Raw genomic sequence first — 60,948 nt, forward strand, 5'->3', positions numbered from 1 at the left:
GCTTTACAATTGTTTCCTTTTGTGTTTACATCGCGTTGGACCAATATGGGTGTTGCTGACGAAACGGGCAGGTGAAGCGTTCAAAGGCGCGAACGTTACGTGTTGCACGGAGTTGATTACGCAGCTTACGCCAGGTCTGCTCGAGGCGCAGCAAAGAACTTCGCACCCATTTTACTTGTATTGGTACGCTCCATTCAACCCCTTTCCTTTTTAACCGCAGAACTGTTTAGGCCGACGCAGATCCGTCCGGCGGAAACCAGAAAAACCCGAGCGCACGTGAGCGCGTGGCCCGCGGCGACCGCCCGGGGTCGTCCAGGCTTGCGCGTGGGCTTACGCCATGAGAAGCTCCAACCTTCGTCATCGTCGTCGTGTAGCGACCGGCGCGCCACGGGTCCGCCGCGCCGAAGACGATGACGACGAACCTGTCAAACCATCCCCTCACAATCCACACGTGGAGACGGCCACCGGTCCAGCTGACGAAGAAGTGGAGGTCTACCGAGGCGACGACGCGCTACACGAGGATTTGCCCTACGCGGCTGTGCCGTCTGAAGACGACGACGAAAAGGATGACGGCTACTGCTACTGAATAAAACACTGTGCATACTTTAATGGTGTTTGCTTTACAGTGCTGTCACATCGGCTTTGCACTGCTGTGGTCCGGCTGCTCCTTCTCTTTCGGGATCCGCTGTGAATGTGGGGAGAAGCTAAGTCGACCCATAGCTCTGCTGTTCCTCCAGCCCTGCACCCCTGTATACTGCAAGCTGCCCAATCTTTTTCGTGTTCTGAGCGTACAAGTACTTGTGAAAAAAAAAAAAATGCAAGCGCATGATGTTGCGGAGAGTGTACTTCTTTAATGGGAACTTCTAAATGCCAGTACGCTAAACCTCAGGGGCTGCATGATGAACAGGGCTGTGCATTCGAAGGTCGACGGAGCATATGGCCCTTAAAAATGCCATTGAGTCAATTCCCTCTCGCAACTATTTTACAAAACGCGCTGGGTAAATCAGAACACTGAATGCATTTTGCAGCCGTTGCTGACAGAAATTTTGCTTAATGTTTAAATCTAATACTCCAAAAAAGCCATGAGGATTCCGCAGGAGGACGACAGACGTAGGTAAGACAACAAAACCAGCGCTAGTCCTCTTGTCTTCCCTATATGTGTCGTCTTTCTGCGCAATCCTCATGGCTTTTCAAATATCAGACCAAGTAGCCAGTCAACAAGGCATGCCAGGAAATGAGAGCGCACACGCACTCGCCCGACCGTTAAACCACCGGGCGCCTGAGCATGCACTTCCACATTCAAGTGAACGTAGGGCGCAACCAGGACCTCAAGAACCAGTTGACACCAGGGATCTGCTACGGACAGCCCGTCAAAACAGACAAAAGTACCCAACACCACACAAAACACTCACTCGTCGGGAATCCGCTGTACTAAGGCAAATTCTGACAAACACGCTACCTACTGTACACCTAACACACCGATTCCAACGATTATCGGGTACCCCCAAGTGTCCTAACTGCGGGGACTACCTTAGCATCTATCACACTCTCTGGACATGTACACAGAACCCTAACCTTCCCCCCATACCCAATCCTACCCCCACTTCATGGGAAAGAAGGCTGGCCGACTCTAGCGCGGAAGTGCAAAGAACACTTGATGATGATGATGATGATGATGATTCCTATTGGTTTCCCCTTTGAAGCGGGGTGATGACATGTCATCTTACCAAAAAGGACTAATATAACCATGTTTTACACTCTTGGTTTAATACTAGCGCTGCTTATGGCAGGCCCTAAAGCTTATTAGGCCCGAAATACTTTCTTTTCCCTGTTACAGGTGGTAACTGTCCTAGGCAATATTCCCCTCTCTGCTTTTCATCCACCAGCATTCTAATCTTCTTTTCGTCCCCTCGACAGCCTTGAAGTTAACTTCCTCACTGATACCCTTAAATACTAGGGCTTCTGAAAGCCCAATATTCCCTTCATTGGGAATATTCCCAATATTCCCACTTATTGAACGCGCAGAGGCTATCCCGGGAGCTCCGGACTAGGGGATCCTTGCAAAAATAAAGTTTTCTTCTTCTTGCCAATACTCTCATGAATTCTAGCTGAGGTGGAGTCCCCTTGGAGTTCGAATTCACGAGCTGTTTATTACATATAAGCTGGGGCATGCATACGGCGATGCACTGTAAGCAAACCGTGCATACGCTCCGTTTGCGGATGGGAAATGCAGGCGGCCCTTCTACGCCTCCCCTCATGGTTCTTTTGTTAAGGGATGTGGGGATAGTCGAGGTTAGATAGCTTGGATTGAGGCTAACTGAGGCTGCCTATGCTGGATATATCTTTTTCTTTAGTTTTAAACATTAAAATTGATTTTTAAGTTAGATTGTTATACTTAGTCTCCTTACTTTTTCCCATTTTTGTGAGCACCCTTTTCGCCCAGAAACCCTGAAAGGAATTCAGTGGCCCCACCATGGCGCTTACTCGTAACGAAAATGTTCGATGATATGCTCCCTATATGTATACACACCACTGCACGTTTGAAAACTGTCCCGGTAAAAATTGTTGGACTTAAAATTATTCGCTAATATCGACCAGTTTGTGGTGAAGATGATCTTCACCGAAACAGTGCGCGCAATTTTAAGCGCTCGAGAAACCAATAGCGCTTAACCCTACGGCGCATGCAGTCCCGGTGACGTTACGGCGCCCGGGAAAGCGTGTTACTTGCCCTTGGTGTTATTATCGTTTCCGTGCAACAAAATGTTTTGTAGCCTGTTTTTTATTTGGTTAGGAAATTACAGAATTCCCAAATAACATCCCGAAAAGGGATTATCCGCCAGCCGCAGAAAAGTTATCACACGTCCGAGCGGCGCTTTTGGCAACACCACCCCAATGTTGCCCGCGCGCCGCCCGAACACTTCGTTAGCGGTATTTAGTTAGTTGCAGTGACTGCACCGGCGGAGACGAGTGCCATCGAGTGGTTTTGAAATAGTTGGGCGCCCGGACGCGCGTGCTCTCAGCGGCGCATTCGGCCAGGGAACAGCAGCAGCAAGCAGCCCCTCGAAAGATTGGAAGGGAGGCGAATAAATTTTCGCTGTAACATACCTGCTTGGTTTTGCCCTATTTTTTTGGCTGAGGAACGGCAGCTCCCAACCTCTCTCGCTATACGCCTCGAGCGCGGCCTGTAGGGGCGCCACTGAAATCCCCCTAGCGGTCCGTTTCGAAAGCAGCCGCGGGAGTCGCCAGCCCGCTCCCCATTGTCACCGTTGCTTTCGGGGCCCGTTCACGACTGAGATTTACCGTTTGTAGGCGTTGGAAATACATATTTATGTGGAGCAGTCACTCTGTTCGCAAATGTGGTGTATTTACGAGTGTGGAAATATGTGTGACGCGATCTTAGTCTGGTACATTCGGTCTGTACAAGCGCCAGGTGTGCATCACAGGTCGGCGTCGCGAAACCGGGATATGCATATGGAGATGATTGTGATGCCACTGCCCTGAAATTTACTAACAGTGTCTCCGTAAGCATAATATCCCCAGATGGTCATGCCATGACTATACACTACGATATAAATCAGTTTTGTGCGCTTATATAAACTAGTGGAGCGCTCATACCTGACAGCACGCCAGTTATGCTTGCCAATATCATACCCGAGATATAGATCACTACCCTGGACATTAATTTCGCGAACATTCTACGAAATAAATACGACGGATAATCCAACATTATACCCGGGATTAGCGCACGACAAAAAAAAAAAAAATTCTGGGGCATCCTGAGCGCCCGCAAACATTCATATATGTTACATATATCCACCCTGAGCAGGCCGGAGAGGGCTTCTACAGTATAATACCCGTTCGCGACTAAACGTTTCTTCGAAGCATATTTATGGGTCTATTCGTTTCACCTGCACCACGTGAACCAGTTCAGGCGGTGCGGCACTTCGCCGTTCGTTTCAGTGGTGCAGCTCGCGGCACCTGAACCGCGCCGTTCGATTCACCGGTGGTGCCGGCGGGTGCAGGACGAGTTCACGGCTTTGCCTGCACTCCCCGCCGAGGAGGTGCAGAACCAGACGAAAAAAGTGCGGGGCTGGTTCCGCTTATGGCGGAACCCACTTTGCACCGCTGTGAACTGGTTCAAGAGGTGCAGGCTGAATCGAATAGACCCTATATGACGCAGGGAGCCTGCAGAACGAGTAGCTTGTGTGTGTGATTACTAAAACGTTCTTTCCTTGATTTCGCTCCGCAATCGTACAGAACGATACGTAAGCGTCCCCCTCCCCTCCCCCCCCTCCCCATGTCTCGCGAAATAGCAGTGCATTTGGCACACTAGTTGGTCTCGTAAGTCCTAGCTACCCCGCTTAACTTTATACGAACGCCATCAGCATTTCAGAAGCTGCACTGAGTTTTTTTTTTCTCATTTCTGTACGAGCAATGTTGTTTCTTCCGGACTTGCAGACCATTAATTTTTGAGTGGTTTAATTCACTTTTCTTGGTTCTTGCTATAAGGCATGAGTGCACATCTTTCACGACGCAGGACCTTGGAATATACTTAACATTTTTGCATGACTTATATTCTTATAAACGGCACAAGTTATTATCAGGTATTCGGTAATCGCATCCCCGAAATATATTTTTCTACGACGCATATATTCGTAATGAGGCCGCATTTGTTGTCCGCGCTACAAAACAAAACACACCTCTCACTGTGCCAGTATCAGGTTTAAATGAGGCGACAAAAAATTCTCCCGGACGTATTCGGAGGTGACAGTGGTGGTATGCTGTTGCCGTCGCCGACGTCCGTAACAGCGGCCGAGAAGGACGCAGAGCCGCGTTCCCGGATAGCTATTGTTGATGTTTGAGCACCCTACCAAGACGCAGCGGCTTTTGAAGTGACCTAAACGTACTGTTTACTTACAGACGTCACCATATAAAAAGTTTTTTAGCGCTTGGAAGGGCAAAAAGAAGCGAAAGAGAACCAAAACACTGCATGAGCTCCTATGGGCCCCGCAGCGCTAATCCCGTCAACTCCGCGGTGAAGCGGCGGCAGGCGGCGCAGCGATCGCAAAGCTCGAGGATAAAGACTACCCGCAGCGTGCAGCTATCCTCGGTATTCAATGGCGTGGAATGTATGCAGGCAACCAAGTGTGCGCCGCAATATCTGTGGCCAAGCGTCTGTTGCTAGGCGACGTTGCGCGCACGGCCCGCAGATCAGGCACTCCTCTTCTCCTCCATGCAACCGTGTGAGTGCGCCCGTGGCCTCCGCGATTTGCTGCCGGCGGCGCGCCGCCGTTAGCCGATCGCGAAGGCCACGGTGCGCCGTCACTCATTACGTCGGGCTCCGCGGGATGGCGGCACTTGTCCGTGCTAAGCATGACTGTGAAACACATGACTTTGTTTCACGTTACGAACTGATTGATTGATTGTGGGGTTTTAACGCGCCGACGCAACGCAGGCGATGAGGCGCGCCGTAGTGGAGGGCTCCGGATTAATTTTGACCACCTGGGGATCTTTATCGTGCGCCGAAATCTCGTACACACGGGCGTTTTTGCTTTTCGCCTCCATCAGAAAAGCGGCCGCCGCGGCCGGGAATCGAACCCGCGACCTTGTGCTCAGCAGCGCAACGCCTTTAGCCACTGAGCCACCACGGCGGGTAAAAAGTCGTTACGAACTCTTTGCTGAACACAAAGCATTGCGTCGAGTTGACTGTGAGTGCGATTAATAACATCCCTGTTGGCGCCACAGTTTAGAATCGGATTGGAACGGAGCAGGTGACGCACGCCGGTGCCTTTTTTAAACGCAGAGCATTTCAGTAACTCACGATGTCACCCGCGTTGACGTCCGTAGTCCGCACCGCACCCCTCCCTAATATATATATAAAAAAAAACACTATCCGGCGCCCGGTTTCGATTGGTTTCGATCCCTCGACCCTGCGGGCGGAACGCAATGTACATTGTACTCTACCCACTGCGCCACAAAGCCGACACAGAATGGAACGCTCCGAACGCGCCTTATATCGTTGACTCATTCAAATTACTGCTGACGAGCGCTCTCTCGTCAGCAGTTGCCACAAGTGCAACAACATTAACGTAACGCAAACTACTTAACGTCGTGCGCCCCCGGAAATGCTCTGCATTTGATCGTGCCCCTCGCGAGGGGGATGTTTCACTGCGTCTTTTCTGGAAGATTACCACGGAGAAAATAAAAGCTTACAAATAATTAAGATTAGTAACAACCACGATGATGAGGGCAATAATGATGAGGATGGGTTTTGTAGCGCGAGCTACACTGGACGAGGTTGAGCAGTTTCGCGTGGCTCCTGGAGAGCTGTGCTGCGCATGCGCGAGGAGCAGTGACGTCTCACAGCGCACAGCTGGCGCGCCGGAGCCGCCGCCGTATGGTGGCTAGAACTTCTAGCGACCATAGCCGCCGCCGCGACTGGATTGGATTAAATTGAATTGGATTAAATTGAATTGGATTAGATTGGATTGAAAATCGTTTCAGCAGCAGTAAGCATGATAATCAGCTAAACATATCGACAACCACGAAACCTAAGAATAACCAGCTGAACCTTAGCTCACGCTACATATATCCTGGCTTAGCTAAGCCACTGCTAGCTAAGCTAGCTAGCTAACTAGCTAGCTAGCTAGCTAGCTAAGCCACTGCTAACTTAGCTAAGCCGCTGCTAATTTTCTTTTTTCCTAGGCCCGTCTCTCGGTAGCCAGACTTATCCTGGTAGTCCATTGGTTGTCACTCCTTCTCACTACATGGCGAGCCCCAGTCCATTTCTTTTTTTCTCAATTTCAACCACGCTATCTTCTACTCGAGTATGCTCCCTCTTCCGCGACGCTCTTTTCCTGTGCCTTAGGTTACTTCTATCACCCTTCGTTCCGTAGCTCATTGGGCCGACCTAAGTTCGCTTCCGAGTTCTTTAGTAAGACGCCAAGTTTCCGCTCCCATGGCCGCATGCATTGGTTGTATACTATCCTTTTGAGTGACAGAGGAAGCATACTTTTCATCATTTGGAAGTGCTTGCTCAGTACACCCCAGTCCATACCTACTCTGCAGCGGATTTCTTTCTCGTGGTTTGGATCAGCACTGACAACTTGTCCAAGGTAGTTGTAATCTTCGGCTTGTTTTAGCATTGCGTTACCTAAGCTGACGAGGGTGCTTTCGGCATGCTTATTTATCGTTAGTTTAAATTTATTCGCATTTATTTGTAGCCCCACAGCCAAGTTTTTTATCTTCGGCGTGCGGCCGAAGTGGCCCCGGCTGCGCCGTGTCCGTGGCGCATCGGCCATGTCTGTGGCCGTTTCCAGTGTTGCTAAGCGAAGAAATTGACCGCTAAACTTTTCAACAAATACCGTCTGCCCGAGAAGTTGACGGGATCGGCGAAGGGCACCACTTCGTCGACCACGTGCCAGCTGGTCCACAGGAGGAGCTCCGCTTCACTGAGCTCGACCCACACGCTTTTCACGACGCTGACGAGCAGGTCGGGATGGTACAGCGTGGCGCTGCGCTTGTACGGAGTCTTCGCCTCGACTGCGTCCGCGAAAGCCGTGATGCTGGGGCCGACAAACCGCACGTCCTTCACCTGGTCGCCATGCAGAGAAAGGGCATATTTCATCGTTAGAACGATTGGGGCCAGTTCCAGCGGATGTGGCGCACTCAGTCTCGTCTGCCCGATGCCTAGCTGTGCACCCTTCCTTTCTGACTTCATAGGCGTGAAGTTGCCGTATTCGTAAGAATTAGCTTTTGGTAAGTCTCTCAGCTCTATCACAGTCACAAGGAACATCTTTAGCTGAACATTCTTGAATTCACAGAGCATAAAACATACGAATGCAAAAACGAGAGGTGGCGGACGTCTGCTTAAATGCGTCGGATAACCTGAGTAGTGCAAAGCTATACCAGGCTATACCAACGGGAGCACTCCAGTTCCCGTTTAACACGTGCCACCGTGATGTAGTTGTGAAGTAGATTCCGCTACGTCACAGCAGTCATCGTCGATCTCGCGCGCTGCATGCCGAGACGTGCGCGGGAAATCTACAACCAGGGCGTGGTCCTTCTGACAACCATCATCATCAGTACCGGGTGGCGTCATCTATGGGCGAGTGGCAGAGTGACACCTACCGGAGCGCCCTCTAACTTACCCATCGATTCTGAGTGCCGCCATCTGTCGATCTGTCGGCAAGAGGTAGTTTTCGATTGATAGTGTCTGAACTGATTGATTACTTACCCGTTCACGTGAACGATGATGTAGGCGGTCTGCTCAACACGAGCAGAGGCTGTGAAAAGAAAACTTCCCCGCTTGGCCACGATAGAATCTGGGTCTCTCGCGTTGCGAGTCCGACATCTATCCCATTACTGATAGATGCAGGGTATTATTACTATGCAAAGCGTTGGAGATTATCTTTGCGCTGCGACGTTGTCACGGAAGCTGCCGTTGTTATGTCGCGCTGCTTGCTGGGAAATAAGCGGATAATTCGAAAGTTGCCGAGATTTAGCGTGGTGACTTTGCAGACATGTTACTGTTTACCGCAGCGTTGTCACCGCGGACGCTGCCGTTGCTAGGACGCGCTGCATGCTGGAAAGGAGCGGCTGTTGTGCCAGAGCGCCCAGCCCAAATTCGCTGCACGGGGCGACGCGCCTACAGCGGAGCCGATTCGCGCCGCTGTCGCAAACAGTCGCTGTCGCTGTCGCTGCCGCTGTCGCAATATTCGCAAACTTTTGGGAAAGCAAGAGCTTTTGATAAACACAAACCTGACGACTATGATGCGCTAATACCCATAATTGTTCAGTCACTTTCTGAGGGAATCATTTCGCACTTACCCTTAGTTGGACATAGTGGTAGAATTCCCCCAAGCTCACCAACGGTGAACGCGAGTAGCGACAACAGCTAGTCACAATGCTCTCTTACACTGTCACCCACACTTGACAACCCAAAGCGGAGAAGGACGCAGGTCATGATTGGCAATGACGGCACTCACGGTAAGCCATCGTAGCAGTGAGAGACTGAAACAATTTGTGCATAACAATGAGGAGCATCTATTACCATAACGGTAAAAAATTCACGAGTATCCACAAGTGAATCATGACGAGTGGGCAAAGCACTGGGGATCGTTCTTACCGTAAATCACTAGGGGCATTGCGTGCACTCGTGCATGTAAATGAGTGACAACGTGTGTGTAGAGTGTATACAATTCCAAATCAATGCAATCCGATACAATTCAATTTATTCCAATCCAAGCCAATTCATTTCAACCCAATTCAATTTAAATCCAATCCCATTCAATTCATTTCAATCCAATTCAGCCCAATCTACTCCATTTCAATCCAATGCTCCTCGCGCATCCTCAACACTGTGTACATGGACGCCAAGCCCCGGACAGAGCAAGGTCCTAAGGTGCTTCGCTCCTAAAAAAAAAAAAAAAATCGCGTCGATCCGACGCCAGGCGCAATACCTCGAAGCTCCTCCGGGGCGGCCAAGGCTTCGCCGTCGTGACCGCCGCCGCCACCAATGGTGATCGCCAAAGTTCATGGTTGCATTGATGTGCGCGCACAGATTACCGCGATACTCAGCTACAATTTTTTGCCCTCACGCTGGGCTCACTCAAACCAGAGTTCTTCAATGCTCTACTGGTCACGAAACTGCTCCGTAACTCATTGGGAGAGCTTCATATGCTGCGTTTGGCCGCCGCGCGGTGGTGCCAGCCTCTCACTGAGGTCATTCCTTGGGCGGCGTTGCGCTGGCTCGAACGGCGGAGCCGCGGCGAGTTGTGTTTGTTTTGTGCGGAAAAAAAAATGTAATGTGCATATTGCGCTCTCGTGATGCGACTTAATTAGTGGAACGACGATGCCGAACATGTGTTGCATCCCGGGATGTCGTTTCTTGTACAACGATACCACAGAAAATGTTTCCTTGTTCTGTTGATTGAGCGACGGGCAGCTGCGTGAGAATTGGAGGCGCGCCATTCCAAGGCAAGCAACGGGAGATTTCAGCTTCGATTATAAGTGTGCGACAGTGTGTGGAAATGCACTGTGTGTGAGAATGGAAAAAAGCAATGTACCATTTTGAGAGCACCGTGGACCTAGAATTGTACAAGGCTAACTTAAAGCCGGATTTTTGTTATATCAATCAGGTTGTAGCGGTGCTTCGTTACCTGTTTGCAAACTTGTATTACCTTGCGCTCAGGCTCGCGTGTAAAAGAGCTTTGGGACGTCCTTGTGCTTTTACTTTTCATATTTCCGCGAATGATTTCTTAGGGTTCGTTTTGTTTGTTTTGTAACCGCGCGTGGCCGATTCCGGTTTCTTATGTGGCGTTTCAACCGGAGCGCCCATTTGCTCTGTTTGTCGTACGTCCCGTCGGGCAATGTTGTTTGATATGGAAAGGATGCCACCTTGACGCTAACTTGATTTTTTGTTTCTTCGACAATGTTCTCGATCCTATTTCAATGAATCTGAAATTAATAACGTTCCGAGAGTAATGCATGCATAGCAAACGCCGCGCAACTCACTTTATCGACGTTCATCTGTGCACGTCACACTGCGGACTGCTTCTTCGACGTTTGTGTTTCATTCTAGTCTTTTGTAGTGCAGGAGATCGCTAGCTGGCTGCGTTCAGAAAAGCTTTGCTTCGTTCTTGGCTACGCGGAAACATTCTGTTTCCTCCGTGTGCTGCACATCGCAGCGCGAAAAAATAAATTTTTGTACGCTGGACCACGCTCTTTTGTCTCCCTTCGTAACATAAATTTTTTGTTGCGTGTGATAAAATCAGTTTTATTGTTCTTTTTTCGCTTCCTGTTTTTGCAAGTATTGCAAAGCATGGATGCAGAAAGACACATGGTGCAACATATATCTCTCCGTGTTTTGATCCTTCGTGTTTCTTCAGCGTTTTTAGATGTTCTCAAGTATGTACCCACATATCGAAACGACAATACTATTGGGCTACCTCTTTTAGCGTTCTGTGCATTCCAGAGCAATCAACGGATTCATTAAGCGTAGTCTGAACGACTCGTACTTGGTTTCTTTGAGTTTTTTTTTTATTGTATTATCGATAGGCCCGCAGCAGTCCGTAACTACACAGCTACCGTATATGTGGTAATTACAACTTTGCTTTAACAAAAGAAGCAAAATAGATTTTAAAATCCGTAAACACGACGGCGCAGCGCTTGTGCCAGAGCACACAGAAGCCGTTGCCGCTCGCAGCCGAAGACTACGGTAATTTACTTCGTAAAATAAAACCCCATTGAAGGTGATATACACAATGACTGGACTATTCATCGCTAACTACTACAAAAAAAAACACTTAATCAGCGCGCAGACACCAACCAAAAGCAGCAAGCGTCTGCACGCCAAGAGCTGGCCAATACGCCGCACGCGCTGCGGCTGGATGACCTTCGTGCGGCGGTGGCGCCTGTAGTGGCGCGCGCGGTCCCTATATGAAACGAGCGCCGAAGTTTCGTGACCAGTACAGCATTGAAGGACTCTGCTCAAACTGAGACTCAAATCTTTTTCCCCACTCAAAATCACTTGTAATCACTCATTACATAGTTATTTGTAATATTACGCACCTGTACTCAAACTCATATGTCCTCACGGGTACTCGTACTCAATTTGATTGATTGATTGATTGAAGACGCAACGCAGGCGATGAGGCGCGCCGTAGTGGAGGGCTCCGGATTAATTTTGACCACCTGGGGATCTTTAACGTGCGCCGAAATCTCGTACACACGGGCGTTTTTGCTTTTCGCCTCCATCAGAAAAGCAAAAGCGGCCGGGAATCACGAGCGGCCGGGAATCGAACCCGCGACCTCGTGCTCAGCAGCGCAACGCCTTAGCCACAGAGCCACCGCGGCGGGTCGTACTCAATTTGTATTTATTCGAAGCCGTATTCAAAGTCGTACTCATTCGAAGTTGTATTCCATGTCGTACTCAATTTGTATACTCACTCGTACTAGCCTGTACTTGTACTCAATCTGTAGTGACTTGTACTCGTACTCGTATCATGCAGCCGAAGCCGACGCAGGGTTCTCGGAGCAAATACGAGTACTGGGGTGGAATTGTGCTACGAAAAGAATTTAAATAAAATACAAGCGGCTAGAAGCAGTCAACAAACTAACGTGGATAGACGGGCATCGGTGAATCTATAATGCCATGGTAATTCTTTGCGAGCATTTACCATTTACCATTCTATGTTGCCAATCATTCGAGAGACATCGAATCACATCTACAACATTGGCGATCAAAGAAAATTATATTCTAGTGACGACAGGCGATACATACTTCTTATAAAATCACATAGCCTGCGCTGCATACAAACGAAAGAAACGTAAACGCTCGCTTCTCTTCTAACTTACATAAGACAACAGGGCGCGGTCAGACGCTGGTAGAAAACGCGTAAGTTCGGGGCAAGGTACACTCACTTTTGCTCGCATTCAGAAGTCTTTCTGCTAATTTTAAACGCAATAAACTACTTCTATTCATGCGCTAAATAACAAAAGTGTCACCACTACAGCTTGTGCACTTACTACGCTAAGCAGTCGGCTGCTAAGAAAGGTTAGAATGTTGGCAGCGAAATTTTGATGTAATTATAAGCGCGCAGTATTCAAGTAAAAATACAACAAGCACTATTTTAGACATAACGAGTTAGACACGTAAAATTTGCCTTCACGGCTCCTCCAGATCACAAAACTTCATGAGCGCAATCATGGGAGACTAGTCGGGACACGCTCACATAGAAGCAGCGCAGGCTACAACCGCAAATAAATTACACGCCGTCGTCGAGTTGCAGGCATCGTCAACATGCACTCGCGAGTACTGTAATCTTGAGCACTACTCGCGGGTGCATGTACTCATAAGTGCAGTACTCGCAAACGCTGCACTCATTATTCTTGTACTTACGAGTGCTATACTCACGAGTGCAGTACTGACGAGTACAGTAGTCATGAGTACCAGTTGCGAGTGCATGCACTTATGAGTTCAGTACTCGCAAATGCCACACTCCCGAATGCCACATTCACGAGTAATGTACTCACGAGTGCTGTACTCACGAGTATTGTACTTATGAGTATACGTACTCCGCCTTTGCTCACTCGTCGTACCCACGTTTTTCGTCTGAGTCTGCACTTACTTGTAGTCGTACTCAATCGTGAGTTTGAGTATAACTTATTAAAAATGAGTGCACTCACGAGTGATTACGCCCACTTACGCATCTGGGCGAAACCCATGAACGGGATAGGATGCGTCTGCGCACGCCTCGAGCTCTGAGAACCGGTTTGGCCGTCGCAAGACCCCCGGATCGGCCACGCCCGCGCGCGTGCAACCTGGTAGATATTTTGCCGCGCCGCGTCGGAAACTGGATTGCTCGACCGCACATGTCTGCCGCACATATGCACGCGCCCTTACTCTTTTCAGCTCTCCCCCCGACGGAGAGAGTGTGAATACAGAAAACGGCTTTAATTCTTGTGATATCAAATGCATTCTGAAACAAATTATATGACAACTAGCCACAAAGACGACTCTACCATTACGCCGAAATTCATTTGGCTTAGTTCACAGTGAAGTTGTAAACGTTATCAAATTACTGCCTGCTTTCAATAGAGAGTTTTAGCAGTCCGTCTGTACCGTCGTGTTCGTAGTTCCGTGTTGACTGGGACCTGAATGCGCCTGCGCGCGCGGCAGCCGAGAAGGAAGGGCGAGGAGGCGCACTCTTGATTGATTGATTGTTGGGTTTAACGCGCCGACGCAACGCAGGCGATGAGGCGCGCCGTAGTGGAGGGCTCCGGATTAATTTTGACCACCTGGGGATCTTTAACGTGCGCCGAAATCTCGTACACACGGGCGTTTTTGCTTTTCGCCTCCATCAGAAAAGCGACCGCCGCGGCCGGGAATCGAACCCGCGACCTCGTGCTCAACAGCGCAACGCCTTAGCCACTGAGCCACCGCGGCGGGTTAGGAGGCGCACTCTACAGTGACGAATGCGCGGACATGGCGAAGGCCTGCCCGCGGAACTAATCCCACTAAAGCGACGAATGCGTAAGTGCCGGGACGAGTCCCGGTCAATACGGTAACTACGTACACGACGGAACAGACGAACTTCTAAAACTCTCTAATAAATGATCATCTACGCAGAGGTGATGGTTATAAAAAGCGGCTGTAACTGCAGTCCTACTCACAGTGAAGGCGTAAAGGTTACAAAATTACTGCCTGATTTCAATAAATGGCTATCTACGGAGAGAGAATGGTTACAAAAAGCGGATGTAACTGTTGTTCTACAGAACTATCCGGGAACAAATTATATTACAATTAGCCACTAAGATGACTCTGATGTTACACACCACAGCTTCACTGGTCATCCTTCTTCAGAGAGTGTAAAGGAACTGTCTACATTGCCATGTTGCCAGATACAATATTCTGGATCCTAGTCACAGACAGCTTCGCTGTAAAAAGTGTGCGAGCATTTCGTGCCTCTATAGCGCGCCAGGGGGAAGCCATCAGCCTGTATACCGAGATGGAAAGCGCTACGACGTCGGGTGTTTGGTCAGTTTTTTACATTGGCTAAGCGCGACCGACCACGCCAGTAAGCCGGCACGGCCGAAGCGCCGGAGCCGTACAAAGCCAGCAAACGCCAAAATGCTCTCGCACTCAAAAAGTACTCAACAAAAGCGTCTCTCGGGGTCAAGGCTCCGCTTGAAATGTGTATACAAACGAGGGATTTATCTACTAATGCGCACTATTCTCGCGCCCCTAGTCTTCATCGTCCGAATTTTCAAAGATACATTTAGCTTGGGTGGCGTTATGTTCTGCTAGTGTTCTATAGTTCTGATAAGTCTGTTTTCCCCAGTGATGTACATTCACACTGTTACACCGGTTACGTGACTTGATTCACCAATTATTTCTTATTTTGTGAATATGCAACGTGAAATGCACGGTTGGTGCTTTTTCACAATATTAAAGCCGAGGCCTTAAGTTCTCCATTCTGCGAAAAAGTCCAATTGCTCTAATTGCCCGGTAACAAAAATTATCACTGAGCCACCCCGAACCCGCCGCGGTGGCTCAGTGGCTAAGGCGTTGTGCTGCTGAGCACGAGGACGCTAGTTCGATTCCCGGCCACGGCGGCCGCTTTTCTGGTGGAGGGGAAAAGCAATAACGCCCGTGTGTGCGAGACTTCGGCGCACGTTAAAGATCCCCAGGTGGTCGAGATTAATCCAGAGCCCTCCACTACGCCCGCCTCATCGCCTGCATTGCGTCGGAGCGTTAAACCTACAATAAATCAATCAATGAAATAGGCCGCTGCAGGGAAGATAGCTTTGAGGGGCGATGTGCCCCATGATATTCGCAAAACTATGAATTTTAAATGTAAAAGTTGTTGGTTGGTTGTGGTTTGCGGGAAAGGAAAAGAAAAGGAAGTGCAATAACGCATGCCGCATGACGCCCGAACGTGATGGCACGTGATTAGAAGGGGCGCACACCAGCGGCGGAGAACCTTGCGGATTCTAGGGCGGCTATGGCACGTGCCAGTCTGCTTGCTCGCGTAATTCGTGCCGTAAGACGAAGAAACGAAACAAAGAAATAGATGCATACAGGGTCTAAAAATGAAGGCGGCTGGAGTAATTTGCGCCAGTAGACAAGGACATGAAAGCAAGGAAAGCGATGTTAACGCTTTGTTGCAGCAAAAAAAATTGCTAACAGTATCGCAGGCTTTCGCCCTGAAAGCACGTAAGCAGAGTTTCGTGCTCCGAGTGAGTGAGTGACCAACTTATTTGCCCAGATTTGTCGCTTAACCGTCGGTCAGGAGTCCTTGGTCCCTGGCGGCGGTCGTGGCCATCTGGACGAGCCGGGTCTGGACACCCGAGTCGGAGCTGAGTAGCGCGGTCTCCCACTGCTCCTTCGAAGTTATGTTGAGTGTAGGGTGTCCTGCCTTGCTGCTTTGCGGGTCATTTCTCTCTCGAGAGAAAGACCATACCATGTGATGTAGTTCAGCCCTGTCACCGCACGCATTTATCTGAATAGAGTCCTGGGTAACATCGGCTGTAAGCCGCTGGATTGGGGAAACAATCTGTCTGCAGCCGTCGCCACGCTACTGATTGCCATTAGCTCAGTGTCTTGTCTGGGGCTGGGTATTGTGCCCTTTCTAGTCTATAGTGGTCAACTATATCTCTGTAGTACACTAGCCTGTCCCTGCCTGACTGTCGTATGGAGTGAGCTTCTGTGTCAGGAGTTTCGACATCGGCTCGGTCAACGAAACCTCGAGCCGCGTCGTGCGCACACTCATTCCCGGCCAGGTCAGAGTGGGCCGGTGCCCATATCACTTGTATTTTGCCCCCTCGCTCCATCGTCAAGCCGGATTTTAGCATTTGGAACGCCTCGGGTGAGATGGATCCCCTAGCGTAGTTTAGAATGGCTGATTTGGAGTCGCTTACTGTAACTTTGGTCTTGGAGGACGCGACCATTGCTAGGGCAATGGCCACCCCCTCGCCAACCTCCGGGTCCGTCGTCCGGACCCAGCCGGAGGTGATGCAATCACCCTGTCGATTCACTACCGCTAAGGCCATAGCGTCACGGCTGGTATATTCGGTGGTGTTCACGTACATCACGTCCTCGGATTTTGAGTATCTTTTGTGCAGAGCCCTGGCTCTGGCCTGTCAGCGCTCCTGGTTATGTACCGGATGTTGAAGAAGGGACCAGGAAGAGCCAAGATGCCCACGGCGTACCAGAACTGGGAAGAAGCGTCCTTCCTCTTTCTTTATTTCAGTGCTACTGCGCCGCACGCACTTCATCATCTTCTACTTCTATGACATCCTCCCCGGGGCTCTTGGCGAGCTCGAGAGGGTACAACTTTTGAACAGGACGGGTCAGGAACTGTCCATTCGGGATTCGGACTTTGCAAGCACGAACTATGCCGTCACGACCGGGATGCGTTTCCGCTATGATTCCTGTCGTCCAAATTCCACGTGGACCCTTTCCTTCGATGAGCACGACGTCTCCAAGTTTAATAGATATGGTCTTTTTTGACTTGACACGATGGAATGATGACAGTTGTAGAACGTAGTCCTTTGTCCATCGCGACCAGAAAAGATTTAAGAGTTGTTGGCGGTAATACCATTTTTTCGTAATTTCTGCAGGATTCTGTTCACACAGTTCTGCGCACACAGTTGGTAATGATGTTAAACGTCTGCCGATGATAAAGTGAGCAGGTGTGATGACTTCTGGCTCGTTGATGGAGCTTTCCACGAAAGTGAGAGGACGAGAGTTTACGACTGCTTCTATTTCGCACATGAGTGTGCCCAACTGCTCTTCTGTTACAGATGCCTTGCCCAACGTGACTCGTACGGCTCGCTTTACAGAACTGAGCAGTCGCTCCCAAAATCCGCCCCACCAAGGTGCAGCTTCCACGTTAAACTTCCATGTGATGCCACGTTCAGCAGCGAAGTTGCGCATTTCGTGAGAAGAGCAGAGTCTGTACAGGGAATGCAGCTATTTGCTTGCGCGCTTGAATGTAAGGCTGTTGTCCGATTAAACTATACTTGGCACGTCTCTTCGAGCTATAAATCTCTGGAAAGCATACATGAATGCTTCTGTGGTCAGACTTGAAACTATTTCCAAGTGTATAGTCCTTAGAACAGCACATTTGATGAGGAGGATATACGCCTTGCGAATTTCTCCTCTAACCAGTAGGGGCGCGGCAAAGTCAATTCCGATTATATCAAACGGGTTGGACTTCCGAAGTCTCTCTTCCGGAACAGGTGCCGTTGGAGCTGAGGCAGACTTTGCTTTGTATTTTTTACATGTGCTACATGAATGCAGGACGCTTTTCACTCGCTGGAGAGCTTTTGGTTTCCAAAATCTTTCCCGCAATTCTACTAACACGTCTCTGATTCCGCTGTGGAGTAGTCTTCTGTGAACCAAGTTGATGATCAACTCCGTGAAGTGACATCTTGACGGTAGGACGATAGGGTTCTTCGTGTCTTCGTTTACAGTGAAGTATGATAATCTACTTCGTGCTCGCAGCAGTCCTTTGCCATCGATAAACGGGCGAAGCATCGCGATGTCGGAGTTTTTCGGATCTTGCCCTAATTTAATATCATTCATCTATTGATGGTAGTGTTTCGCTTGTTCCGATTTTATCAAACATTGTTCCGCCGTCCTTATTTCGAATGTAGAGAGTGGTCCTGTAGGTCGCTCGGAACTCCTTACACAAAATCTTCTGGTCCATGCAACCACTCTGAGAAGCTTATGCAGACTGCTAAACCTCTAGACAGGTATAACTTGTGCTAGTTCATCTTCGTTGCAACCTGTCAGCTCCACATGTGTCAGCTCTGTTGACAAATCGTGACTTGAGACTTGAATGACATCTGGCAAATCTTCTTCGGGAAACTTAATCCAGGTCGGTCCCTCCCACCAAAGTGAGCTGCTAATCAATTCGTCAGCCAAACAATCTCGAGTTAGTGTATCCGCGGGGTTGAAAGATCCTGGGCAATGATGCCACATGGTTGGATGGGACGTTCCTTGTATTTCCACCACTCTGTTCGTGACGAACGATTCCCACTTCTTGCCGCCACGGATCCATCCCAATGCTATCGAGGAGTCCGTCCAAAACGTGATAACTGCCCTTCTGTCAAAAACCTTGTTTTTCAGGTAGGCACCCATTCTTGCGGCGATGAGCGCTCCCATGAGTTCCAACCTAGGTACGGTAAGAACGGCATGTTCTTAGGGAGTGGCGGGATGTGTATGTGGGTCCCTATCTCCGCTGGCATTTCGACTTTCGCGCCTTGCGCACCTCTGTGGTTTATGTTAAAAGTGTCTAGTATTTAGTACTCTGTCTGACTCTTAGAAAGCCGTTCCTTTTGGGCGGTTAGCTGGGCTTCAATGAGCTCACTGAACGTGTTATGGAAGCCGAGCGCTTCAAAGCGTTTGTTCGATGCAGTTAAAGGTATACACGGGGCTTGTTTGTGCGCTCTCCTTATCATAGCGTTTATTTTGTTCTCTTCATCCCGCTTTAGGTTCAGGTAAGGGGTAACGTATATGATCCTACTTAAAACAAAAGCCTGTACCAATCTCATTAGGGTATGCTCTTTCATACCGTGGCGCCTGTTTGCGATTCGCGAGATCAGCCGAATTGTTTGATGGACGCTTTTAAATGCAGAGCATTTCAGTAACTCACGATGTCACCCGCGTTAACGTCCCTAGTCGTAGTCCGCACCCCTCCCCATACACTATATAAAAAAAATACTATCCGGCGCCTGGTTTCGATCCCTCGACCCTGCGGGCGGAACGCAATGTACATGGTGCTCTACCCACTGCGCCACAAAGCCGACACAGAATGGGAGGCTACGAACGCACCTTATATCCTTGACTCGTTCAAACTACGTCAAGAAGCTGCTGATACAACGCATTCACTACCACCAACTCCCCAAACACTAAACGTTAACGCAATACACCCACCCCCTATGCGACGCATTTACTCGAGTCCCCCTCGCGGGGAGATGGGCCCAATTTTTTTTCCATCGCGCGTATGGTTTTTATGTTGTGCCCATTGGCCTGAATTCTGAGGCACAAAACCCTGATACTCTGGACTGTCGGGATACGCTGCCTACCACCTGCAAAAAGGTGAATGTTTGGAGTGGTCGAGTCGGTTTTGCGCCCTCTGCTGGTCGGACGGTATATCAGTAGCTCCGATTTTTGTGGGGAGCAACTCAAGCCTCTTGGTCTTACGTACCCCTTTGCAGCCTCGATCGCCCGTTGTAGAGTGTCCTGCACATGACCGTCGCGTCCCCCGGCCGCCCAGAGCGTGACATCATCGGCGTACAGGCTGTGATGTAGTCCCTATATGTTGTGTAGGATTACTGGAAGGCCCACCATGGCCACGTTGAAAAGGAAGGACGAAAGGACAGACCCCTGAGGAGTACCTCTGCTTCCGAACTATAACGTGGCCGATTGCAGCCCCCCTACGTCAAGTGTAGCAGTTCGATCCGTAAGAAAGTTCCTGACATATTTATACGCCTTGTGGCCTAATCCTAGTTTTTGCAAGTTCTCTAAGATAGCCGAATGTTTTACGTTGTCGAATGCCTTGGTTAGGTCAAGCCCCAGAATTGCCCTAGTATCTAAAGGGGAACAGTTCTCCCCGTCAATGATATTGTGCTTAAGCCTGAGCATGATGTCTTGCGTCGACAATTTTGGGCGAAACCTATCATAGTTTCCGGAAAGAGTCCTTCCTCTTCTGCGTATTTATTAAGCCTTTTCAATAACACGTGTTCCATTAGTTTACCTACGCATGACGTCAGCGAATTTGTTCTTAGGTTCTCTATCTGCAACTTTGCATCACAACCTTGGCTGTTTTCCACTGCCCCGGGATTTGACCTCGGTCCCAGCACACGTTCATGTACCGGGTCAAGGCCTCGGCAGAGCCGTCGTACAGGTTGCGCAGCATCTTGTTGGTTATGACGTCTGGGCCCGGGGAAGATCTGGTCCGGAGGTCCTGAATGGCACCTCGTACTTCCGCCACCGTGACTGGACGGTCCATGAGTTCATTCTCCTTGCCCGTGTATGATTTAAGTTCCTCTTTGGGGTTCGTCCCCATATATATCTATCACGAAGTGCCTCTAATAGGTCATCGTCCGACCCTTCGAATCGGTGCACTAAAATGCTCAGGTTGTGCTTTTGAGTGGTTTTGCTATTTTTCGGGTCAATTAGGAAGCGAAGAATGCTCCGAGTTCTTGCGAGGCCAATCTGGGGTTCTATGCTGTCGCATGTACTGTACCAATTTTGCTGTGAAAGCTGGTTTGCATAGTCATCAATCTCTCGGTTCTGGCCTGCCAAGCTTCTGCGTAAATTACGAATGAACTTTTGTCTTTGTAGTCGCCTTTGTAGGCTTTGCTTGGCTTCCCACATATGCAGTAGCCCAGAATCGGGCTGACTGAGGTTTGCCTCTTCCGGTATGTCTTTAGTAGATGGTCTACGCTACTACGTAGCTGTGCTGCTTATTCCTCGATATCTTCAATATCCCTCTGTTGGGTGCTGGCGTTGTCGGTTGAGTCAAGTTCGGCTGGCCTTAACTGACGGAAAGTATCCCAGTCTATAATTTTGAGTCGTCTCCCCCTTTTGTGTTTTGCGAGCCCCGCCTCGAATGTGGTCGCAATTATGAATTGGTCGCTGCCCAAGTTTTCTCGTGTATTTAGCCACGTCGCTTCTGTTCGTGTGTTTTTTGTGAACGTGTAATCTGGTGATGTGTCTCCACTTACACTGTTTCATGTCCGCGTAGGGTGCCCGGGGTCTGCCATCAGTTTCCTTCCCTTGATCGTTTCCCGCTATGGGCACTGAAGTCTCCTACAATTATCAATGTGTTTCATTTGGCAATTTCTAGAATTTGGCGGAACAGCTTGGCAAATCTGTGGTTTTTACGAGGGGAGCTGTATACATTAAGTATGAAGATACTGCCCACCTTGTGTTTCCTCTCTGGTATTACTTCTAAGAGTACGTGATCCGCGGACATTGTGCCGTCATCAATGTCGCGACGTATGGCCGGCAAGTTACGCTTGACGAGGGTCGCCACAATCGATTTCTTTTTTGGTTCATCATCCGAGGCGTCATTCTCCAGCTCACAGTAGGACTTTTACCCCTTTTTTGCGCTGGAAGCCCCGACAGTACCACTGCCAAACGACAAGCTTGTTTATCTTATTCCGCGCCATTGTTCCTTAGCTGATCGTTTTCGAGAGTGGCCCTAGCACTTTCCGCCGAAGTAGGTCTGGAGTAGGGTTTGGTAGGTTTTATTGGGCCCGCGCCCTCTCCTCCTCCTCCGTTAAGGCGCGGGATGGCGGTTTCTAGTAATGTCACTCTCGTGTTCAGGGCATCGATTTTGGCGCCAATGCTCTCGGCGAATTTCGCCAGCATGGCCCCCAATTTTTTGCTTAGTGTCCCGCTCAGCCTTTCCCCAAATTGATTAATCATTTCTTGATTTACACATTCACTTGGCCCGGATACCTCGGGGTTTCTCGAGAGGTCTTGTTCTTTGTTAGTCGCCCTGCGCTTCGGAGGGGGGACTCAGCCAACTCAGGTATCGACTCCTCCATCTCGCCACTAGACGAAGTTTAGCTAATAGGGGGATTTGCGACGGCTCTTTTTCCACCAGTGGTTTTGGAGATTGATCCTGGATGTTACCCGCTGCCGCAAGGCTGCGATGGGAATACGCCTGAATTCTGTGGCGCGGCCACTTGGTTGCAGTTTGCGCCCTTGAGTTTCGCAATTTCTGCTTTAAGTGCCTTATTTTCGCTAAGAACTATCTCCAGCGTCTTTTTTTACTTTAGTGATTTCTGATTGTTCTACTTCTGCCGAGCTAGCTTTGCTACCGCCGCCTGCCGCGTTGGTCCGCGGAGCTGCGCTGTGGGAGACCGCGCTAGCCCAGCTCACCTTGCTCTGTTGGTTTCCACTCGGCGGAATCTTGCCGCTGCAAGACGTGGACCTTGATTGGTGCCTCGCTTGAGTCCTTCTTGCTCTGGCGCTCGTGAAGCGGGTGGCGCAGAAAGGAGCTCGAACGATCACGCCTCTCGCCTTCCTTGTCCCGCTTCTCGTCGTGCTTGAGTATGGACGATGTGTCCACACGTCGGCCGCAATGTTTCCCCTTATCGTTTCCCTCTTGCCTTTGTTTCTTCTCCCACTGTCGTTTTTTAATCAAGTAGGGAGCACGGAATCGTTGTCGGCATTGTTTGTCACCGGTGGGGTGATCCCGTCCACACAGAGCGCAATTTGGCTCCGCGGATGGTTTTCCGGTGGGTTTTCACTGCCACAGTTTTTGCATACCTTGGTTTTTGGTACGGGCCACACATCGGACCGGTGTCCCACTCTGCCGCATGCGTCGCATACCTCATGCTGCGTCTTATGTAGGAAGCATCTGTACTCGACTCCGCGATAATGGACGTAGTGGGGTACTCTGTCGCCTTCGAAAACGATGATGACCGAGTTGGACCGGCCCATCCTTCTCGCTTGAATAATCGTGGGGTTTTTCTTGTAGACGAGACTCTTCGTTGGAGCTTCGGCGCTGTCATATTCAGGGATGTTGTGTATCGCCCCTTTGGCGGTGTCTTCTGGCGGCGCCACGTACGCGGACACCTCATAGGCCTCCTCTCCGATGCGGAGAACTTTGATTGCGCTGTACTTCTCTGCCCGCTCCATGCTGGGAGTGCTTGCAACGATGATGTTCTTGGCCGTGTGGATGCGCAGGACGTCTTCCTCCGCTTCCTCGCATTCGAGGCCGGACGCGTTTAGCATGCCATCGCGCAGACCAGCGAGGCTGATCTTGATGACGTCCAGGTCCTCTCTCGGCCGCAGCACGATCTTTATGTCTTCCTTGGGCAGGTGCGGTTGGCGAGGCGTCCGCCGTTGCCTGCGCAGTTGCTGTTGTGCACGTTGCCTCTGGTTCGTTGACCGGGCACCGCCAGCGTCTTGCCCACGAGGGAGCCCCGGGGTGAGGTTCATGTTAGCGATGGCGCGAGCGCCACGTCGACGATGGTTTGTGAGCCAGTCGGCCTCATCAGTAATTTCATCATGCGAGATGGGCTCACCTTCCACTTCGACGCCCTCCATTTTGCGGCTCCGGTCCTCGGGGGAAGGTCACCCGTGATCCTAGGCGGGGAGGCGACCGTCGCCGCCGTTCTTCGGTGCGCCGATGTTGGAAATAGGGTTAGCTGGGCTGGGCCGCTTGCGATGAAAAAGTTGGCCGAAAAAGGTCAGCCAGGGTTCCTACCTTCCAAAATTTGGTGTCCTCAGGCAGCGGATGCTTGAAGACACTCGATGCAGTGATTCTTTCCGATATGGTCATGGAATTATTGCCGCAGAAAGTGAGAAAATACAGAGACCATTTGGACTCTGCCTGAACGGCTCGGCCCCCTGGTGGCGAATCGCCTCGTACTCTGAGAAAATACAGAGTTTGGACTATACCTGAACGGCTCGGCCCCCTGGTGGCGAATCGCGACGTACTCTGAGGATATTTTAATTCGTGTTTCAGTCGCCTTTCTGGGATTTTTAATTTTTTTTCTCCGTTTTGTGAGGCTAATGTAAACGATACATATTTTTGTTAGGGCCCTTTTGTAACTTTCTATTTTTTTTTGTTTCGCATTTTAGTGTTTAAATTCCCTTCGACCAATTATATGAATTTGTGCGATTATAACGATTACTAGCGTTAACTGCGCCGACTAAGCATTTTTATGCAAATGGAGGGCATTTACACGGTGGTTCCTATTCGCATTTTTTCGTGTTCCGTCATTTTATTCGAATTTCTTTATTTGTCTTCGTCTGAGGGCGGGGTGGTATGCGTAAGACTGATTTTCCTATTTTGTACGTACACTTTTATAATTTTAACACTTTCTATTTTGCTTCTTTTTTGAAATTCCCATCTCAGTTTATGCGCTCATACCGATAATTAGGGACCATCCGCCAAATGTGCATCTTTGTGCACATGGTTCAGGATACGGGGGTACTCAGCAAAAGATGCTACGCATTACGACATCCACAAAGTTTTGCGCCCTTAGCAAAAAGATAGCTGTTCTTTCTAGATCCAAATACGCAATACACAGGTCTAATAACATCAGTTGTAAACGACGCTATTGCCAGTTGCATGTTGTGCTGAGAGACTTCTACGCACGTAGTTCAAGGAGAATGAACAAGGCTTTGTTCTATTCGCGCTTTCAAATTATTCATAGCTTCGGAGCATTATCGCTTCACTGACCGCAACGACGTCCAATGGCGTAGGAACAGTCGGCTTCGCTAACCCGGTTGTGCCCGAGGTGACGGCCACTCTCATCTTGCTGTAGACCGTTGTCCTCGATGCTATCAGCGAGGTGGTCAACGTGACATTTGTCACATTTGCCAGACACTCGGAATAACTGCGAATGTAAGACGCACGCAGTTGCCCAATTAGACAGCAAGTGAGCACAGCCATCGAGCTAATTCTTCACATTTTCACCAGTGCGCGGGAGTGTGGGGGCGTGCACGGATCAATAGACGCATGTAAGGACGGAGGGAAGGACGGATGGACGGACGGGGATACCAAAAATTAGAAGAGTAAGGAAAAATGAAGCTTTGGTTCATTCGAAAGATTGCCTCGTTAGATAAAACACTAACTTCCCTGTTAACGAAATCTTCGCTCATATAAGCTATATAATTGTGAAAAATGAGAATGACCATGCAACCCAGTAGCTCATTTCCTGCACCAGAACTTATAACGTATTACGGGCAGCTGTGGAATTTGCTGAGTCCGACAAAAGCAAGCGCAAGTTAGGCAGGGCTTATAAGCTTGCAGAATGAGCTATTGGCGGTTAAATTTAATGCATATTTTTTCTGGCTGTAAGAGTGGTGGGGTAAGCAATGGAAGCTACTAAAGCACGCGTAAACACAGCAGCACCAGTGCGTCTGCTATTGGTGCTGGGCGCGCTCTGCTTGTCGTAGCTGCACAGCAGTCGAGCGCTTTGGGATTGTCTCACACGATACTTGCACATTGTCTTAGGGGACATCGTTTGTCGAGCATGTCCAATGTTGCCGAAACAATTACTAATAACGAAAAAAATGAAGGAAGCTCACACTGACGCGAAAGTCTTGAAGGTAGCGAAGCTGTACGCAGCCTTCACGACCATCACGAAGGTTTAAAGGGGCCCTGCAGCACTTACCATCGACTGCTCGGAATTTATTTTGGGTAAAGGGTATTGCCCCAGCAATCTCCTCCTTCAAGAATTGTGAAAATCCGGGCACTATCACCCAAACTACGCACGATGAAAAATCACGCATAATTGTTCCCTGTCAACTCGACCACGGACAACGTTGGGACAACGCGACGAAAGCTGCCCGCTCTCTCCCGGAGAGGGAGCGGTTCGCGGCGTTCAGTTAATTGGGCGGCCTTCGATATATCAGATGCCGGGGAGTTTCCTCCGCAACGTAGAGGTGTCTATTACGGGTATGGTGTGACATAAAAGCAGGCGTGACAGCCTGTTTGCAAGAGCGCGCTCGGGCTGCTAGGGCGTGCTTGAAACAATAAACGTTTGTTGTAGAGTGGTCTGGCTTAAAAGGAAGTATTGAGTTCGCCACTCAAACTGCACGTGCACACAAAACACAACAGAAACGCCAAAACTTTGCGTTCTGGTTCAGATACAGAAGAGGTTGGTACACAACAGCGCCGACGATGGCGGATCGTCACAGGAAGTGAGAGAAATAAGCCGCGAAGTTGACCAGCGACAGCCAATATGACAACCATGGCCTCGATGACGTCGTTTAGGCCTTTCCAGGGGTGCATAATGAGGAAAACTGAACAGAGCGCGGCTGGCTTTTTTCGCGTCTTTCACAGCGATTTGCGCCCTCACCGCTTCACGTGCACGTGTGATATTTGGCTCAGGTGTTCCTGGCAGTGTAATCTACACGTCACGCAGGTTTACTTGCACTGCTCGAAGAGTATTGCAGGGCCCCCTTTAAGTACACGATTGCAGCCGATTCACTCATTTTTCACTGCCTCAACGACCTTTACTCCATCATTATTGCCACAAGTGTGAGCTTCCTTCATTTTTGGAAGTAATAAGCATTGAATATCACAATATCACCTTGGAGAGGTGTATGCTACGGCGTGTCTTTCTCGTTCCGAGCAAGGGTTTTCGCGATTACTGCGAACGCCGGATTTTTTTTTGACCTGGCCCATCTCTCTACTTGGGCATGCTTGGCTGGCAAACGTGCGCCGGGGACGCTGGGCGCTCGCCGCGAGGCCCGCCCTCACGTGCGCGCGTTCGACAATTCTTTGTAATTTTTTACTGCGGACACGAAAAATTACGATTTGTAAAAAAGCTTCGCTGTTATAACAAGCCAGGTGCAAATATGCTAGGAGACAAAGCGAGTGCGGGCAGCGGTTCTGACCGGCATTGTGGCGCGATTTAAGAGGAATGGCGGTAAACAAGACGGTTCGCAGTTCGCTGCAGGCTAAACGGCGCACAACAGCCCCGTCGGATCCAAAAGTGGCGCACGGTACCGCGGTACAGAGAAATTCCTGTGCATGTGCAGTGCACCGTCGCGGTTCCGCGGTGCCTGCACCATGGCTGAATCTTCAGAAGCGCCCTCTCATGTGTTTCCAATCGAGCGACGTGCAGGCATAGTCGTCTGCTAATCATCCTCGCCTGTCTTCCTGTAAAACTCGAAGCTGACGACCATTTCGGTTTCACCGAACGCACCAACGACAACGTGAAGTCCAGGAAGCGTATCTTCGAGTTCGACAAACATTTCCACGCGGTCACCGCAACCGCCAATAGCCGCCTGCGAACTCGCGCGTGCAGAGACCGACTTGATGTAGCTACTCTGTAGCAGGTGCAGCCGTTATTTCTGCACCGCTGCGGCACCGCGGCTGCACCATGAGCAATCGAGGGACGCGGTGCAGAGCCCCTTTCCAGCAGTGGCGAATCGAGCTCTTTGGTGCAGCGCACCGTTCGCCGGTGCAGGCATTGCAGTCAACCGCGCCTGAATCGAATGAAGCTAACGTTCGCTTGGGCACCTGTCCTGGATACGTTATCCCAGACGTTACGAAACAGATGATTTAGCGGGAGAATCAAACTTTTGTGTTGAAATTGTTCAACTCCTCGGTGAATAAAGCTTCGTTTGAGGCCGCACAAGCGCTGGGGCCACCCCATCAAAGACCAAATCTTTCGAATAAAACAAACTTCGATTTTGTCTGCATGGCCCCTTTAAGTCTGCAAGGACGGCATCGGGAAAGTATACTTTTCGGTTTTGTGTCAACATAGGAATTTCGAAATGGTACAGAAGAATGAAAAGGCAGAAAAATGTCCACACCTGGTGGGATTACGAGTCAGCTGCGCTACCAATTTAGCAAACTTAATCACCTATTTGCGGGTGCGCTTATGTGTCTTAGTCGGTCAACCTGCCTTTAAGGATAGTACAGTCGCTCGGAAAACTTCGGAGTGAAGGAGACTTTGTAGCCCGCGCAGCCGGGTCTTGAGCGTTTACGCTCTGCGTGCCAGTCGTAGACCCGCGTTGCTACCTATGGCTTCATCACTGCTGAAACCGAGCCCTCTGCATGCATGTGAATGATGGGCTCTTCGCATGGTTTTGCAAAATAAAGCTTGCGGTAAGGACGCCAAGGATGGCCTAAGAATGTTAGTCGGTCGCTTTCTGGTGTGGAATAAAGAAATTCCAAATTGTAGGAAAAAGAACAAGTGTAGAAAATAACCCTTGCGAGATTATGTTTTCGTTTCTCACCCCACAAAAGGCTATAGCATGGCCTTTGGACAGAAAAAACGGCTGAGGACAGAGATAAACAGCGTAAAATATTTCACACAAGTCCACTGAATTGGATATGTAAGTTTAGCATGCACGCACAATTTATACAGCGCACACATCTGGTGCATTTTCTGCAGTGGTATTTATTGAGTACACATGTCCCTTCGCATCTCAGGTGAACGTCCTTTACTGGTTAATAGTATCAATGAAAGAAAAAAAAATAGCAGTGGCTTAGCTCGGCTATGCCAGGATCAGCTGGTGGTTCTTAGATTTCCTGGTTGTCTAGGATAATCTTGATTATCATGCTTACTGCTGCTTCAATGACGCACACACGGTACACTCATTATGCGACACACGTATATTTATCAAGCGGCTCCGGCGCAGCGTCACCAATCGCCACAGAGCTAAGCTCGTTCCACAGGCGCACGCCGGTGTTGCTGCGACGCACGAGCCATCGGTTCCACACCCAGCCACCCCTCGCATGATCATCAAGTGGACCGGGCTGCCACGTGCGGAACGGAGGTCGGCGAAGACGCTGGGCGCGTGGGGTGTGTGAGAGACGCCGGAGAGCGAGCAACGTTCTGAGCGCCGGGTGACGTCACTGCTCCTCGCGCATGCGCAGCACGACTCTCCAGGAGCCACGCGAATCTGCTCAACCTCGGCCAGTGCAGATCACGCTACAAAAATTCGCCCCGTCTCTGCTCGATTCGCTGCGGATGTCGTCGAAAGACCAGTCTCCCGCCGCCTCTTGCACGAATGTGCCCCTCTCCTGTCCCCCGCTCAACTCTCATGTTATTCCCCCTTTCTTTTCAATACTCCCACGATAAACACGGAGGAGGTTTGCTCATGTCGATTCACTTTTAATGCGTAGCATTCTTTGTCGAGCACCCTCACAGCCAGGACGGTGTAACGCCCTGCATTTCCACAATAATGCCGATTTCGCGCAAGTTCTACCTCTGATCGTTGCAATATAGTGTAAATAGAGGTAATGCCGAACAGAATATTGAAAATCTAAAAAATAAGAAAAACAAAAAGCGAAACTGGTGAACCGTGTAACCTGCATTTCTATAAAAATGCAGATTTCATGGAAGTTCTACATTTAATCGTTATAACAGCGTAAAGGGAAATAAATTTAGATATTTCATTCAGCTTGATACTGAAAAACTAAAAAAATAAAAAGTCTGCAGAAATTCAGAGAATTAACTTCTAATGCGTAGTATTCTTACGCCGCTTGTCTTGAGTGTCAGTTTCTTCCAGCCAAATTTTTGGGTTTTTTCTAAATCCTGTCCGGCCAATAATCTCCATTTACGCTATCATAATGATTAGAAGTGGAACTTTTGCGAAATATGCATTATTTTGGAAATTCAGGGCGTTACATGGTTCACCTTTTTTTTGTATTTTTTATATTTTTCTTGTTTTTTAGCGCTTCAAAATTTCTACGAATCCTCTTATTTACGCTGATATAACGATTATAGGTGGAACTTCCGCAAAAGCTGCATTATTGTGAAAATGCAGGTCGTTATACGATTAGCCTTTTTTCGTATTTTTTATATTTTTGTTATTTATTATTTTTTCAAAATATCGTTCGACAAATTATCTTCGTTTACGCTATTATAACGACTGCAGGGGGAACTTCACGAAATCTGCATTACTGTGGAAATGCATTCATTATACGTTTTGCCATTTCCCGTAGTTTTTAAATATTTTTCTTAATTTTTAGTTTTTTCAAAATTTTTTCCGACGAATTATATCAATTCACGTCATTGGAACGAATAAATTTGGAACTTCCCGGAAATCTGAATGAGTTTGGAAATGCAGGGCGTTACACGGTTGGCCCGTTTCCGCATTTACTTTATATTTTTCTTAATTTTTTAGTTTTTCAAAATTTCGCTCGACCAATTATCTCCATTTACGTATTATAACGATCACAGGTGGAACTTCCGCGAAATCTGCATTAATGTGGAAATACCATGCGTTATACGTTTTTCCATTTTCCGCAGTTTTTTACTATTTTTCTTATTATTTAGTTTTTCAAAATTTCGTCCAGCCACTTATCTTCATTTATGACATTACAACGAATACCCTTGGAACTTTCGCGAAACCGGCGTTAGACGTTTCATAATTTTCTGTATTTTTATTTTTTTTTGTTTTTTGTGTTCTCCAAATTTCATGTCCCAAGTTATTTCCATTTACGCCATTATAGCGATTATCGCTGGGACTTCCGCGATATCTGCATATTTTGTGGAAATGCAGGGCGTTACACGGTCCTGGCAGCGGGGGTACTCGGCAAAGAATGCTACGCATTAAAATCTGCATAAATTAAGATAATTGTCTACTAATCCGTAGCGTCCTTATGCCGCTTGTCTACAATATGAGTTCTTTAGAGCTTAATTTCTTGTTTTTTATATAGTCTGTTCGATACATTATCTTCATTCGCGCTATTATAACGGTTACAGGTGGAACTTCCGCGAAATCTTCATTATTGTGAAACTGCAGGGCGTTACACGGGTCGCCATTTTCCGGAATTTTTTTTTCTATTTTTTTTTATTTTCTGGTATTTCAAATTCGGTTCGATCAATTCTCTCCATTTAAGCTATTATAACGACTACAGGTGGAACTTGCGGGTCCATAAACCACTGCAGCAAGGACAACGAAACAACCTGAGGCAAAGCAGACGATGCCACAAGCGTCATCTTTCAAAACGCGCGTACTCGCGTACGTCCGGGTCCGTCCGTTGGGCGGAGTGGTACAGTACATGAGCTATTGCCGCCGAGTCACCATATTTATCTTGGCGGCCAAGGCAGGAGTGATACAAACTTGCACTCTTGCAGCCGCGCAACAGTTCACGGTACAGAAATAAAATCACCACATAACAGACTTGCGTGGGACATGTATGTTCTCGGGTTACAGGAGCAACACAAGAGCGGTATCGAAATACAATCCAACTTTTGTTCACAACGCCAAGTGGAAAAGCATGATAAGAGGAATTGAAATTCCTGCACATGTGACCAGACAGCTTTTAGTACAAACAGCCAGCGGCAGCTGATAAGAATGCGTCGGGCGCTGCAATGCTAGTGACGTCACGGGGTAGTTCATTCAAATAGGAAATTGTTCGTGGAAAGAAGGAATATCGCCGAGAATTTGTTTTTGGAAGCGGCATCACTATGGTTTTATCATGCTTGTTCCGATTTTTTCGTGATGTATTGTACTGCATCCTTTTGTTAATGAAGCTTATTCATTCATTCATTCATTCATTCATTCATTCATTCATTCATTCATTCATTCATTAATTGTGGGGTTTAACGCGCCGACGCAACGCAGGCGGTGAGGCGCGCCGTAGTGAAGGGCTACGGAAGAATTTAGACCACCTGGGGATCTTTAACGTGCGCCGAAATCTCGTACACACGGGCATTTTTGCTCATTCATTCATTCATTCATTCATTCATTCATTCATTCATTCATTCATTCATTCAGGTCCCCCGCGAAGCTCGAGTATGTGACGAGAGGAACAGGGATACACTCACTGCGCATCTCCCCTGCTGCGCTCCTCCCTCTTCAGCGCCGCCTGCATCATCCTGCCGTTGAAGGCCACGTGCAGGGAGTTGTAAGGGCGGGGCCGGATGACCATGATGGCGCTCAAGCCGTACGTGAAGGCCAGTTCCACGTGCAGCGAGAGCAGCTGGTCGCGCGTCGACGGCGAGCCGGGAGGCGGCGGGCTCGACAGGGACAGTCCAAGCCGTCCCATGAAGCGCACCACCGCTGCGCTGTCCTGCCGATATATCCCGCCGAACAAACGCGTGCAAGCGTATACGTAGTAGGAGGCCTTCTCTTGGACGTTGTCAGTCTGTACAGTGATAATTTTGCCTACTCTTTCGAAGAGGTCGATCCCGGGCCATAACCATGTCATCAAATCCTGCGGGAGAAAGACCGTTATTCACTTTGGTTTCGGTTGAAGGCCTCTGAAAAATGCATTTCAGTAATATCTGCCAACGCGACCTTCACGCGTTGTAACATTTAAAAAAATACGGCTGAGCGCATTGTGGTCCTGAGAAACATAAGAGTCGCTTCACGGCCGCAAAATGGTTTAACAGCGCCCCCCCCCCCCTACTTCCCCCCCCCAAAAAAAAAAGAAAATCCGCCAATCACTCATTTCTACTGTAAATTGGGCGATGTGCGTGTGAAGTGACTGGTACGTTACGTTCAACAACCGTCTTAGGCACGCAAGCTTCCCTTTACCGTGTTTTAAACAAACTTAAAGGAGTACTGACACCAATTTTCAGAGTTAATATTAGTTCGATTCCTTTACGCAACAGAATACCCCGGTTGAAATATGAGCGGCCTGCGACGCGAAGAACCTACTTTAATTGGGTCGCATTTATTGCACCGACGGGACAGCAGCCGGAGCGGCACTCAGGAAATGGAAATCCGCATGACATCATCCCGTGGTACCCAAAAGAAGTGACGCGACAGCGCTCGTCAAAAACTCGTGACGTCACTTCACGCACGTGGCCCGGCGAGCGGGCGCCGGCACATTCACAAACGGGTGCACGTAGCCAGAGCTACAGGCAAAACCGCTGCTCAGAAAGGCACAGTTGGCAAAAATAAAGTTCCACACACGGGAAAGGCAGCGATAATATAGCCCGGGATCGCAACAGTCGCCATCGGGACTTTTACTGAAAGCGGCCATCGAATTTCCGCCGCCATGGTAGGCCGAGTACGTTCAGGCACGGCCGGGCTGGAAGAGCGGCGGGGGCGTACTTTCATGAAAGTGCGCGCTCGCCGCTCCTCCAGTCCAGCCGTGGTTCAGGCAGCTCAGCCTTTCAGCTCCGGCGGCGGCGCGATCGAAACAACGCCCACACCTGCCTCCGCAGTGTTTTGACGTACGCACAAAACGGGCAGGTCATGCCGGGATTCTGTCATATGCGCCTTTCGGGATTTCGGGATGAAAGCGCGGGAAATAAAACAAACGATTTTCAGGCCGTTCAATGTAATTAATTATCGCGCACTGAAGTATTTACAGTGGTGTTTCGGGTTCGCCAGACCATTAGGCATCGATAAAAGCAATAAATGTGGGGTATAAAATGTTCGTGTCAGTATTCGGCCACCTAAACGCGAAGATTGTATTGCCCGTCCGCCCGTCTGTCTGTCTGTCTGTCTGTCTGTCTGTCTGTCTGTCTGTCTGTCTGTCTGTCTGTCTGTCTGTCTGTCTGTCTGTCTGTCTGTCTGTCTGTCTGTCTGTCTGTCTGTCTGTCTGTCTGTCTGTCTGTCTGTCTGTCTGTCTGTCTGTCTGTCTGTCTGTCTGTCTGTCTGTCTGTCTGTCTGTCTGTCTGTCTGTCTGTCTGTCTGTCTGTCTGTCTGTCTGTCTGTCTGTCTGTCTGTCTGTCTGTCTGTCTGTCTGTCTGTCTGTCTGTCTGTCTGTCTGTCTGTCTGTCTGTCTGTCTGTCTGTCTGTCCCTCGATTCAGCCATCCGGCCACACGTTATAAGAATTATTCAACAAACAATTTTTATAGGCAAAACCTTTCCCAACTGCCAAATGTGGTGCCATAGTTCATACCTGCCAGCATGTTGAGTAAAGCATATTTGAAGCAAAACACCCATGCATAACCGGCACTGGCGGTGTTTTATCGTATGAACCCCTGCCCGCATATCTATTGATGGGAACAAGCCGACACACGCCGCAGCCCGCGAGCTCACCCACCGAGCCTTCCGAGCGTGAGATCACGACAACACATCTTCCACCCAGCTACTCCCACTAGCCCACAACTTACACCGACATCCTCCACCATTACAGAGCTACCCCTCAGGCACTCTCCTGGCCCCACCCGTCCCTCAACGCCTCAGAGAACCACATACGGCTAAGAATTAAAAAACATACCATGTCACAATTCTACCTGCCGCATCTCTCCCGCACAACATGCTTGTGTCCCACTGCCCAGACACACCTCACTACCACCCGCCTCGAAAGGATATATACCCCGACCTCAGCACCCGCAACCTCCTTGCCCAGCGGCCGATTGAAGACAGGGTACTACTCATCAACCGGGCCAAGGCCGTGCCGGCAGCCCTTGCTCTACCGGAATTAACAGGGCAAAGGCTCATGGGTACGTCGCCTGCTCCCGCCACTTCCGGTTCGAGGGCTCTCCTGGCCTCCCGTACGCCGGTGGCTTTCACGCGCGTGTATGCGCGTTGTTCAACCGTTTCAACCAAAAAAACAAAAAAACAAAAAAAAAACGCTCGTGCATGGCGCGTTCGTAAATAACAACAATTAATCCTACCAGGGGCTTCTCTGAAGAGTAAGCACTCTGTGACAAATAAACAACATCCACGCACGCACTTGAAAGCCACCGGCGTACGGGAGGCCACGAGAGCTCTCGAACCGGAAGTGGCGGGAGCAAACGACGTACGCATGAACCTTTGTGTTTTTTTACCGGTCACCTATACGAAAAACACGCAGCCATTTTTCCTCTCCTTCCATTTCCTTAATACCATTTTCCCTTTAATAAACGTTTTACAAACAAACGAACGAAACAGCTAATTTAAAAAAAATGCCTTGAAAAAAATGGGGCCCATCTCCCCGCGAGGGGGACTCGAGTAAATGCGTCGCATAGGGGGTGGGTGTATTGCGTTAACGTTTAGTGTTTGGGGAGTTGGGATAGTGAATGCGTTGTATCAGCAGCTTCTTGACGTAGTTTGAATGAGTCAAGGATATAAGGCGCGTTCGTAGCCTCCCATTCTGTGTCGGCTTTGTGGCGCAGTGGGTAGAGCACCATGTACCTTGCGTTCCGCCCGCAGGGTCGAGGGATCGAAACCAGGCGCCGGATAGTATTTTTTTTATATAGTGTAGGGGAGGGGTGCGGACTACGACTACGGACGTCGACGCGGGTGACATCGTAAGTTACTGAAATGCTCTGCATTTAAAATTAGCAGTGGCTTAGCTCGACTATGCCAGGATATACGTAGCGTGAGCTAAGGTTCAGCAATACAATACAATACAATCCAGCCCAGTCCAATCCAGTCCAGTCCAGTCCAGTCCAGTCCAGTGACTGCTCCACGCGCATGCGCAGCACGGCTCTGCAGGAGCCCTGCGAAACGGCTATCAAGTGGGAGGCGCACAGCTGGGCACGCGCCGGCGACAGTGCGTCTGTCGCGGCTGTGACGTCACTCCTCCGGAATGCGCATACCGGCGAATGTGCAGCCCCAATTTTCTACACACCCGTACTCCAATTGGATTGTATTTCCAATCCAATCCAATACAATTTAATCCAATCCAATCCAATCGAATTGAATGCTCCTCGCGCTTGCGCAGCACGGGCCTTCAGGGTCCACGCGAAACTGCTCAACCTCGGCCAGTATAGCTTACGCTGCAAAACGGTTTTGATGCACACATTGCAAGAAGGGATTGCGCCCGATCTTAGACCTCGAGGCGGAATTCTAAGTCCAACAGTAACAAACGGTTCCAACAGATGGCGCGCGAGCAGTGACAATGCGGGAAAATTGACTTGACTTGAGCAGACCTCCACCGTGTTTATCGGGGGGGAGCGAGAGGAGAGGAGAAGAGCGTGGAAAGTGGGCGGGGGAGAGAAAAGACTTATTCACGTGGCAGGGGCGACAGAAGACTATCGTCTTTCTACGACCTTTGCAGCTAAGTGAGCAGATACACGGCCAATTTTAACACGAAAGTGTTTTTTTGCCTTTTATGCCCGGGTACACTAAGATCTAAATCATATCCGTCACGGAAATTACGTAGCCAGAAAAAGTTTCATTGACGCGGCTGCGCCCGGATTTGAGCCCAGAATTCTCCCGCTGCAATGGAAGGTACCCAGTGCTCCGCCAGTTGCGCTAGGAATTAAACCGCAAGTAGGCCTACCAACGCACCTTACATCTTTCCCACTACCTGTTTTATACAGATGGTGCTGCCGTCTATGAGAGGTGAAGCGAAGTATTTCATCATGACGAGCTCATGAGCGCCGACAGTTGGTGCATCGATGACAGCGTCTTCGTTTACGCGGGACGCGCGTCAATGGAGGCCCCCTCCGCCACTTTCTGCTTTAAGTTTCGGTTTCGGTTCAGTTCCGTTCGCACGGTTCTCAAGAACCTATGGTTTCAGTCGGATTTACGCAATGTTCCGGAGCGTGCAATCAAGTGTCTAACGTTGATGCGCCTAACGGTGCCATACCGACGTAATGTGAATAGCAACGCGCAAGTTGATATGGACGCACAATAAACATTTAACTGCTTGTGCGAAGGTACACTTCACTTTCGTGTTTTACCGATTCTTATGAAAGAGGCATCAACCCCATTTTTTTAAATTAAACTTTAAACTTTTTGCCGCTAACATCGGTACACATGAAATAATACGGTGAAAATAGTTGCCGGTGTTTAGTTAGCGTTATCTCTAGTGCAAAAAAATTGTCGTCTGGTTTTAAATGCATGATTCTGGAAACAGCAGTAGATCACTGGTGCAAGTAGCGCACCAGTGACGACGTCGGTTGGTGCTGCGTGAGATGTGGCTGCACGCTCGAATATTAAAATACTTCGCCTGCCCTGAGGGTCAATGGTAAGTGCCAGAGAGATTAAGGGGCTTTCAGCATGCTGTCTGCTATGGGGTTAAACCATGTGAGCGCCCTTTCGATCAGCCTCTTTAAAAGGGTAGAATTTTTCATAACCTCAGCTGCACGTGTTTGCATTACGGACCTGTGCGTCAGCAGATACACGTGTATCCCATTCTTCTATTCTACATACAGTGTATATATGTGGCATATTTCATGACGTGTTGATGCGTACTGCCGTCTTTTTTTTCGTCCGGGAATTCATTTTTCGGAGTTTAGGCGCTGTCCCACTCAGATATGCAGTGATGGGCTCTTTTATTTCAAAATATCGTTCCAAAATACCCTTGGTTGTTTCTACACTACAAAGAAGGCCGCGATCAATTGTTTGCTGTCACAAAAATCTCACTACATGTAATGAAGCATTTTCAAGCGATCTGAAGACAATATAAAATTGTTCAGTTCGAAAGAACCAGTGTTAGTAACTCACTAGGTCACACTAGTGACACTAAAGTCTTTTTCAACGGCGAAGCTGTTTAGCAATTCATTGGTTCCGGCGTTTCATATAGGACCACATTTAGTCGGGACACTCATTCCCCCTCCCCCCCATCCTCCAACTCCCTTCCCCCATCTCCTCCTCCGGCGATGACAAAGGTCGAGGCGCAGAGTGTAATTAATATAAAAAAATACATATTACAACAACAAAAACATATATTTATTAGTGAGCAGAACGTCAGCACTCCAGTGATACGATCAAGAGAAACTAAATGACCCACTTCAATCACGCAGTCAAGGGTCTTGGCGGTGCCGTTGATCGGCGGCCGCCTATCGCAGAAGACAGGCTCTGTGACGTCACCGATGAATCGCCGGACCAAACTTGTATTTTGTCTTCATGGCTCCTTTAAATTTTTTTACCGAACGGCATGACGAGGACAGGCTCGAACTGTGTGCAAGCCACAATTTTCTCCACCTCTCAGGAGCATCACTCACCAGGAGCCGACAAGCCGACAAGGCGACAATCCGGCCCTCTGCGCGGTGCACGGAGTTCATATTGTCTGCATCGGATGCCACGTACCGAGAAGATTCGTTTTAAAGCAAAGCTTTACTACTATCGTCCAGCGATTTCGCGGATGATGCGCAAGGTCACCTTTTTACGGGAAACACACCCGGCGACACACCCCTCGAAGCGCATCGTGTGATTCGCGGGACCCGCTATTGGCGCCTGCTGGCGCCGACAGCGGCCGCCACCGCCGCTGCGGCCGAGGCAGCCGACCACCCCCGCAGCCTCCCATGACTGCGGCGCTGGGTCGTTTCGGTAGAGTGGCTTAGCTTTTAGACACCCTAGTTTCGGGCAACGTGACTCGTCTCGCGTTCGCCCGGCCTCCTTCTGTGAGCGTTGCACGGAGCCGAACGGCTTTGAGACGTGGTCGGCACTACCGCTAAATCAAAGCTGAACCAATCGAAAGCAAGACTCAACCAGACTAAACCAAGTTTTTATCTGCATATCCAAGGTTAGCTGAGCTAAGCCGTAGCCATTTTTGTTGACAAAGTGTTCCTGATAAGCACGAGCACTCGCGTCCCAAGATGCAATGAAATGCGACGAGCCGACAACAGGGATTGCCAGAGTGAGTTTCGAACGCAACAATATCATCTATAAACAACTGTAAGCACAGTGTGCCAATTTGAAGTCTGCAATAAATAATTTTGAGGAAGTGTTTCATACGCAGTGAATAACGATAAGAACCATCTACTTGCTGCGGTCGTTCGTGTCCCGTATGTGTGGCGCGCGTCACCTGCGAGGCCTACTTTTCTTCCGCTTTTTTTATACGCGTGAACATCTGGTGCATGCATGATAGTACTAAAAAAGAAATACATTGCTCCTTCGTGCTGTCGAAACACCAATATGACATTTGTTTTGCGCATGGAATACAACATTGCCGTGAGGGAGTCTGCTATGAAGCGGAGCCACGAAGACGACGACGAAAGATTCCTGCGCGCGACACGTTGAGGAAGGTTCATGGAACGGAACGTGCTAGAGAATAATCTGGTTCCCCAATTAAAGACTAAAAGGCTAACGATGAAATACGGAAAAAGAGTGGAGAATCCAAAACAGCCAAAGTAACCAAAAAAGAGGCAAGGCAGATTGAAACGAATATATGGAGGGAAAAAATGGAAGCTAAAACGTCGTTAGAGATTTACAGGGCTGAGAAATTGAACGTCACAAAGAAAAATTTCTACGATAATTCCCAGGGAAGTGCTTTGCTTTTTGAGTCTAGAGCAGGTTGCCTGCGAACTAAGAGCTTTGTGGGGAAGTATTCACAAAATGATGGGGTATGCGTGGTCTGCGGGAAAGAAACAAACTATGCGGCACATAGTGTTAGAATGCGAGGGTATCCGCCCAAATCTACATGAAGGGAATATTGGGCTTCCAAAAGCCCTAGGATTTAAGGGTATCAGAGAGGAAGCTAACTTCAAAGCTGTCGAGGGGACGAAAAGAAGATTAGAATGCTGGTGGACGAAAAGCAGAGAGAGGAATATTGCCTAAGACAGTTACCACCTGTAACAGGGGGAAAAAAAAGTATTTCGGGCCTAATAAGCTTTAGTGGCTGCCCTAAGCAGCGCTAGTATTAAACAAAGAGTATAAAACACGAGTATATTAGTCCTTTTTGGTAAGATGACATGTCATCACCCCGCTGCAAAGGGGAAACGAATAGCAATCATCATCATCATGGGGATGAGGAAATTCGATTGTGTCTTCCTCTCCGTGCTTTCGGCGACGTGTTAGGCAAATAAGGAGACCCACATTCGCCTACACTGAGTTTTGACGAAAGAATCACGGCCACCGGAAAAAATTCCTCCACGTCAACGTACGCGCCACATTTCGGGCAATGGACGACACGCGCCGCGTTTTGTAGGTACCGGGAACGCTTTACTATATGTATTCGAATATTTAAAGTACAACAAACAGTTTTTTAGGGAGCATATGCTGCCTACCCCAAAATAAAGGGCATCACTCAAAACGCCTTGAACCGGAGCAGTTTCCCTAATAGGGCCCTAGAATGTTTTAAAGCGGAATTTTTTTACCTACCAGACTTAAATGGACATTAAGTACAAAATACAAGTTTGTTTTATTCAAATTATTTTGTTCAGACGGCATATAACGCCGCCGGATACCACGAGAGGCTGTACGAGATAGGTTCAACCCACTGATCTCCACTAGAGTTGCTGGATGGCGCTTCGAGCTCTCTGGCGCGCGGCCGCCGGAAGTTCGAGCGCTCGTCCCGGAAGTCGGGCAAATTGCCGCCGTTCCAGCATAGCGCATGCTACGTATGGGCTGGTTTCGCGCGCATTCCGCCGAAAATGCCTGGCGCCGTCAACTGCACAAGCAGACCAGAGAACTCGTCTGGGAAGACGTTCCACTTGGAAGTATTACTATATTCTGTACGACGTGCATGAGACGCAGCGAAACGGAAATGTCACATCAGTGTCGCTTTTAAGCTGTGGCTCTTGTTACGCAGATTTCCTCGCTCTAAGTCGGATTTATAGCGGCGTTGGGTGGCAAACTTAAGAAGGGACAAACGGACTCCATCCCCAGGCAGCAGGCTCTGCAGTGACCATTTCACTGACAACTGTTTTGACAGAACGGGCGCACGAACTCCGCTACAGCCTGACGCCTCATCGCCTGCGTTGCGTCGGCGCGTTAAACCCGTCCATCAATCAACCTTCTCTTCTTGCAGTATTTATAAATTAAATACTGCTTTATCGAGTGGGTAAACCACGAAAAGTGCATTTATTTGAGCCAGTCTACAGCAATGCAAACAAAAACAGAAGGTTGACAGATTAACTGGAGTCTCTCTTTTGGTATATGTATATCAGGGTGTCGAACCGAACCGAAAACCGGAACTGAACCCGAACCGTTATTTTTTGAGCACGCTGAACTCGAACCGGAACTGAACCAAAAAAAAGTAACGGTTACCGATTCATGCCGAAACGGTTCGACCCTCAGTTGTTGATATTCGACCCTCAGTTGTTGACTCTCCCTAATAAAATTTGTGCGCAGCGCGAGCTGCAGTCTTCTCGGTCACGGCGCATTTCCTGTGCGTCTCAGGAATTGTTCGCGTGATCAGCAAACGTACGGCGGCGTGCGCTACTCTGCTGCTACCTCGGAGTGCGCCGCCGCCGCCGTCCAGCATGTTGCAAATAGTGTTTGAAGCTCCCGCGCAAATGTCACGTGGTTCGGATTAACCCCACTAAAGGGAGCAGCGAGCATGTTGTTGCACATTGTGTTTGAACCTGCCGCGCAAACGTCAGGTGGCTTAGATTAGCGGAGAAAGGATCTGCGTGTGGGGAAAGTGTCAGGGGGGAGGGGGATCTTGGTGGTGACACATGAAACATGTTTGAGGGAAAGGCAGTGAAAGATGACGCCGTAGCCCCACTTCACCTTTCGCTAGACGCCCCTCCCCGTTTTCTTTCTTTCTGCGCTGCCGTGATCACTCATTCCGTTACGCTTATATAAACAGACGCCGCTCCCGGGAAGCCCAGGTAACGGCTGCCAAAGGGCTGCCCCTAAAACGACCTAAACCCGCCGACGCTATTTCCACTCAAATTCACTTCGCCAAATAGCTGCGAATCCCTCCCGTTAAAAAAAAAAAAAACTTCCGTACTTGGAACGCCGGCCCTTTAACATCAGCGTTTAAACGTAGCACCAGCCCAGTGGACATGCCATCCATCAGTACGGGAATCAAGCCTGTAGATGCTTGTGCACTCCCCCCACATCCCTCCCACTATTCATCACTACAAACCCGCCCACGCATCAACCGGCAAGCGGTCATGCGCGCGTGCTTAGAAGTGAGAGACGCCGTCGAAAATATCTCCTGAAAGCCCTCTGAATAAGAGATACTGGCTCACGACGGCGTTCCAAACGGGCAATTTGCTGTTGTTCATCAGGGAGGCATTCGCCGCTGCTCGACGAGCTGAACTTGAGGAGATGACGGTGTTGCCAGGCGCTTTCCGTTGTTTTTGCTCCAATTGGCGCTTGTGTTCGGGCCAAAGCTTAAGAATTCCATTCTTGCTCTTCTTCCTTCAAACGAACGGCATGCATCCGTCACATAATGGCTTAAAACATGGAAGCCCTTGAGCTCTATTGTCGCGCACAAACATGTGGCTGTCAGTTTTCCTTCCCCCTCGTACGCTTCTTACTGTATGTGTAAGATGTCTGTGTAACGCATCAACCCACACCCGAACCACTCGATTGAGGAGGACAGCCGCATTGACAGAGAGATGAAACTTTGTAATTTCGACATCTTAACCTCCCACCAGCACAACCGTCATTTTAGCGGTCGCGGCTTGAAGCTTAGCTCTGCGTGCACACCCCCCCCCCCTTTCTTTTTTACCCGCAAAAACCGTGCACGCATAAACCAGCAACCGGTGATGGCGCATATTCAGGCGTGAAAGACACTTTCGAAAATGTCGCTCGGAAGGCCTTCCAAGCTCAAAAAGAAATATGGACGTTCCAAGTGGGGAAGTTTCTCTTTTAACGGGAGAGATTCGCAGCTATTTGGCGAAGTGAATTTGAGTGGAAATGGCGTCGGCGGGTTTCGGTCGTTTTAGGGGCAGCCCTTTGGCAGCTGTTACCTGGGCTTCCCGGGAGAGGCGTCTGTTTATATAAGCGTAACCGAGTGAGCGAACACGGCAGCGCAGGAAGAAAGAAAACGGAGGGGCGTCTAGCGAAGGTTGAAGTGGAGTAGGATATGTAGGGCTACGACGTCATCTCTCACTGCCTTTCCCTCAAACATATTTCATGTGTCGCCACCAAGGTGCCCCCTCCCCCCTGACACTTTTCCCACACGCAGTTCCTTTCTGCGCTAATCGAAGCCACCTGACGTTTGCGCGGCAGGTTCAAATATATAAAACAACATGCTCGCTGCTCCCTTTAGTGGGGCTAATCCGAACCACGTGACATTTGCGCGGAAGGTTCAAAGACGATTTGCAACATGCTGGACGGCGGCGGCGGAGCACTCGGAGGTAGCAGCAGAGTAGCGCGCGCCGCCGTACGTTTGCTGATCACGCGATACGCACAAGAAATGCACCGTGACCGAGAAGACTGCAGCTCGCGCTGTATGTATGTATGTATTTATTGCACAAAAAACAAGAAGGGAAGGTCCACCAACAGGCGTAAATTGTCTCGCCTAGGGGCGGACACCGGAACGCCTGCTGGTGTGGGGGAGGTGGGATAGGGAGGAAAGAGTACATAGGAATAGGGGGATAGGGTAGAGGGCTAACATAAATATATGAAACATGGGCAAGAATAACCTATATACAACGTTGGGTGAAAGAGAAAAAAAACACAAAAAAAGGAAACACTAGACAAATAAATAAATATCAAAATACAGGACACGAAGGAGTAGGACACCTGCACACTTACACACACGCACTCACACACCCACACACACACACACAGGAATTCTACCCTAACAGCTACACTCCACTGCGACCCGGGCAGTTACGTAGAGTTGTAGCTTAGTGCATTGTGGAGCCCCGAGGCCCCCAGGTATGCTCCCAGGGCCTCGAGCACTTTGTCCCGCTCCCTGGCATTTCCTGGGGGCCAAAGCAGTTCCTCGAGCGGCCGCACCCCTCGGAGCACGGCCAGAAGCTCCGCCCGCCCTGCCGCAAACTTGGGGCACTCGTACAGTACATGCGGCAGGGACTGCACGGGCGCTCGGCAGTGCGTGCAGGCGGGACTGGCCACCAGCCCCAGTCGGTGCTTCCGCTCTGACGTCCACGCGGCCCCCACGCGGAGGCGCAGGACGGCCGAGCGCAGTCGACGAGGCAGGCGTGATGCCCGCACAGGCGGCAGACCCCCTCCGACACGCAGCCGCGGGTCTGGATGCCCGGTGCAGAGGTGTCGCTGGATGAGAAGGCGGGCGTCGTCCGCTGCCGCCTGGGCCAACATGTCCGAGGGAGGCAGCGCGTGAGCCCCGGCGGCCAGCTCGTCTGCCCGCTCATTTCCGTCCAGGCCGATGTGGGCGGGGACCCACTGAAGGCACAGCCGAGTTCCCCGGTCCGCCAGCTGCGCCGCTTTCTCCCGGATGCCTCGCACCAACAGGGAGTGCGAGTCGCCGTCCCGTAGACGCGCCAGGGCCACCCGGGAGTCGCACAGCAGGGCACAGCGCTCGGGAAAGGGCTCCACCTCCAGCAGCAGGTCCAGGCCCAGTCCGACACCCACCAGCTCGGCAGTGGCCGAAGATGAGGCATAGGACAGCCGCGCCTGCCGGGTAGCCCCTCCCAGCACGGCTGCCGCTGCGGCCGACCCCTGCTGCTGCCGCACCGAGCCGTCCGTGTAGACAAGGGTGTGGCTTTCGAGGTCGCCCCAGATGACGCCCCGTGTCAGCTGCAGTTGTCCGCATGGGGGCGTCCGCCGCTTGCTGCGCAGACCTGGGATGTCCAGCCTCACTTCAGCTGTCAGAGCAGGAGCCGGGCCACCAGGTTGCGCATCCACGGGGGCCACCACCTCTTCGTAGAGCGCGAGCATGCGCCCCATGCGCGAGCGGTGGTGGCCCCTCAGTCGCTGCAGCAGCGGGCCGCCCCCCTCGGCGCGCCGCAGCCGGTCAATTTGGCCAAGCGCCCGCTGGTCAGCCGTCATCTCGAGGGTCCACGCCCCCGCCTCGGCCAGCGTCTTCTCGCACGACGAGCTCTGGGGCAGGCCGAGGCAAGCGCGGACCCCCTTGCGGTGATGCCTTTCCAGCTGCCGCCAGGTCGGTTTCCGCAGGCTCACCAGCGGCAGCGCATACATGAGGAGACCCACAGCGGAGGCGTTGTACAGCCGGAGAGCCGTCCGCTGTGAGCAACCCATGTCCCGGGCCACCATCTTGTGCACCGCCGTGGTGGCCAGCTGCGCCCTGGCTCGGAGCTCCTTGGCTGCCTGCCGGAAGTTCAGCCGGTGGTCCAGGGTGAGTCCCAGGTACCGCACCCTGGTCTTCCACTGGAGCTCCTCACCATCGATGGTCAGGCGCCGGGTCCGTGCACGGGCGGCGGCGTCTGGATGCACCAGCATGGCGTCTGTCTTTGACGCCGACAGCTGTAGGCCGACGCCCGCCAGCTTGGCCCAGACTGCATCCATGGCCGCCTGCAGCTGCCGCACAATGGCTCGGCCCTGACCCTTGGGCCCCAGCACCCACAGGGCGATGTCGTCGGCGTACACCGAAATGTACACTCGGTGGCCCCCTCCTCTGGGCAGGCAGCCTGGCAGGGCGGCCATCACCAGGTTGAAGAGGAAGGGGCTGATGACGGAGCCCTGTGGGGTGCCCACGTCCACCGGCTGGGGGGCCGACAGGGCGTCTCCCACCTGCACCTGCGCCGTGCGGCCCCAGGAACGCCTCGACAAAGCCCCGCAGCTTGCCCCCAATGCCAGCCTCCTCCATGGCCAGGGAGATGGCACGACGCTGCAGATTGTCGAAGGCGCCCTTCACGTCCAGCAGCACCAAGGCCGCCACCTGCTTGGAGGCCATGGCTTGTTCAAGGGCCGCCACGACGTCGGCGATGGAGTCGGTGGCTGCCCGGTGCCTCCGGAAGCCCGTTAGCTGCTCGGGGATGGCCTCTTCCTCCGCTGCGATGGCCTCCATCCTCCGCAGTGCCACCCGTTCGAGCAGCTTGCAGCCACAGGATGTGAGGGCCACAGGCCGGTACGCCGTGACTGCCACAAGGCCCTTGCCTGGCTTTGGGATGGGCCGCAAGATGGCTAGCAGCCACTCTGGTGGTAGCTGGCCCGCGTCCCAAATGACGTTGTAGGCGGCCAGGAGCCGGCCGAACCCCACCTCATCCAGATTGCGCATCATCTGGTAGGTGAGGCCGTCCGCCCCTGGCGCCGACTTACGCTTGCAGCTGCGGAGGGCACTGCGGAGCTCAGTCTCCGTGATAGGGGCGTTGTTGAGGGGTTGAAGTACCTCCCCCGTCTCAGCAACAGCAGCAGCGGGCCCTGGTTCCGCCTGGTGTGGCGGCAGGAAGTGTGCAGCGAAGAGGTTGGCCAACTCCGCAAAGCTGGCCTGCTTGCGGATGGCCATGGCAGCCAGGGGGTTGCGGTTTCTCTGGGGCTTCAGGACGGCGTTGAAGATGCCCCAGAGGCGGCGGCAGCGTGGGTCGGCCTCCGAGCTGACGCATAGCTCGGCCCAGCGCTGCCGGCTCAGGCGGTTGGCGTGACGGCGGCAAGCCGCATCCACTCGCCAGTATGCTGTCCAGTCCGCCCGCTCCCCCGAGCGCTGGGCCTTCCTCTCCGCACGGTTGCGCACCGCCCGCAGCTGCAGCAGCTTCAGGTCCGGCGTGGTGGCCCCCTCTGCTACTGTGCAGCTCTGCGTGGCTTGTCTGGCGCAGCAAACCAGGCCCCGGAACAGCTCGGCTCCTTCCCCCAGGTCCTGCTCGGCAAGGCGGCGCCGGAACAGGTCCCAGTGGGTGAGGTGGTGCAGTGCGGCCCGCTTGGCTGTCCTGTCGGGTGGTGCGATGTGCAGCGGGTAATGGTCGGATCCCCACGTGCTGGGCTCCCTCCTCCAGGTGGCCTCAACCCCGGCTGACACTAGGGTGAGATCAATGGCGGTGGCTGCGCAATTGCTCCGCCGGAAGGTGCTCTCACCAGTGTTCAGCACGGACAGGTTGAGGCGCAGCATGGCGTCCCACAGATGCTCTCCGCGTGCGTCTATCCGGCCATCTCCCCAGGCAGTGTGGTGTGCGTTGAAGTCACCACAGAGGAGATGGCGGACTGCACACAGGGACACCAGCCGATCCAGGAGGCACGCGTCCCAAGGCCGTCCAGGGCGCACGTACACACTGCACACTGTAAAGTCTGCACCACCCGCACTGAGCCGCAACGTCACTGCCGCGCACTCTTGCACCACTGTCGTCACCGCACTGGTATCCAGCTCTGCGTGCTGCACATCGTTCCTCACAAACAGTGAGGCACGCGAGGTTCCTGGGGGGTGGGACGGGTCGCCACACACCACCTCCGAGCACTGGGCACTGTCACACGCCGTAGGGCTGTGATAGCCGGTGTAGCCCGGCAGGCGAGTCCCCCCCGAGCCGTCCCTTCCCACTCGCACATAGCTCTCCTGTAGAGCCACGACATGGGGCTCGTGCTGCAGCAGAAACGTACTCAGCTCCGCACGACGCGGTCGCAGCGAGTTGACGTTCCACTGCAGCACTGTAGGCACCAGGGGCTGTGTGCGGCGGCTCCTAGCCATGGCGGGGCTCGGGGTGTGGCTGTTCTTGTGAGGCCGGCTGCTTGCACAAGCTCTTCCGTCCTCGCTTCGACCGCACAGGGGCCGCCTGGCTGCTGGGCTGTCGCTGAGCTGTGTGCTGCTGCCGCTCCGTCCCGGATGCAACACTGCTGCTGCCTGGCTGCTGGCGCATCGTAACGGGTGCGACAGGGGGCGGCTGGGGCTGCGTGGCCGCTCGCAGGGCTGCACGGACGCCCATGCGAGAGGCAGGCGCCGGGGCTCGTACCAGTTCAGCACACACACGACGCTCCTCCTGCCAGCGCGGGCAGGAGTGGTCCAGCACGACGTGGGGGCCCCCGCAGTTGGTGCAATAAGGCTTCGCGGCCTTGCACGCTGCCTTCAGGTGGGAACCCCCGCATCGCCAGCACCTCCTCTCGCGGTTGCAGCTCGCTGTGGCGTGGTCCAGCCTGCCACACCTGCCGCACTGCAGTGGTCGCGGTCGGCACACTCTCACCGGCCGTCGGAGCTTGTGCAGCGCTACCTCCGCAGGGGGGATCGACGCCGAAAAGCGCAGGTATATTGCAGTCCCCCTGCGAACAGCTGACTGCACCGGCACGGGCGTTTCGAGGCTGGAGGCGACTGCCTCGGCCGTGATCGCTATGTCGTCGACCACGATAACACCCGTGCTGCTCGACGACGGCTGTCGCGGGCTCACGTCGATGCCACAGATGGTGGTGATGGCCAGTAGCACCTCCATGGCCTCCTCGGTACCCGCGTCCGCCGCCACGACGTTACGCTGCGCGTTCACACGCACGTCCACCACGCCAGGCCGCGCCGTGAGCTGCCCAGCGATTGCGTCGCGCGCCAGCTTCGCGAACGTTGCCCTCGGATCCTTCGGGCGAAAAAGGACTGTCCCGAGGGTTGTGGGGCGTGGGGGAAGCTTTTTCCCCTCGTTGCGAAGCCTACGTGCCGCTCTCTTACGCTTAGAAAGCGACACGACCTCCTGCCAGCCGTCCTGTGCGGTGTGGTTGCCGCTGCCGCCGCTGGCCGCCAGGGCAGGAGGCTGCGCTGCGCTCGCGTCCTCGCGTGGGCAGCTCTTAGCGCTCACAGCGCCGCCTATCACTTCCTCACTCGCTGCGACGGGAATTTTTTCTCCTCCGACGGTAGCGGAAGGGTCCCGAAGGGCGCTGGCCACCTTGCCGTTTCTCCCTTGTGATTATGGTCCCTAGCAATTGTGCTAGTCTGCCGTCCGCGCGCTTTCTCTATGGGAAGGCGTGTCCGCGCCGCTGATGCACGCACAGCGCTGCGCAGAGGGCGCTGCGAGCAATCGGAGCGCCCGAGCGGCCGGATTGAGAGCGGCCGCACGCCTGCCTGTGCCGCGCGCTACTGCCGCGGAGCGCGAGCGCGCATCGGGGTTTGGCGGCCACTTATAGCTGTGAAATCGAATGGTACGAGGTACATCAGCTCCCAATCAGCTCACTATAAGACCTTTTAGTTTCACGCCCCGAGTTTTTCGCGAATTGGGCTACGGAGCCTCTTTGCGGCCGCTGAATTTCGCGAGTGCATGAGACCGAAGGATGAAACCGCAGCAACCAGCGTAGCTGTTTCACTACCACCGCTTGAACCATTATTAAAGTGAAGCTTTCTATGTATCACTGATGGCCTATGTCGCCTCGAAAAAGCACTGCAGGAAAGCCAACTGTCTCTGACGACGGTGATGTTTGTGAGTAAAGTGAGAGGGAAAAAAACGCTCCCCGTGGTCAGAATCGAAGCTGGCTCCATCGTGTTATGTAGCCGACGTCTATTTCAATGCGCAATTCCAACATGGTCAAAACAGTTTGAATTTGGAGAGGAGTGCAGTCAGAAAAAGTATCCACTCCTGCACTCCGCAACGATGGTTGAACACAAATCTTTCTTTGCGTGAAATCAAACGGCAGAGGGTCGATGTCAAATCCGGCGCGATCATAAGTCCAAAATGCGTGCGAGTCAAAGTGAAAAAAGTGAAAGCTCAATGAGTCAAAGTCAAAACTCATACGACAAGGAATCGCTCACAAGAAAGCTTCGCGTTCAACCATCAATGTTCAGACAGTGAGATCCCGTTCAAAAAGAGCTCCCTGCGGCACCAGAAGCTGCGTTTGATCCACATCGAAACTACCGGGTCATTCCCGAACGTCATTGACGGTGACAAGCACGCAGACGGCTGGTAGGCTGACAAAAAGAAAAGCGAAAGCTTGGGTAAAATGAGCCAGCAAAAACTTGTTCCTATATACTTTGGGCAGAGTGCGGGGGGAGGGGGGATAAAGCGAGGTATATATGGTCATGACAGTATAAATAAACCTCAATATTTTTACTCCTTGGTTTCAAACAGCCGCGATTATAATGATTGGCCATAACACAAATATTCTCCCGTTTTGCTTTCCCCGCGTGCGCCTCGCAATTCCCTCCGAGTGTGGGTGATCAAAAAGAACCTGTGCAATGAGGAATGCAAGCGAAGTCACTGCATTTGCAGCCGGGTGTTATTAAAAATCAGTTTCACGTACACAATACTGGCGAATGTTTCAAATCGTGGTATTCACTAAAATTACAGGCAGGCAAAAGAGGTTTGATAGTACCCAAATTTTTGAAAATTTCGAGGTAAGCGTAGTGTTGGGTTAAGCGAAATGCGAAAAATGTATGGCCAGATCACTGGAATAAGAGCCAGTGCTGGTAACAAACGGTCCAATGCACAGGGACGCTTCCGGAATACAGGAAAAATAATTTGCAGAAAAAACATTTTTTGTTCTAGGTATTGCGGAAAAAGAACTGCGTGATGCTCGCCTGTTTCGCCTTCGCATCTGGCCCCAAAAAAGTGTTCTCGAGCTTCTCAATGCCGCATCAACTGTTGGTCGCCAACGCTATATTCTATCTTGCTGTGAAGCAGGCAAACCATATGTTTTTCTTGTTCCTGCCGTTTTTGGCACTTCTTGAGACACGTAGTCGTCCACATGATCAGAAGCGTCTTCCCCAGCTATATCAACAATGTAGGCGTCGGACAGCACTCCGCTAGCAGGACATCGGCCGCACAGTGCGTACCCCGCGCAAATTTGCCGTTCGCGACGGTGTTCGGCGGGTAATGGGAGCTAAGCTTTAACCGAGAGCTTATCAGCTGCCTGCAGCGGATGTTGCATTGCGTCCTCTTTGTCAATATTTCCAGATATCCGTGATCCCCGAAAGGTCGTTTCGAGACAAAGGGTGGAAAATGTCGCCTATGGCAGGTATATGCACGGCAAACAAAGGTTTCGACTTAACCGGTATTTCCAGATATCCGAGTTCGAGTTATGGAGAAATCACTGTATCTGATGACTGAAGGTGATAAAACTTCGTATACATGTGCACACGTGTTGATTTTTTATTCGGCATTTACATTTAACAGATTCCCAGTTGACTGGACGTAACTGAGGGGGCCGCGAAGACGTGCGCTTAAGGGCCTCCAGATGAACGATGCGAAAGGTCGTAAGGCACCGGTTCGAGCTGTTTTATTTACATACACGTACAGGGGACGTCTTGGGAAACTTGCAAAGAAAGACGGTTCCAAAGAGCCATACAAAAAAGCGGAGCGCCGACAAACCACACACACATTTTCACGCGCTGACTAATCCATCAGTTAACAACGGCGGGGGTATTCACAAAGAACGGTTGTTTTCTAGCTGAAGTCCCGCATGATGTTTCCAAGCTGGAAAACGACGCCGTGCCGGCAGTGTTCCCGAAGCCCCCGTGTATGTGTCGAAATCGAAACAGCGTAGCGACACGATCCCACGGTTTTTACAAGGTTCGATCCTTCATAATACGCGAAAACGTACTCCTGTCACTTCACGCTTCGGTTAAAACTATTCGTACTGGTGAGAACCAACTTATTTGGCTAATCTGGTTTGTCGACAGAAACGGATAGGGTCCGAAAAGGGGCAGTTAAAATGGGCTGAACCCGCTCAGAAATAGTGCAGAACTACGAAGGCAGCAGCGGCACGGCAGAGCGCCGTCACCGAACAGGGCGCCGTCCGCCGCTGCCCATCGCGCCGGCCGGCCACCGCGCTCCGATTGACTGCAGCGCCGCCGCTGCATGCATCACAGAGGAGCCCCCTTCGCGGCCGGCGGACGGCAGACTAGCACATATTTCTAGGGACCATATTGTGATGGTGTCCGTCCCTTCCCCCGCGGCCGCCGGCGTGGCTTTTCCCGCAGCGCGTCCGCGTAGCTGCCGGCAGCTCGCTGGTTTCTCGGAACGTCCTCAGGCCGCGCGGCGACTGTCGCCGCCGGGGCCGGGCTGCGCTCCTCCGCCGCTGCAGCTGCGAGAAGGGACCGAATGGCCGCCGCTACAGCGACGTCCTCCCCCGCTCCGTCCAACATGGCGCCGCTGGTCGCCTCGCCGTCTCGCCGCCAGCAACGCTCATGCTCGATGTGGACGGCGTCCAGTTCGTCGATGACGAATGCGGCAAGCGCGATGACCAGTTGGCCGCGCTCGCCCTGCGCCGTCCGACGCCCGTCCAGGTTCCGCAAGTTCTCGAGCTGCCGGCGAAGCATTTGCAGCGTCGCCCTCACTGCGGCGTCGGCGTGCTGCCGCTCGTCGTACCCCGGCGCGCGTTCCACGGTCGTTGGGGGGCTCGGTGAGGTCCCAATATTCCCCGAGGGGAACTCCGTGATGGGCGGTTCAGTTGTGGGGCTCTGGCTCACCTCGGAGTCGTCTGGGAAGCCCTCGATCTCGGCCAGCGTGGGCTCCGCGCCGGCCCGCTGTAGCTCGTCGTCAGGCTCCACGCTCGCCGGTGCGCCGGCGCGTCCGTCGCCGCTCTCCGTGGTGCCCACGCGCTCGGGAGAGCTCGAGCGCGAGTCGCCCGGGTTCATGGCTTGCGATACCGCAGCCCCTGGGGGGGTAAGAAGTACTAGTTCGCCGAATTATAGGAAACTTTTCGGGAGCAGATGAGAGATGCGGCCGCCATGCTTGGCCCCCTGGTGTCCTCTCCGACAAATTTCATATTAGGGAGCGTAGGAATCGTCCGTGAACTTTTTACGCCCACCCGTGCTTCTTTTTATTTTTCGCAATCATCTGATAACCGCACTACCGCCGTTAGCTGCGGACTGCGCAACTTGCCAAAGGGCATCGGTGAAGGCGAGGGGAAATTGTTGTGAAAGAAGTGTCAGGGATTGCGAGGAGGAGCCCCGGAACGGCGCCGAGTAAATCGATGACACCGGAATGAAAACTGGGAAGGGGGGGGGGGGGAGGTTAGACATATACTGCTTTGCAGTAAAAAAAGCACCAAAACGTTGATATTGCTCTATAGTTTTCTTTGCCCTGCCTTTCACAACCAAACGTGTCATCAATGAGGAGGAAGTGAGTTCCGTGGTCAGTTTTTGAGGACAGTACAGTGGACAAGTTCCGTTTTTTACAGATACAAATAACAACATATATGTCAGGGGAAACTGTTAATGTGCGCACTTAATCCGTTGGCAAGAAACTGCAGCCCTGGACCATGTCTTGGAAGCAGAAACAGTAATAAAGCAGATTAAACATGCAGAAAGGCAGGCCGGTACCTCACACTGTTTCATTCGACCAGCGATCATCTTTTCTGCTTTTTCTGTAGTTTTGACTCTTTCAGATCTGCTATTTTACGAAGGTGCACTTGTACTGACTGCCCAACTCGCTACATTACTTCTACTGTTATTCGTTCCGGAGGGGAGTACTGCTGTGGACGAATTAAAGAGCGTTTACCCAAAAAAATTCCCCCGCATTTCCCCGAGGGGGAGAATGTGAAAGTGCGAATGCACGGTTGTCGGCCCGCTTGAGGCGCTTGAGCTCGGCCCCCGCAGCCCACCGCCTCGCCGCCTTCTCTTCCATCTCTTCCATCGGGTTTGTAGTATCACGTGTACACCACGCAGTTATCAAGCCGCTATAACGCCGCTGAGTCGCCAACGCACGCCGCTGACGACGTAGTTTGAATGCGTTAAAGATATAAGGCGCGTCACTAACACTGATATCAGCGTCGCGTCCGTGGCTTGGTCGGTAGAGCGTCGCGCTGCGGCCGCAAAGTCCTCGGAACGAAACCTGGCGCCGGATGCTGTTTCTTTTTTAAATATAGAGGAGCACTGCGGACGCCGCCGCCGCCGCCGGCGGTGGATGGTTTGGGGTCGCTTATAAAGTGCATTCGCACTTAAAAGTCCCATCTCATACTCCACGCGTCAGGCTTCCTTTTCATTTTGTAACAGCATAATCTGTTACAAGATTCCGCATTGTAGCACACGGAACGATGGCCGGGGGTCAAGCGGTACTATGACATACTGATTATAATGCACACATCCGGTATAGCTATCGCAAAAGGAAGTGCAGTGGTCAGAGCAATAATGCAGTGACTAAGCGTTAACTGAAGCTTACTTTTAACAAAAGTGTGGCTAACACATTCGATAAGGTGACATCTAACAAATTATTCAGGGTGACAAAATAATCTAATTCATTGGCAGTATTTATGTGCCTGTTGTAGGATTTTTCTATTTTGTTGCAAATATAAAAAAAAAATGTGCGCAATCGGTATTAAGCGCTGGTATTTGAACACTCCAGTACGCAGGCCTAACTTGAAGGCTTCAAGGTTAGCGTGATGGGCGACTCCATAGCAACGATTGCGATTTAAACAAAAAAGAAAAGGGCAGAAAATATATCCCACCGTCATATCTCTTGGCGCTTGCTTTATAAATAGTCGCTAAGACAAAATAAACTATGGGCGAGAAAGTAGGTGGTAAATCGTCGCCACTTCATCTGTTTTTCTAATATCTCGTCATTGTTTAAAGTTTGCTTTGCAATTGCGCCACTGCCCTTTGGGAACAGCAGCATTTTGAATTTTTGTTTGTATTTTGATTTGACTGTCGTTTTAAACTACTAAATGTTTTTTCTAATGTCAGTGATAATTCAACTCATCGAACGGGTTCGCAAGCCGATTAAAGCACCTGAATCGGTTCGCGAACCGGTTCGGTAGGTGATTTTCTCGAACCGGAACGAAATGATTTCGCCGGAACCAGAACAGTAACCGAACCGGTATTTGTTCCGGTTCCACACTGATTATATATATATATAGATATTCGGGGGTCGTGGGTTCGGATCCCACCTGGCGGGCATTTTTTTCTCCACTTTCTTTCTTTCCAAATTCTTCATCTGTTTCTATGACCCACCACATCCTCCCCTTTGCTTTCCGAGGTTTTCTTGACTGCCAACCCTTATTTCTGTCTTATTGAACGAGCCCCTCATTTCCTATTCTGATTCGCTACATGCATAGCGAGGGCCTCTGTTCTGGCAGTCTTGGTGCCATAGGGAGCTGAAGAGGGTTCAACGCTGGTCGACCACTCTCGACATGTCGTAGACACTCGAGTCACGGCGCGGGGGTTAAAAAGAAGGTCCCCTTCACCCCGAGTAGTCCGAGTGGCGCTGGCTACCAACCCCAAGCACAGGAAACAAAAATACCTTAACATAAATACCCGAGAAAGTGGGGGGGGGGGGGGAAATCGCCCCGCCGGTAGCGTAGTGGTTATTGCACCAGACCGGTATTCTGGAGGTCGTGGGTTCGGATCCCACCTAGCGGGCATTTTTTCTCCACTTTCTTTCTTTCCCAATTCTTCATCTGTTTCTATGACCCACCACATCCTCCCTTTTGCTTTCCGAGGTTTTCTTGACTGCCAACCCTTATTTCTCTCTCTCTCTCTCTCTCTCTCTCTCTCTCTCTCTCTCTCTACACACACACACACACACACACACACACATATATATATATATATATATATATATATATATATATATATATATATATATATATATATATATATATATATATATATATATATATATATATATATATATATAGTTGCAAGAAACAGTTTCTTGGACACCGGTCAAACTTATTATCCGGTTTCCGAACGCATCATGACAGGGAGGTGAGAGAATATTTTCTTATATTTAAATTCAATACAGTCGCACGTGGTTTGAATGAAAGTGCTGGAAAACTGAGTTGCTTGTATCATTGACCGTATTCAATATTACTGCCGTTTACCCCCCCGCCCCACTTTTTCTTGCACGTGCGCACTCATGCTATAGCTGACTTCCAATATTGCACGCGTCGTACTTAAAAAGATGTTGTACTTCAGTCAACAGATTGTCGCACAAAGCCCTGATACATTGTATATGCATTGTGTTACTTGGATGTTATCGTTTCCGCCCTCTTGTGGTGCTTCAGTGAACTCCCTTATATGCTATTTGACAACAGCCATCGCTGTTATTCTGACGAAGGCCGGTCCTCCGGCCGAAACGTTAAAAACCATTCCTTTCTCGACGTGTGTCCCCCCCTTTTTTAATATATATATATATATATATATATATATATATATATATATATATATATATATATATATATATATATATCGATACGTCAGAAGATGATGCAATGGGCCCGGTGGAAATACCGTAGAGCGAACAGACGGACGGGTAACAAACAAACTTTATTGACGTTTCGGCCTGGGACAGGCCTTCGTCAGGAAGGCCTGTCCCAGGCCGAAACGTCAATAAAGTTTGTTTGTTACCCGTTCGTCTGTTCGCTCTACGGTATATATATATATATATATATATATATATATATATATATATATATATATATATATATATATATATATATATATATATGGTTAGAAATTAGAGGTCATATTATTCTGCTCAAGGTTCGCTGATTTCCCGGGCGCCGTGGTCGCCACCAAAATGGCAAAATGGTGGTTCTCACTGATAAATGTGTTTCTTCTACTGAAACCCACCTGGTTGACGTAAGTGTCCCCTTCTTTCCCTTCGAACTGCCCGCACACGTGTTGAGAGAAGTTCCGACACGGGTCCACCAGAGGGTTCAGCGCTTTGTCCAGTAATTGCGCGAGTTGTATGCATGTGCTGGTGTAACAGGCGACGTAGTCACGAGTCGTTGTTGGTCGGGTCATCGGGGTAGGTGGAGGAGGTGGCGTTGGCGGCTGGGGTTGCGATGGGGACGGCTCCGTCTGCTTCGTTGTCGGCGCTGAGTCCGAAGTCGTGGTCAAAATCGTGTCTGTGGTCGTGCGATCGTCTCTTATGGCGTAGGCGAAGCCCAGGTAGCCGACGGCGCCAGCCCCCGCCCCGACGGTGAATCCGATGATCGAGGCAAGCACCACAGCCAGCGGAGAGTAGCCGCCTTCAACGACAACTTCCCCGGGTGGTCCCTGCAAGGACGTACACGGGGTGTCGCGCTTGTACGGGTACTGCGACGCTAACTGAGCTGTGCTTCGGGCAGCAGCTGGCTGTGCGCGCGCTCTGCTGCGAGAGGCTCTCTCTCTCTCTCCCCTTTAACGCGCCACTCCCGCTTAACAGTGTTGGTAGATGCGAGAGCGTCATCTATAACCACCCCCTCCCCCCTCCCCCCCTTAACTTCCATCTCCTCCCCAAACTCCCTTTCTCGCGCAGGCGCAGGGGTTTTCGTCGGAGGAATTTTCTGCGTACACGGGACCGGCGGATATTATTTTGGCCTAGACACACAACAGTCCGTTTCTAAGTATCGGCTGATCCGTGGTATGTACCATTTGCGTGTTGTTCCGATAACGGGTAAGGATAATGCGGTTGTAGATAAAATATCGGTTGAACACAAAAAAGCCCGCAATTTCCTGCTCTATTTGCGCGAATATAGAATTTATAAACAGCGACATTTGTTGCGTGTCCAAAAGTTTCGGTATATGAAAGACGGCTAGGTTTAAAGACCTTCCCTTTGGTTCAGATTTTATTCTAACCTGTTCTGTGTTATTTGTGTCGTTGAACAGCGCTAGAATGCGCGTATAAAGACTATGTCATGAAATGAGCTTTTTATCTCCGAGGCCCTTGATTTCACTGCGTATTTTCCCTGGCTGAAGGGGTTAACATTTAAGGAATTTTAGGTGCGTACCTTAGTACCTTAGGACCGCACAATGACCGTCCGCGTCCGTGAGCATTGCATTTACAATCGCAAGAAATCACACAGGCACCGGCAGGATTCGAGCCTGTGTCTGGTAGACCAGACAAAGTAAGTGTCAGTCGTCTTACCGATTGGGCTACGACCGTGAGTAAGTACCCGAGAGTCCCCCGCCTGTAACGGTGCGGAGTACCTTAGTACCTCCCAATGTCCGTCTGCGTACATCCGTACGCACACCACCATCAGACAAAAATCTAGCAAAATTCGATTTGAGGCGTGAGTTACAGTTTCATTTAGGGAGTAATAAAGGTGCAACTCACGGCTCAAATCGAATGACGGTCGGGGAGCAAATCAGATGTTACTCGGGGCGGAACTTGGATCTCATTTCGAGTCCCTGAACTCCGCACCCTCACCATCATCCACGGAGTGGAGATGCTGCCATTTCTTCTGCTAGCAAACTCGCTGCGATGAATTTTAAAGTGGCCAGGAAGACAAAATATAACTTTGTTTCGTTCGCAAAAAAAAAAAAAAAAGCTTTTTGTGATTTACTTCGCTCAATTCCAGCCCGGAAACATGGTTTTTGACGAAAAAAAAATCGCGAGAAATGCTGAAGAACTTTCCAATTTCTCGCTACAGTGACGTAATATAGGCAGGAGTGACGTATATTGGGTCAGTGCTGAAAATACACTTATGGGTGCATTAACCACACATGAGCCTTCAAGGCGTACGGTCAAGCGGCGCTACAGGCCAAACTACAATCGCCGAGTCGTATTTCCTGGCGGTGATTTTAATCGACGGCTGCAAATCGCACAAACAATGTTCTCTAACGATATAGCAACATCACCGAAAATTGGCTGGGCAGTTACACCGCCTCATCTGTTATCCGTTTCATATTCATTCTTTGTTGGAAGTTAGCGGTTTTTTTTAAGTGCAATGCTTCATGGATGGGCTTCAGCTGCCCACAGCGTGCGACGATTTATGTTCAATTGAATGTGTCATGTCGCGTTCACGCGATCGCGCCGCGTTATCATTATTTATGTTATGGCTGGAAGCGCTGACGTACTGGTGCTGATGCGCATGCGTCACTGATGCCTCAAGTGTAGATAAGCGCATGCATTGTACGTGGCTGGGGGATTGTTGCGTTGAGGCTGCCAGTGTGCGCCCCGGGATAAAGACTGTTCCTGTAAGAAACCAGCTCGGCTGATGCTACAAGAGAATGTTTTGTACAATTTCGAGGCGTGTGCTAACAGCGGAAAGTGATTTTTGTAGTTTCAGGGCATTGAATTCTACCGCGGCGAGCTGCAATCGGGGGCGCGCTAGAATTATGCAAATACGGTATGTTCATCCAGCACGCGTATACGCTCCAATGCAGTGAAGCCTGCAATCTGCTTTATCACATTTCGAATAGAATTAATCAAAGTTAACCTTCACATAACAACTTTATATTTTGCAACAAATTTCTTCTACAGTGGGCCCATCGCTTGCCATGTGTGTTTTAATTGTGTAAGTTTTTGTCAGCTTATTTCCGCTGCTATGTCTTGTCTATAGCGTACCGAATAGCACAACATTTTCTTTTGCAACGTATTCCTGCCGTTTTTCTTTACAACCTTTGCAGTATCCTATTCCTACGCAACAGTGCGCGGAATTGATTTTTTTTTTCAACCGAACAGCGTTACCTGTCACGCAAAGCTCCGTGATGTGATGCCGCATCAGCAAACGCCACAACAAGCAAAACTAGCTGCTGGCGTCCCAGGGGAACGACACGTTCCGCCTCAACATGAGCGAATAAAACGTACACCCGTACACTTATCGAATCATCTCGAAGTTCGTTAAACGACGCCCTGGGAATTTTCTGAACTGTCTCCCCCAGCCTGTTTTGGGAATACGTTGATTACGGTGCCAGAAAAGCGGAACTTCGAATTTAAGGCTCGATTGAAAAAGAAATTGTGTTATAGATTCTGGACTTTAGGCTCACGTACAAATTAGTAGCGTCCTTTCTATAGGCCTACATGTCGGTGCCATTAAATACCTTCAGTGTTATGGTCGTTAGAGCGAGCTCATCCGCTTGAAGCTTTCCGTATACTATAGGTTCAAATGACGCTCCACAGCAGGGAGAAATTACACAATACACGATTCGTTCATGAGCTGAATTCGTTACCAAGTGTATATTCTGCGAGGGACTCCGTTACATGGGAATCACTGGGCTAACAATCGCTGTACGCTCATTGTTCGGCCCGAGGTAGCTGCGGCCCATTGCCGCTTCCATGCGTCTGATGAAAGAAGAGATGCGTGATGTTTCAGCCGAGGGAACGGTGTTCCTTGCAATGAGCAAAGCGCCGATGCTCAGATCTACTGTTCAGTCCTGCCCTCAGCTATAATCCCGCTATTTCGGACACTGGACCTCCTCCCCCCCCCCCCTTTCCCCCCCCAAACACACACACACACACACACACACTATAAGCGATTCCTCGGTGATTCCGCAAAGAAAAGCAATGGTGAATAGAGCAGCGCCGCTTACTAAGTTCGGGGCCGCGGCGGCGCACATGGTAGGCTTCCTCTCGCTTTCGATCCTCGGCTTCTTCTTCGCTTGTGTATTCGCTGCGCATGCCTTCGTAGCAGTGCATCTCTTTCCTCTTCATCGGTGCCGTTTACTCGACGAATTCAACGGAATGCCTAAAAGTTACTGCGGGTGCTTAGAACTTTCTAAGGACATGAATGCGAAAACCTTGCTGGACCTTCTGTGGATCCGCCATTGAGGTTTCTGTGGAACTGTGCGGTCCCGGCGATCGCAACTTCGCCAGCCACCCAAAGAGCACCGTCCGAGGCTCGTTCCGCTAGCTCAGGGAGTTTTAGAATAGGGTGCCCCAACGTTCTGAGGTCCCCAAGCGCCTTGGGGAGCCGTACTGCGCATGCGCAGAACCCAAGCCGTCCTTAGGGGGTTTTTGGTTTGCGGTTTGCGCGCACGCTATTTTGCCGAAATAGCGGGCGCCCCAAAGCTGGAGCTTGCGTTCTTGCGTCGCTCTCGCAGCCAGCGAGATTGCGCGTGACCATGGCTGAAGCGAAACCTGCGGCCCGTTTCCCGATCCACCCGATCAACTACGACGATCGCTGAGCTGAATTTGTAGATTCCGCACGTCATTCGCAAGTAATGGATGAATCCGGCAGTCGTGAAGCGTTTTGTGCCCTCGGAAAAAGTCGGAGCACACACCGGCCACGCCTGCCCGCTCGACCCGCAAAGCGGCTCGAACCGGCGCAGACCACGGTAGCAACAGCAAGCCGCCACTGTTACAATCAATCTGTACGCGGAAAAGAAGTTCCACATGCGAGAAAGTATGTGTTAGTGTGGTGAAAAACTGTGCTATACTCGGTGACAACTTAAAGGAGCCATGAAGAGAAAAATTCCCCGCATTTCCCCGAGGGGAAGAATGTGAAAGTGCGAATGCACGAGTTGAATTTGCGCGGTTCGGTAATGTTCGCGAAAGAGAGATCACACACACACACACACACACACAACTACAAAGAAAGAAAGATGCATTTATTCACAGACACCTATTTGTGTTGTCGTTGTACTTGATTGCTAGAGCGGATCTCAGCTTTGAAATTTCGTGTCAGTACTCCTTTAAGCAGGTGCATTACCCCTTCTCACGCCCGATTCTTGGCCAATCCCCCACGTGGGTATGTGCCATGTCAGCGGCCAGGCAGCGCGCGCCCATCTCCCCCCGTTGCCAAGGAAGACGAGGAGATTCCTGGCCAATCCCCCACGTGGGTATGTGCTATGTCAGCGGCCAGGCTGCGCGCGCCCATCTCCACGTGCGCGGACATCGCCGGTGGCCGCAGGTTCAGGGTCGCTTAAGAAGTGCATTGCACTTAAAATGCAAGTTGGTTTTATTCGAAATATTTCGTGTTTTATAGTGCCCCCAGTGCTTGTCCGGATACAAACGATGCTTTATTCACTGAGAAATTAAACAATTTAGGTTAAAATTTT

The 60,948-nt window shown here is 50.8% G+C and overlaps 1 protein-coding gene across 1 annotated transcript; it reads right to left on the reverse strand.

The window, feature by feature from the left end:
* Positions 1–7,453: 7,453 nt before the first annotated feature.
* LOC144153654 (uncharacterized) lies at positions 7,454–59,904 on the reverse strand. Its single transcript, XM_077685311.1, has 4 exons — positions 59,482–59,904; positions 55,816–56,244; positions 31,780–32,168; positions 7,454–7,594 (listed from the first exon to the last, which is right to left on the reverse strand). The coding sequence occupies exons 1-4, from the start codon at positions 59,506–59,508 to the stop codon at positions 7,591–7,593; spliced, it is 849 nt and encodes a 282-aa protein (XP_077541437.1). The 5' UTR covers positions 59,509–59,904; the 3' UTR covers positions 7,454–7,590.
* Positions 59,905–60,948: the final 1,044 nt, after the last annotated feature.

Source organism: Haemaphysalis longicornis, unplaced genomic scaffold, assembly GCF_048455015.1.
Source record: "Haemaphysalis longicornis isolate Haplotype H1 unplaced genomic scaffold, Haemaphysalis longicornis Haplotype H1 scaffold_9, whole genome shotgun sequence".
Lineage (NCBI taxonomy): Eukaryota > Metazoa > Arthropoda > Arachnida > Ixodida > Ixodidae > Haemaphysalis > Haemaphysalis longicornis.

Excerpts from the sequence above, each read along its gene's own strand:
- LOC144153654 (XM_077685311.1), bottom strand. The coding sequence starts at position 59,508 with ATGTGCGCCGCCGCGGCCCCGAACTTA. Across the intron at positions 56,245-59,481 it reads CCGCCGCGGCCCCGAACTTA|GGACCACCCGGGGAAGTTGT; the intron begins GTAAGCGGCGCT and ends ACGTCCTTGCAG. Across the intron at positions 32,169-55,815 it reads GGGACACTTACGTCAACCAG|GATTTGATGACATGGTTATG; the intron begins GTGGGTTTCAGT and ends TTTCTCCCGCAG.